Raw genomic sequence first — 64,233 nt, 5'->3', positions numbered from 1 at the left:
TCTATCTCTCTAGTTTTGGCTCTGAACAATTGATCCTTTAGAGTGGTCAGCGGACCAGTGGTATTTAGCTACCCATCAGTGAATCAATTCTGACACAAATAAAGGCCAGCCCTTGAATAACGTCACCACTTCCACCTGAGAAACATTCAGGAGCTGCAGGAGGATTTAACAGGACTGCGACCAGCCGCAGATTCGGCTAACAGAGTGAATGACATCCAATTATACGGCAATGTTCTCCGTCTTGCAAGTCACCACAGTTCTGTTGCTGATCTCTCAGCTTCCATGCTGCAGCTTGGCCTATGAGCTCCACGACACCATCCACACTCTGAAAGAAGAGAACCTCCACCTGCAGCACCGACTGGAGAACCTCACCCGCGCTCTCAGGGATCTGGAGCATCTGCTGACAGAGCACTCCAAAGGTAAGAGCAGAGCTGTCCCATTACTAGATTATAATTTAGTACATTTTTAGAATGAGAGCTCTGAATGGCCATTTGTGTTACATTTATTGACACAGTTTCTGGCGGAGAACATGACACAGAATTTCTGAAAGTCTGGAAGGAATGGTCCCAGCATGGTAAGGTCTTAAAGAGAAGTTTGACTTTATGAAACATGTTTTGGTGCATATGTTCCAACAACAGTCTTGTGTTTCCCAGGCATCAGTGCTGAGACTCATCAAACACTGGAGCAGGCCCTCTGTTTGAGCGAGCTCCATGGAGCTGCCCAGACCATCTTCATCATTCCAGGCTTCATCCTCCTCCTCTCACCTTTCGCCTCTATGATGCTCCTGCTGCTCTCATGACTCAGCTCCACAACACCAACATTTTTAAACTCATAAAAACTCCATGTTGATATCAGAGTCTCTGTGATTACAGGATAAGACAGTATTTGTAAATGTAATTATTATCCTTTATTCAACAATTCAAAAGCAGTACGCTTTTATGACGACCAACAAAAGATGATATCTCCTGTAAATGTTCTTTCTCAGTATGTGTAGTGACATGCAATATGACTCAGCACTGAGTAAAGTCAATGGGTCTTTACCACAAATGATTCCTTTTTACTATCTACATTAAACTGTGCTCTCACGCAGATTATTTGGGAGAGCTGGGATGCTGCAGCTCCTTTGGTGGATTTGTGTGTTTGATGTTGTCCTGAATCCAACAATGTTACATTTCGCCTGCTAAATCAGTCTTTGTCTGCTTAATTAAAATGACCCCTTCTGCATAGATTATAAATCGGTGCATTTGTACTTTAATTTCCATTTGATTATGATGAATGGATTGTCAATTTACATTTGCAAGGACTTCATCTGGCCCCAGCAGACATGTGGCAAGACTACACTGTGGTAGCTGCAGCCATGCATGTGAATAAGTGAGACAGAAGCCACTGCATGCATCTGGGTTTATGGACTTTTCTCTCCTTTTAAGCTAAAAAGATGTTGCTTTATGGTTGAAATAAGACTAAAGACACTACAACACCAGCATGCTATCATGCTCACGACAGAGTGGTGCAGAAATGAGTCCTAATACCTGGAAAGGAGTTGCATTTTCCCTCATCTTGAAGTCAATGGGTTTTTGAATGGGTTTTTGGTTAGATGCCTTAAAGATATGTTTGCGTATTACTGTTAAGAAAGGAGGCGTGCATCTGCTTGCTCACCTAGCACCACTGGGCCAGCTAATGTTAGAGCTCGGCCAAGGAGGACGCCATTAATGTTCACATCTCATGCTGTCATGAGCACAAGTGTCTTGTTCATTAGTAGAAGCATGCCTCCTTCTGTGTGGTGATGTGGTTGGAGGGTGTAGTTTTGTAAAAAAAGAAAATAGTTTCTACATGAAACTGCTCCCGACATGGTCTGAATTATCTGTGAAGTATAAGGCAGACATCTCTACAAGCGATATCTCCAACCCTCTGCAGCTCACACCAAAACAATCCAAACTAATAATTACTTACACGTAAGAGGAAAAACATCTATTTTTGATTCTGGGGTGAACTGTCCCCTTAAGAAAACAATCATTTTAAAATAAGTCAAGTTGATCTTTTCGGATTCTTTACAGTGAAATCTTTACAGTGACGTTAAAAAGGTACCTTTCCAAATGCTTGTCCTCAAACACTCTACATAAATTGATTGTTAAGTGTTGGTGCAGCAGTCATTATCATCCCCCATTAACCTACATTTAAGAGGAGACAGTTCGACCAGCACTCACACATTAAACTGAAAAATCTATTAAGGTGCAGATCACTGAATGACGCTGGAATAAAGATCTACTCCACCATCAGATTGAAAAATGTTTAATTTTTAGCTCTTGTCCACATGCTTTTGTGTAAATCAGAATTATATTTTACATATTTCAGACCAATCTCTCCTGTTGCACAGAGTCGGAAATTGTGGTCAGGGTTTAGTGTAGGAGAACTTGACTGTCCTGTAGTGAGTCCCAGTCTTAACCCCGTCCAACACCTTCAGGATGAACTGGAGCTTCTTTATAATCGTCCATACATTCATCATCAAATCTTGTGGAAATCTTTCTCAGAACAGTGGAGATTGTTGTAGTATCTTGACACAGAAGAGATCGACAGATCTTGACACGGTAAGTCACATGATTCTGCTCATGTAGCTAAGAAGGGGTTAGTGGTTAGGTTTAGGCAACAAAACTACTTGGCTAGTGTTAAGGAAAGATTGTGGACCCAACCACCTTCGCAAAGCGGACTTTTGAAAGCTTTTTATACATCATTTGTTGCTCTAAACATCTAATAATGACGTGGATGAGTTTATACTGGAGTCGTTTGAAAGCCTGGTATGTCTAATACAGGCATTTTAATGACACGGGTGTATTTTGACACTGTGGGAGTGAGACCAGGCTCTAAAGGGGGAGGGTTTAAGAATATTTTGTGTGTGTGTGTGTGTGTGTGTGTGTGTGTGTGTGTGTGTGTGTGTGTGTGTGTGTGTGATCATTAATGCGCCTTTGAAATTTCAAGAGGCCAATTGCTGCATTTCTGATTCACTCTTGTTACACGTGTCCTGCATGCCATTCTTTACTAACCTAGTAGCCTGCATTGTGATATGTCGTCCCATTAGGAGCGCTGAATAAACAGATTCAGTAATGTTGAAATGTTTGCATCAGGATCAGGGTCATCCAATCCAGTGTTGCTCTGAAAAACTGGCACAAAAGATGGAGCTGATTCTAGATAGCAAACGATGGTACACATTATATTTTTACACATTACATTTTTTGAACAATTGGTCCCTGATAACATCTTGATACTGACACTTAGACTGTGTTGGAAGAGAACACAACATAACAGTATTGTGCTTTACATAAAAACTGATGTGATTTACTTGTACTTATGTCAGTGGACACTTGGCTTTATATTTTAATTTATTGTTTTGTGAGCAGAGTGTTGTGTTTGCCTGCTTACCGTCTAAATAATGAGTACACAGTTTAGGGTTTTGTGCCTCATTACAGCTGTTGGCTTTGAATAAGAATGCACAATAGTGTGTGTGTGTGTGTGTGTGTGTGTGTGTGTGTGTGTGTGTGTGTGTGTGAAGGGGGGTTGGAGGTTGTCTAGCACATGCGTGCGGCTGTTGCTTGTTGTTCTCTCCCAGCTGGAAGCTCTGCAAATGCATCAGGAGGACAGAGGTTGTGCACAGACGACAGACAGACACAAACTGCCTGAAGACGAATGGGCTGATTGCAAACCAGCACAGAAACAATCCTTGGACACGTGCAGAGTGAGTATCAAATACTCTCAATGATCTTTCAGTGGAGTGGATAAAAATGTGTTGCAACAGCTTGTGAAAAAAGCATCAGCGTTGTCTTGTGATTAGTTTTGCAAGTCTAAGGTGCTTTGATTTTTTTACTACTTGTACGTTTAAACCACAGTGATTATTCAGTGTGTGTGCTGTTCGTATTCAGCTGTTCATTTCTAATCATATGCAAATGCAGCTCTCATCTAGTATCTGAGGGCACCGTGCAGTATTGTTCTAACACAACATGCAGCACTGAGTTCACTGAGTATATATTTGTTGGATGCATGCAACCAGTTTACTGTGATTTGATAGTAGTAGTGTGGGAGAGATTGCAAAAAAATAGAAGCAAGTCTGTTGTTCCTGGTTAGCCTTTGCACATTAAAATGCATGTTAGTACAGTAAAATGCATTTAAGCAGTAATACTTTTAATGAAATCAAGCCTAAAACGAGGGCTCAGTCTTCATTTTTTATTGACTTGACTTCTACACTGAAAGAAAAAAAAGGAATGGGATATGCTTTTAAAGCATTAAAAATACAAGAATTTCAGCTTTTTATTTGAACTCTAATGCCCCTAAAATTAAATGTAATCACTGTCCAACAATCATCTCAGAAGCCGGGGATGTAGTCCATGTTGTAGACACTTAAACATAAATTATAACTCCAGATTACTGACCACTTGATGTGAAGTGATACATTCAGCTCATTCACCAGAGCTACAGCCCACAACACTTCCTTATAAGTACCTGCAGGAGACTGTGACTGACCCAGCAGTGACATTTCATTTTAATTTATCATTTCTTCATTATTTGAAGACGGCAACGAGATTTGTAGAAATGTAATAATGTGCGAGGCATCAAAGTTTGTCATCCAACAGGCTGGACTGCACTCAATGGTGACATAAATTCAGCTTCTCCACTTATTGCTTTGTTCATTTGAGAGATTAAGTAAATAGAAAATAATGAATATTATGGCTTTGGCAATCTGCATTAAAAGAAGGAGCATGGGAGTCAGTGTGTGGGCTAAAACCATCATAATGACATGCTAAATGGTGTAAATGATCTGTTGTGAGTCAAACAAATACACACCCACAGGCTCTCAGCATTATGTGAGTGTAACCAGCCACTAGCTCTGCTGAGCCAGTCAAGCAATTCATTCATTAGTTCAACAGTGATGACTAACATACTCATAGTGTATATACTAATAGTTTTTTTTTATTGGTACAGGACTGTCATCACTGGTGAGAAGTGCACAGTCTCACATCTATTGATTTATTTTGTCCTCTAAAGGCTACAGTACCATATGTGCGAGGCCAGGTGGCTAATGTAAAATAAAATGTGATTATAACTTGTCTATAAAACTCAATATTGATAATATGATGATATTTGTGGCTATGATTGCAAGTAATTTATTACAGTAATCTAAGGTAAGGGTAGATGATATTGTCTAAAAACAAATCTACTGTTTATAGATGTTTATTCAGTGATAATTGCAAAAAAATAATTATTTAGGACAAGGATAAGACAACACAAGTTTTATTATAATGTAACAACCAGATTTCCACATAATGAGCGTTGTGAGTGTTTTAATTCACTTTAAAACATTGGGCCTTATTAAGTTTTTTCTTGATTTTTTTCTGGAGAAAAGTCCTGATAAGGCTATGTCGCATTCATGATGTGCTCTTAAACTGCAGAATTGTTTGCACCTGTGCTCATAATGATGAAGCCCCTTGTCCTCGTAAATTGAAAGCAAAGTGTTAGTGTAGTGTTTATTTATTCTAAAAGACCACATGCTTTTTGTAAAATTATGAAATAATTAGTTAAAAAAATTGTAATATGATGGAAAAAATCATACAACAAAACATACAAAACTTACAAAAGCATCTCAGCAATCAAATGTACCAAAGTGTGCTGCTGAGTGTATGAAGATTCAATTCTTACATAGAACAAATCACAAGTAAGAAAACATTGTTAAATGTCGGCATCTTTGTGTAAGTGGGTTTTAAGAAGAACTTTCGTCTTTAGAAAGGTTGGTAAATGAGGCCCATTGAAAGTGTGGAAGTGAGACACTAGAAATTAAGAAATAAATAAATTAAAGTATTAGACAAACCATGAGGAGGAAGTAAAATCCCTAAATTACATGTGGAAACAAAGATAAATGCTGCATTGTCATCTTTTCCACATGGGTTTCCACGCTGTGAGGTTTAGCTGGCCATCTAGTTATGCCATCTTCTTCTGCAATAATTTGATAGCACCTGACTGGATATTTAGCACCTCTAGCTGTGTGTCCAAATGTACCCAATTCCTTATAAATGTACAAGGATGGGGGATGGGAACGCGCATTAATTTGCATTTTCTTTTGCTGAATTTTTGGAAATTTGACGAAAATATGCAGTACATTTCTGAAAACCTGACTAACTGTTCATCATGTTTCTCTCTGGTCTCTATGCAGCATTCACATTCTTGCAAAGCACACCGAAGTCTTTAACCTTCATCATTACACACACAGTTTTAACCCTTTAATCATAACTGAGTCTCTAGAGATCAAAATACATCTTTGGCATGCTCCCCTTCGACATTACTTGTGCAAATTCAGCACCGCACACGCAGAAATTGTGGCACCATTAAACAATAAAGGATCAGCCCTTATATGGTCATATTGAGAATCATGAAAGCCTATGCGATCAGACGGGTAGCTTTCCTTGCAGAGGACCAATAACTGATCTTCACAGTACAAAGCTCCGCAGCCTCTTTTCATGTCACTTTCATTGAGTGCAGGGCCACAGTGCGAGCTCTATAAAGTGGTTGGGCCCATTCAAGGGACTAAAGAGGACAAAGCTGAGCTCACTGCGGTGCCACAGACTCACAACCAAAATAGGAATGAAGCAAAGGGAGCAGGGAGGGGAGGGTGTTAAGAGCAAGAGGGAGACAGTGAGAGAGAGTAATGTTAAATTAATCTGCTGAATACATTTTCTAGAAATGGATCAAAAGTGAATCTATGCAAACGGCAGCTTCACTGGTGTTGAAATGACAAAGTCTAACACTGGGTAAAAATAACCGTATTACTTATAAACAATCCAATTTTTAACTCACTTATCTTACGTGTGTGATAGATTAGTCTGACCAAAATCTCTTTGCTTCACTGTAGAAGTACTTATGTTGTGCTTACTAGGGTGTGTAGCTTTAAACACAGTGCTACAGAGCTAATGAATGAGATTAAAGGAGTCACGCACATCCAAAAACATTAAATACTAGGTGCTGGACTGAAGAACAAATACAAAAATACAAAAACAGGCCCGCACAATAGTAACTGCTCCTTTTGTAAATTTTACCGTATCACCACATATAACATTTTGGGCACCAGGAGAGACAGATGTCTTCTTATCTTGTTCATGTCTGATGAAGGGCTGGTGCTGGTTAAAGACATGCTTCACCCACAGAATTATCCCTTGCAAATCAGTTTCTCACACCACATGACACGGAACTTGTGAAATAAACTTTGAACCAGTTTTCTTGCATGCCTCAAAAGCATTGATGTGTGGGTCAACTCACAGCCTGCAGCCGCAGATCCTGTGTGTTTGGCAGTTCAGGCAGGCGAGTCATTTAATGGCAAAGCAGCATTCTGAGTTCATTATTAATACTTACAGAGACATTGTGCAATAGTCCACCTTCTCCTCCCCTCTCTCTGTCTCTCTCTGACTGTCTTAAACACTCACAGCAAACAGCATCATCAGCACTGCTGCAGTTCGACATATCAAAATCTCTCCAGTCATAATTCCTGGTAAAAATACTTCTTTCATAAAATATTTGGGCCTAACACTGTGTCCTAACAGCAAGCAAGCAGGCGTGTCTCACTGAATCTGTTAAATATGCACCTCTGTTACATAATGTAAACAAACCACTTAAAAGATGGGTAAGTAGCTTGAAGAGAAAACACGTTTTATATTTCCCATAATAGGCCGGGTTGTGCAGGTCATTACTCCACGGTGAACAAAGAATCCAAAAACAGACAAATTCTTGATGAACTGGAGAAAACTGGGATCTGCATTTCACAACGGCATAACTATATCAAAACATATGTTTACAAACTCTCACACAACTTGTGCATTTTAATCCAAGTCTCATTTATCCAGTCGTATATTCAGTGCTTCACAAATACGTGCATTTTCACTAAAATCTTACCATTTAGGCGCACTGCTTGTCCTTGGATGAAACTGTTCATGTGGAAGCAGAATAATGTTCCCCTTTTTTCGGATTCTTCATTCATTGTGGAGGCATGTAAGAAAAGCATTGTTTACTTCACAAATACAACGTAACATGGGGTGCCTAACTGATATGGAGATCATTGTTTTGTAGGGGAGATATTCCTTATCGCATTAAAACAAGTCCTATTCAGCATGCTATAACATTGCTTCTTGCACCTCCTTGTGTGAATTGTAACAATATGCAGCACACGATTCTTTACCCGACGCATGTAATTGTAAATAATCAATTGCCTGATTAAGACTAGACACTGCAGAGCTGTCAGACAGCAGTCTGTCTGTGCATCAAAGTCTGTGACAGCTAAAGCTGACACTGACAACATTTCCGATACAAATTCTGCCTTTGCGAACTTTCCCAGCCAACACCATGGATGAAGCTGTGTGGTGGTGTACGTCTCGTGCCTCCCAGGGAGCTCTGCAGTAGGATGCATGTGTATGTCTCCATCTGGACGCTCCTACAGATGACTTCCCACCTCTGCTTACTCATCCTGTCCAGCTTGGCAGTCTCATCCAAACTGGGTGAGTCCGCAAATTAGTCCAACCACTGGATGTGTGCTGTCCCTTAACATCATGCGTGGTGTCAACATAAGGATTCATGTGTTGTCTCTAATGTCTGTTTCCTGTTTATACTGTGTGTCCCAGGTCTGGAGGATGTCTTCTTCAGCCCCCAGGACCAGACAGTCAGAGAAGGAGAGGGGGTTTTCCTCCAGTGTGTGTCTGGGGAAAGTTCACCTCCTGCAAGCATCACCTGGCTTAAAGACGGGAGACTGGTCAGAAGAGGTAGACACATTCAGGTGAGCTCTGAATGACTGTCAACCCCTGCTGCTGCCTGTCTCTACACAAGGCTTGGATGGAACAAACAGATCCACCTTTTCCTGCCTGAAATCTATCCTTGAATAACTGGACTCACACCACCACCACCATCATTTGTTTAGACAGGTGTTCTACATGATAAACCTTCTTTATGGTCTTTCTTTACCGCTGACCTCATCATTTCGGGTCTCCCAGATGCTGCCATCCTGCTATACCTTCCCCAGTGTCTCCCAGATGAGGATATTTTCATTACTAAATTAATCAGGTGTTTGATTTTCCCTGAGTGTTTCAAACTGTAGTTATTTGTAGTTGGGAATAGCTGAGGTAAAACAGAGATAGATGCAACTCCATGATGAAACCTGTTGTGCCTGCAGAGCACATTGAAGAAGGCACTGGGAAAAGAAAATGTTTTGGCTTAAAATTCCCGGCTTTGTTACCGCAACCACAACTAGAAATGCTCCAAGGTCTCGCTAAAAACAACCAGTTTTAGTGCCACAACTGGGCTGAAAATGCCCTGATGCTGTACTGAAAACACAAAGTTTTGGTGCCAAAATTGGGCTGGAAATACCCAAATGTCTCGCTAAAAAACACGGGCCAGAAATGCTCCAGTGTCTTGCCAACACCTGGTTTCAATGCAACAATCTCATCTGGAAAAGAGCTGATGTCTTGCTAAAAAAAACACCTGGTTTCGGTGTAACAGTTGCCTCTGGAGAGGTGCTGATGCCCTGCTAAAAAACACCCAGTTTTGGTGCCAACATTTTGGTGGAAATGGAAACCCAGATGTATTATTACTCTATGCTTCAAATTTTGTTTTCACATTCAGGGTGAGTATGGAGGGGGTAATCAGAGGAAGACCTCAGGCACTCTGCATCTTATCAACGTAACATTAGAGGACGATGGAACATACATCTGTGTCACACACAATCCTGTACTGAACATCAGCAAGAAGAGCAAGCCGGCTAAACTAAGTGTGCAGGGTGAGTGCATGTTTTTGTTTTTTTGTTTTGTCTCATTAACATAGACTTAAGGCAGTGTTGTTAATATCTTGAAGCATTATCACTCCACCTTGCAGGGGTCCCTAGAAGGCTGCAGATCATCCAGGGCCCTGACAACATCACTGTTGCTATGGGAACAGAGGTCTCCATGCACTGTGCTGTCCGAGGCTTCCCTGTTCCCATGGTGCACTGGTTCAAAGACGGCTGCCTCCTGTCGAACTGCTCAGCCTCGTTTAACCTCCAGAACAATGGACAGCTGCTCACATTCAGGTCCAACGTTGCACGTGACGAGAGGAATATTAATTCTTTATTGTCACGTTGTATTAATGAACCAAGAACTGTGAAAATTGTGATTATTTTGTCGTTGGTTTGATCAGGAATATGTTTAATACAACAAGTTGTAATCTACGCTGTCTGGACTCTTTACACTCAGGCTGAATTTAAAGACTAATTTATGGCTTTGTTTTCCAGGAATGTGACCAGGGAGGACGAGGGCTCGTATCACTGTGAAGCATCCAACCAGAAAGAGTCCATCAAGTCACAGACAGCCTTCCTACTTCCAGCCGGTACTGTGTGCCAACGTCTGCAGTAAACTACATTGTTTATTGTTGCATTTTTAACTCTGTTAAGTCATTTTCAAAGTAAGTGAGCTGTCTTGTTAAAAAAAAATACGACAAATTTAATTAATAGGTTCTATCTTAAACACTGTTTCAAAGGTTAAGTTGATTTTTCTGAGGATAAAGATGATGATGGTGATGATTATGATGATGGTAGCTTCTGCTTCGGACAATTACCAAATGTAAAAGGAGAAAAAACAGAGACAAAAGTGACACCATCAAAAAAGAAGTCCTCGAAAACTGGCCCTTAAAAACATAATCGTTTAAATTCAGCCATGTATTTCACTTGTACAATTTACATTGTTGAATGGATTCACAAATTCTTTTCATTTTGAACCTTTCATCTCTTTAATTTTAATGTAGTAATGCGATACTCAAATAACAGTTTACAATATTTGTATAATACATAACTTTTTGTTGTGGCAGGACCCAAATGCAAACACAACCAGGAAACTGAGAATGGTTAAAGGCATTTTATTGTAGCTTGAAGATGTGAGGCCGAGGGCTTGAGTGCTATGATGGCTGAGGTGGACTGGGAATGGTAAAGCAGAGCGGGCAGAGAGGCTGAAGACAGAGGCAGAAGACAAGAACGAGGCTGCCGTGGTGAACGTCAGACACAGAAGAGAGTGTGATAGATGTTGGTGAAAAAAAAGGGTCCAAAGTGATGCACATGTTGTGTTTCCAGAGATGGAGTGGAGTTTCATCCAGCAGCCTGTAAACCTGACAGTGAAGAGCGGAGAAAATGTTACAGTGACCTGCAGGCCTCCATACAGCCGACCAGCAGCTCAGGTGTCCTGGTTCAAAGACAACAGACTTCTCTCTCCCACAGCTCGTGAGACTGTGCTGCCCAGTGGAGACCTCTTTATCCATAGGTGTGTGTAAAGACATGCCATATGTTCTGTGGTTAGAAAGTTTAGTTTTTGAGTCCATGTGTTTCCAGTTTCGTTTGTTTTTGTACATTGGTGTACTGTAGTTCAGAGCGTGACAATATGCAATGTTACTGCTAATGATACTATAATTTACTCTGAACATCACCATATCTCAGGTGTGGTCGCATATGTGTTTAAACTTTTCTCTGCAGGGTCCAGGAGTTCGACAGTGGGAGCTACTTCTGCAGGGCCTCCAACATCCACCTTCAAAGATTTCTCACCTCCAGAAGAGCGACCCTGACTGTGCTGGGTATGACATTACAATTAGACCCACCACACTGTGCCACTGGATGCTGAACGTGTATAATAACAGTCATTCTTCTCTCTTCCTGGCAGCCCCTCCATCAGTGAAACTGAGGCCCCAGGTGTTGACGGTGCCTGTGGGTACTAGGGTGGTGTTGGAGTGTCAGGTGTCTGGTCACCCTCTACCCTCCATCAGCTGGTTGAAGAGAGGACACTCCAAGCAGACTGGAGGCAAGATTGCTTTGGGGTATGTTAATGTGTTATGACTTTATTGGAGAGGAGGGATGGTTGATAATATTTTCTCATGGAAGAAGTGATCAAGGAAAAGTAACAATACCACAGTGTAAAAAATACTCTGTTACAAGTAAAAGTCCTGCATTCAAAATTCTACTTGTGGAAAAAAAAAGTATTATCAGTAAAATGTAGGTCTACTCTCTTTTTTTAAATCTCATGCACACAAGATAAAAATTTGTACACACAGACAAAAAATATGGTTTTGTTGAGGGGCAGTTCTGTTAAAACAGAAGTCCGCCCAGTGGAGGTTGGATGCAGAGGGTTTGTAGCAACATCCACCACCAAACTACTGAGGGACCTGGGAATCAGGGGCCAGAGCCAGCGCTCGGCCATCAAAGCTGCATCGGAGGCAGCAGAGAGAAGCAGCTAGTGGCTCTGGCTGGAAAGGAAGGATCCCTGCTGGTCTCCAAATAGCAATAATTAATCATAAATGACAATAAATAATCATGCATAATTGGGCAGGGGATGCAAGCTCAGGAATGATCACCCTGTAGCTGGCCGCCTTTGGTGAGGGTGTATAGTGTGAATAGCCGAAACACCCCAGGAACCAAAGGAAGACTACTGAAGATGCATACCAAATTTATAACTTAATCTTAGCTCATATCTACTGTTCACCCACGACCTCTTGTATGTGCTTGCACAAAGGATTTTAACATCTTGTCCCCTGTGTTTTGGAATCATAAAAGTATGTGGGTCTAATCAGCAGCATAACTGAAACACCTGTGAGGGTAAGATCAGAGTAACAACTAAAGTAAATATAGAGTACAAAGTACAATATTTCCTGCTGAAAAGTAGTGGAGAAGAGACATAAAGTACTAAATAAGAAATAGTTAAGTCAAGTACAAGTACCTTAAAATTGTGCTTAGGTACAACATTTAAGTAAATACTGCACCAGTTTTGCTCACTAGCAAACAGGGGTGGAGCAAAACATTGTAAACATTCAGGGCTCAGCCTGAAGCTAGGGGGGTCCAGGGGCACGCTACCCTGGTTTTCTGATTTACTAGAGCTATATGCACTATTTTCAAGCCATTTCAGATAAAAGAATGCCCAAAATCTGTACATCATTTGGGAAAAAATATGATAGTTGCCAAGGAAAAAAATTATCCTGCAGAGCCTATATCCTATTTTCTGTCTAATTGTTCTCCACCTGTCTTGATCATTCTAAAAATATAACTTAGCAAATGTTGCAAATGTCAAATTTCCACTCCAGTCGTCTGATGTTACTAATTTTAAGCAAAATAGTGTGTAGGAATAGGGTGGGAATTTGGCATAAACAGCATTACTAATCTTGAAAGTTATTTTTGTTATACGACGGCTTGGTGGTACAGAGAGTCCCCCTCTGCGGAGTTTGCATGTTCTCCCCATGTCAGTGTAGGTTTGCTCTGGTACTACTTACTCTGGTACTTCTTCCCACAGTCCAGAGACATGCAGGTTAATTGGTGACTCTAAATTACCCGTAGGTGTGAATGTGAGCGTGAATGGTTGTCTGTCTCTATGTGTCAGCCCTGTGATAGTCTGGTGACCTGTCCAGGGTGTACCCTGCCTCTTGCCTAATGTCAGCTGGGATAGGCTCCAGCCCCCCGTGACCCCTAACAGGATAAGTGGTTTACGAAAAAGAAAGAATGAATGTGAATAAATGAATATGCTGGAGTAGAGTTCACAGGATGACTTTTTAAGCAACGTAGCAGCTCCATTTGAATACATCCCATAATAATTAATTACAAATCAAGAATGCCCAACAATGTAAAGTAAATGTAATCTTCAAAACTCCGAGTTAAACATTAGGCCAACAAAAGAACATTTATTCTATTACACTAGATTTCTTTAGGGAGCAGCACAGATTCTGGGCATTTGTGAAAACATTCAGGGCTGGAGCCCCCGAGGCCTCCGCCACCCTGCTCCACCCTTGCAAGCAAAACCACATGAAAAATACTATGACAACTGCCTTGTAGATTGTGACCATTTACATCTTTCTCATACAGATCAAGGAATGCCACTCTCTATATCCAGTCAGCCCAGAGCTACGATGAGGGAGTGTATGTGTGCGAGGCCTCCAACACTTTGGGCCACAGCCGCAACACAGCAATGCTGAGAGTTGCTGGTAATTTTTACACAAACTTAACTGCAATGTAATGTACTAATTACTCCTCAGATCAATTGATCAGGTCCAGATGAAGTCAGGATCTTGTGACACTGAGTTTTGTGGCATAAAGGTAACAAAATGTCCTGCAACACCTGAGGTAAGATTCAGATAGATCAGACATGTCATCATGGTAGTCTTACCAAGATATTATTTTTAAAAGAAACATCTGTTCTATAGTCTTTGTTGGAGCAAAATACGTAAGTCAAATACAATACATTTCTCCACATTATATGATATTGGACCTCACAAACCTCTTAAGAACAATGTGGGAATACACTAAGGTTCATTTTGTGCCACATGTTTTCTATTGTTAAGTAGGTATAATAATATAATAATAATAATAATAATAATAATAATAATAATAATAATAATAATAATAGGTATAATTTTGCCAAATTAATTATCTTCTCCTTGAGGCACATTAAGCAATGACTCAAATTTCTTCTTTCCTCGTCCCAGTGAGTCCCGTCATAGTGACCTTTATAGGTCAGGTGAGCTGCAGGATCGGGGCTTCAGTGGTCCTGCCCTGCAGAGCTGTAGGGATTCTGCCCATCACATATACCTGGACCAGGGGCAGAGCAAAGACACAGACCCCCATCAGTCCCAGTGAGGACAGATACATTGATGGTAAGTCCAGAGTGTCATTGGAGCCATTCTGCCTCTCAGTAGAAGTTGTTTTCATCAGCTAATGTGAACTTTAATCTACGGATACCTAAACTGGATGTGATTTACGAGCTGGTATTTTATGTGTAGAAGATGGAGCTCTGCACATTTCCAGTGTGCAGTATTCTGATGTAGGCGAATATTACTGTACTGCTGAGAACCGAGCAGGACGACATCAGAGACGTACTGTCCTGGCTGTCACGGGTATGTCATCATCATTCAACTTTTATTTCTTCTTTCAGAGAGACAAATACACCACATTACTGAATACAAACACGTAGTCTTATTATCACAGTATATTCAGAGTCGGTGTTCATGTGTGTCATTATATGAGGTATTTTTTACATGTACTTTGAGGTGTTCACTTACAGTATATAATTATAGTCAACATTCTTCCTCGACCCCAATATGCACAAATATATTTTTCTTGCTGATTGTCTTTCATGCTGTCCTCTGTCCTAAGCTGAACATCGTCCAGCTGATAGAGGCAAGCAGACAAGACTGGTTTTGTCTGCTGTGAGTAATGACAGTGTGAAAATCTCTGCTGTTGCTTGTGTGTGGTGACACTGTTTGGCTCCCACATCAGTGGTGTCTGTCCAGAAGCTGTGAAGTATTCTAAACTGTGTGTGCGTGTGTGGGCTTTGAAACTTCACGTGGTGACTTTCTATTGTCAGTGGGTGACATCACTGCTCTGATATCTGTGGCCTATTTGTTCATTGGCTTAGTTCATTTCTGATTTCGCCAAAAGTTATGCCTGTCCTCAAACTAAGAGTCTATTATGTTTTCTAGAGCACCGACACCAGCAACGACCTGCCAGTGTCCCAATCCAGTGACTCTGTGGCTAAGCAACACCTTGAAACAACACATCATTCACACGTACAGGCACAGAAGGAGGCAACATGTATGTACTTGAACAAAAGAGTCTATACATTATAACTTTGTTCTCATCAAAGCAATTACTTCGATCTGGTAACAATAGTCAGACAATCATACAGGCAGACACTGAGGCTGTGAAAGTCCGTTAAATTACTAATAACTACTCTATAAAATGTATTTGACCTGTTCTTCGATCTTTTACTTTGGCCCTCGTACCATCTGCTACCATGGAGGGATGTACGTATCTATGTTATGTACAGTAAGATGGGTAAGAACAATATTGTGGCGTGTTGGGGGTTAAACACATGGAGTTTCCCAGCATGCCGCGAGACAATGTGTTTAAGGCTATAAGCCAAAGGAAACCACAATATGTTGTATCAGACATGAGAAATGCATTTAGCAGTAGAACAATATTCTCAGTAGTAAATTTAAACACTGTGTTTAATGAGTCCATAAAATAGACCCAAGACCCTCTCAGCTCACGGACATGCACCGAGGATCTGTGATATCTTGGGCAAAACTGGGCTGGATGTATATGTTTTTAAAAAATTATCAGGTCCGATCAGATCTGGGAATGAATTTCCAGGGTCCGTTAGGGTTGAGGGCTGTCATTTTCGACCCATGAAGACCTCTATTTCCCCTGTAAAACTGTACAAACTGACATCTTGATCTGGCTTCACTTCCTTCCGGTTTAGCGCACAACTATTGTACTTACGGTAGTTTGTGCAATTATGATTTTCCTGTGCAGTGAGGGTCATTTAAAGTCCATTCACGTAAAGCTAATCCTGCAACACAAATGCCTCATTTACAACATGATAACTAAATATGGATTTACAGAATTAAAATGCAAGTTGTATTTTTTTTTTTTTTTTTTTTTTGTATTTCCAGGCTCCTTTTCACACTGTGATCCTACAACAAACAGAGCTGCCTCATTTCCTACATTTTCAAGGGGAGCAGTGGCTGAGCTAAAGATGCCACCTCGATCACTTGGCCATCTTTTACAGCACCGTCTGAATCAGCCTACAACCAATCCAACCCAGCTGTTAGTCACACAGATGCAGCCTCCTATGTTACCACCTCCTCCACATCCGAACTTCCAGTCAGTAGATCTCCACACCCAACTGCCACTTACGAGTGATACGCTTTTGATTTCAAATACTGAGCCACCAGTGACACACAGACAGACATCAGTAGACGCTGCTCAAGTGTTGAGTTCAACCCTTCAGTCCCTGCTCACTGAAAGTCACTCCCTGTTAACATTAACGTCATCACATGGACAATATCAGCATCAAGTCAGTGACAAGTTGTTGACAGAACCTGATTCCCAGGACTCTAACGTTCATGCTGTGTCTCTAGCCATTCAAATCACTGAGCCTTTCACTGAGACGTCATCTCTTCCAGAGGGTGGACCCTTTCACTATCTCAAGTCGGATTCATATTCTCCCACTCCAACACAGAGTCTTATAACTGAAACTAAGACAAGCCACCCTGGTTCAGTTACCCAGTCTCTTGCTTTACAAGCTGATCTGCACCAAACTCAACCTTATGAGATGGCTACAAATGGTCAGTTTTACCAATTGTACCATGAGCCGACCTCAACCCAGATTTCTCAAACCACACTCATTCACCCAGATCAACGGCTGCAACATCTGCATCCCTCACCAACCATCTCGCAAACATCTCAATCTGACCCTCAGCAATCATTTACTCATGGTATTTTTCCAAAGTTCAAGCTTGAGCTATCGACAATTCCGCATTATCTCCCTCCCACACAACCTCCAACTTCTATAGTCACAAATCCCCAACTATCCCAAACTCACAGTCACTTTTCACCTGCAACACCAACTTCAACTCTATTCACACTTCCTCAGTCATCTCCAACACCACATCCACTCCTCAACTCACAAGCTCCTCTATCACAGACAGAAACATTTCCAATCCAACACAGAAACCCTCTTGAAATCAAGCCTTCAGTCTCAACCATCCGTGAGACAAACGATCCCTCAACGCTGGACCCTGAGATTACTGTTGTCAATTGGGTCAACGTGTCCGATCAGGTGCAGTTGAATACCAGCCAGCAAGATGACTCAGTTCATTCAGCTAAATCAGGCAATGACACAGAGCTTACAGAGTGGCTGAAGAGGAACACCTCTCAGTCACCTATGACCAGCAATGATCCCAGGTAGGTCAGATTAAAATATGGTGAAGTGATTGATATTGTAAGGATGGAATTTGTGCAGAGTGTTGATAATAATGTGTTCCACACTTCAGAGTAACGCAGCAGTCTCCATCATGGCTGCCTGTGCTGGAGAAACACGACATCCCCATCGTGGTGGGAGTGGGTGTATCTCTGGCCTTCATCTTCATCACTGTTACCTTCTATTCAGTGGTCCAGAAGAATGAAGCTGCGCCAACCAGCCGAGCAGGTCAGAGATCCTCAGCTGCATCAACTGTCAACACACCTATTTTACATTCTGAGCATGGTAAACTTAAAGAAATAAATCTTTGTTCTTTGAAGAATAATTTGACATTTTGGGAAATATGCTTGTTCAATCCAAGACACAGATTCAGATAAGAAAATTGATACCACTCATGAACCTCACTGATTTTAGACATCAAAGCCTGTCTGAAGAAAACAATAATATTTTAAGGTGCTGACCCACCAAACTGACATCAAAGAACTAGCGGCAACGAAAGCCAATTGTTGTATTGTCTAAGTCGCCTCAGGTCAGTTGCATTTGAACACACTACAAAGACTACATCCGACGGTCAAGTAGCACGTACGTTCTGCACCTGCGTGAGAGAGAATGGAGTGAGAGAGTGGTACATGCTGTCAGCCAAGGGGTTTCCTATCTGTGCCGCCGAGCACCACAGCACCTCCACGGACTATTACATCCAGACGGTCCCGGTGCTTCCTCCGCAGGCTCCACTTCACTCAGCTGCCCGACAAATCGGCTGCCTCTTCTCACTTTAACCTGAATAACAAACCGGGCTTGGTGTTCCGGTTGGATCCAAACAGAGAGCCGGGGCTAGCTGGGAAGCTAGCGCAGGCTTACTGGCTAACGCTTCGCTAGCCTCACAGCTAGTCCAGGTTTGTTATTCAGGTTAAAGTGGGAAGAAGCAGCGGGTCTGTCGGGCAGCTGAGTGAAGTGGAGTCTGAGGAGGAAGCACCGGTTCGCCCTGGTTTCACTACAGGCAGATTCACTCGCTACAGGGGCGAGGAACTAAAACCTGAACAGCCAATCAGAGTGATCTCTCTCACTGACGAGCTCCGCCGCCGATTCAACATGCTCAATCGGCCGAAAATCTGCTGACGCCGAAGTGCAGACAGTGCGGGACACTCCGCAAAAAATAGGGCGACAGACGCTCACCGATGGCCTGACTTTGACTGACGGCCAACCATCGGCTTGGTGTGTCAGGGCCTTTAGATGCTTTCGTAATTTTAAATATAAGGCTACAGCCAGCAGTCGTATAGCTTAGATCAGCACAAATACTGGTAACAGGAGGAAACAGCTAGCTTGACTGTGTCCAAAGGTAACAGAATCTGCCTGCTATCACCTCTAAAGGTCACTAATTAAAAAGTTATTTCTCATTCATTTAATTCACGCTAAACTACGCTAACCAGCTCACTTGCTAAGGTTGCCAACCCCATAAAATATGTAATCATCTCGTGATTGGAAACTAAAAGACGTGTTCTGTATTGAAGGGAAACGTAAGAGTTGGAAGATGGCAACCCGACAGTAGCTTCATAAATAAATAGACAGATCCAGAGAGCAAATTAAGCATATTTACCAAAATGTCAAATTATCCCTTTAAAATTTAAATTTCCTTGACAGCTCAGAGGAATCTAGGTGTCCCTGTAAGACACACTGAACGCCGAGCTGCAGGACGCACATACGAAAACAGGTAAATGCACTATTAAACAGGCCAAAGAAATGCATGAGATGAGGTGTAACAATTGATCTTTTGCCTCCAGAAGATGCAGGAAACCAGTGTTGTGTTTCTTTCACAGAGCTTTTGAAGATGATGACTGTGTGGCAGTGATTGAGCAGAGCCCAAACACATCAGACACCAGAGCAAGACCTCCAGGACCGAGCCTGGTCACAGTGCAGATGGAGCCCACATTTGAGGATCTTCAGGAGGACACGTCACCTGCTCTGGACAACCACTCAGTCACTGTAGAAACATATCCTGAGCCAATCCTTGACACAAAGGTTTGATATTACATGCATGTGACAGGGTGGAAAATCCAGGGATATCCAGAGATATTTTTGTCTGACTTTTAGGGGAATTTAGGTCCTCTGGGCATGAACAGATTGAAAAAACAAAGGAGCACTGTGGTATCATCTAAGTTATCATGATTATCATTGTACTATTTCAGATTGATCCGTCTCTGGAGGAGGAGGAGAAGGGCTGCACCTTGTCACAGCCGAGCATCCAGCTGCAGTGTGCTGAGGACTGGACCAGTAACAGAGGAGACAACCGCAGCCCATGCCAGGACGCCTTGCCTCCCCCATCATCCTTACCCTCCCGCTCACCTTCCCCTTCCCCACCGTCCAGACGAGAAGAGGGGCTGCGCTCCTCATTAACCCTGCAAAGTGCAGAGGCGTGTGCAGCACCCATCCACCATAGCCTCAGCATCTCACATGGCAACCCCCCCCTGCTCCTTTCTCACCACGTCTCCCTAGGCCTCACTACGGTCGCAGTGGATGTCCATTTTTACCCAGCATCCACTGCTTCGGTGGCAGTGGGCACTAGCACTCATATCAATTCAGTCTCTAGCTCTACTTCAGTGGCTGCGCCTCTGTTCAGTCCCCCGTTAGTTAACAACCAGGAGAATGACCAATCAACTGCCAGATTTCACCAGTCTAAGTAGCGACAGATTTAAGTATCAAGCCTAAAATATCCTCATATAACATAAATCAAGATTAAGACAATGCGTCAAATATATTTGATAATTTTAAAGGAGGAGAAAATAGAGAAAAACTTTTTGGCATTTAGTAGATAAATTATCTATTAATTAGATTAAGGTGAATTTTTATCTAATGATCTATCTGAGCCTTTGGCTACATCCACAGTAATACATTTTTATTTTAAAAGTATAACTATTGCTATGTTTACAGCGACCTTTCCTATCTTCAGTGTGTGTGTGGTGGACTCATCGCCCAACAGATTCTCTGCCCTTGTCACATATTGACGTTTTGTCATGGACCTTCCACGTCCAGATACGTCAGGAAAGGTACCCTGGGTGCGTTGGTTGTTGATGTTCTGGCACGCCATGTGAAATTCTGCCTGTTACATGCATTATCTTCTTTCAAAATACACTTCTGTTTTCACAGGAAATTTCCTTTTTACATACAGTCTCAAAATAAACACAATACATCAGTGCAACAAGTTGAAGTTAGGTTTCCCTCCAACAGCAAACACACGTGGTTGGGTTTGGGCAACAAAAACACATGGTTCGGTTTGGAATAAAAGGAACAGGATTTTGCTTTATAATCTTAAGGGACACAAAGACCACTCTCCCAGGTGAAAGCCAAGTGTTAGAATTCATGGTGGCATGTCAAACACCTTCTCAGTCTCTTTTGTTTTCAGAATGTCTTGCCTCTGGCGTCTCCCTCGTCGCTCATATGTACCGTCATTTCATTTTAAAACACTGTTAAAATGAATAATGTATTAGTGTGGATGTGGCTTTAGAGGTGCTGGTAAGCACAATTTTTTAAATTCTCAACAAAGCCAGATAAGCTGTTGCTGCCGGCTTTTAGAGCTGGCTCCAAGCAGGAAACAAGTATTGCATACTCTGGCTCCGTATGTAGCTTTGTACTTAACGCACTGACATGAGAGTGACATTGATCTTCTCATCTAACTCAAATGTGTGTGTGTGTTTTTCAAAATGATGAACAAGTCCTTTAAAAAAAAGTTTAACTATGGGGCTAACATTCTGTATTACATATCTGTAAATGTGTATTTTAAAGCTTTAGCACAGCACTTTCTGTACGACTCCCTGTGGTTATATTTATTACTATGTTACCGTTTGATTGTAGTACAGCTACTTCTGGGTACTGTACTAGTATTATTTCTACTTCTAAAGGAGAAAAAGTTCATGTGTAGTATTGCTTTTTTTTATTAGTTATATAGCAAGCAAATGTGTCACTCTGATTCATGTTGTGTTATTGGTTCAAGTATAGTAAGTTTTGAATGTGTTGTACAGTATTTACTTCTTTAGCGAAACAGCCAAGGATACTTCAATTATACTGCATTTTTTTTGAGACTGTACACACGATGTTTCGGTGATCTGCTCATTCTTATATCAAGCTACTTGACTGTTACTACCATTTTTGAAACCAAAGGAGAGTAAGAGGGAAACAATAAACATTTAGACAATACAACCAAAGTCCTTAGTGATGTGTTTTTTATTTCAAATTAAGTTGTTGCACCTAAGTTAAATTTCCTTCACATCCTGTATCAGTGTCTACTCAGTAATCACTTAACATAGCAGACAAATGGCAACCCAATCACGAGAATCTATGTTGGCACTTTACGTTTTTGCAAACCACAGACATGTTTCATTTGTACATTGTTATGTAGCGCATATGCTGAAACCTTTCATTTCAACAGCGCTGTGGTTAACATGTGGTTAGGTTTAGGCACAAAAGACAACACTTGGTTATTGTGCTTAAAATATCTGGCTTTGGAGACACAGTCCCCGCAGGAAATAAAGTGATGCAATCTACCATCCCCTTCAATTCCAGACGACAAAGCCTGCTTATACACTAAACGTCACTTAAGAAACACTGATATGATTCGTATGAAACATGCAAATGTAACATATTGGTGGTTTGCAACATTTTCCTCTGGCGACTGGGCATGGAAGGGCATATTTTGATTTTTTAATCACACTATTTTGTTCAGGAAAAGCTCTGTAGGACACAAAATTAGAACAACTGCTCCACCACAAAATGGTTGAGTTACAGTATATATTTTTTTACACACCTTTTGGCAGTTGAAAGTACTTTCAATTATTTATTCTAACTGAACAGGTATTTTACACAGGGTAGATGGACCATTCTCATCTTTGGCTTGATTTGCCATTTTTAATTTTTAGTAACCTTGACTCTGAATGGAATTTAATTAATGTAGAGTCAATAGTTTTGAGTCCGTCTTTGACAAGTGCGACATTTTTTAATAGCAGATATTCTGACTGTGTCAAACACAAACTGGAGAAGGACTCACAAAGCAGACTCACAGACTCAGATAAAAGTTCAGGGTGTTAAATCAGGCTCAGGTCAGTACACAGGTGATCAGTAACACAGGCAAAAAGTGTGGTCAAAAGGCAAAAACACACTCACAAGATACACTAGGAAAACATTGGAACTCTCACTCAAAGGTAAAGATAATCTGCCAACAAAGGAGACAAGGAACTTAAATGCACTGAGACAAGGGAGACACAGGTGAAACACACTGAGACACAGGTGAAACACATCAGGGCAGGGCAAGTAATCACAAAGGAGGGAAACTTGACAGGATGTGTGATCTGAAATGAGATGAGTCAACGGTACCAAAATAACAGTAAATACTGAGACAACAAATAAACATGAATTCAGGTAGCTTTATGGGTCATGGTCATGGATGTAACAGGAAAACCACAGTTGCTATTACTAATACCATTGATGACTCTGTCATGAAACAGTGAGCCAGCATACACAATACCAAGATCCTAAAACTGAAGCAGCTAAACAGATTTCAGTCATCATTAATTTTACTATTTGCATCTGTGATTTTCTATGTCAAAATGTCTCTCTTGTAAAGGCCTAGAAACACAGGCTGAAAATCTGGGTTTTGTTGCCATCTACTGTAGCAGCTGAAATGTTCAACCCCCCAAAGTGATGTGCTGCGACAAGCAACCACACTGGTAGACATGAGGCAATAACCTGTAACCCACAGAGGTCAGTGCAACCATACTTTTGCTGCCATTAAAAATGTCTTTGTTTTTGTGCATCATACAGTTAAAATTTATTTAGATGCGTCTTTATAAAAACATAAGGAGAGCAGCAAATTCTGAACTCATTTATAGCTGTTTTGCATCCTAAATTTTGAACCATAATGAATTCTCCTTCAGCACGACAGTAACTGATGTAACTTGATTTGATGAATGGTTTTATCTCTTACTGTAGCAGAGGCATGCTGTACAGTACATCACATTCAGCATGGGGGCCACCATTACAGGGCAGTTTCAGTGTCACGCTCCACACATTGCACATTACTGATAAGTTGTAACAGCTAAATTTAACATGGAACAGAGAAGTAACTCTGTCTGCTCTCTTGAGACATCAGCAAAACCACAGAAGTCTAGTGTGTGATCTGTTTTCTTACTTATAGAGGGTGTTACACCGCCCTCTGCATCCTGTCGGCCCATCAGTGTGAGAACTCAATCACATTGAACTATTTAGTACTGTGAATGTGGGTTTTTTTCTTAATCCAAGTTGTATTGAAACTCACTTATTATATGCACAAAATGCAACAAGACTAAGAGTCTACAGCCCTGCTAGCAGCTATGTGAGGCTGTACTGCCTCACGGAGCGCTGCTATGAGCTAAATATTAATGTCAGCATGCTAATATGCTCACAATAACAATGCTAACATGCTAATGCTAAGCAGGTAATATGTTCATCATCTTAGTTTGGCCTTTTAGTATGTTAATATTTGATAATTAGCACACAAAAAACCACACATGTTGTAATCATTGTCACTAAGATTCATCCTCTGAGGATGATTAATGTCTGTAAATATTTATGGCAATCCATCAAGTGGTTGTTGAAATATTTCAGTTTGCACCACAGTGGTGGACTGAGTGATCACCAGAGCTACGTCACTAGCATAACTAAAAACTCTGTTTGAATTTAAAACGTACTGTTTTGTTCTGTTACCAGTGACGGGGAAGCTATTTTCAAGTGTAGCTTTGCAAGCAACCAATTACTTCACACTGGACGAAGTTCAATTACAGCAAAGCTGATCTGGTTTACTGAAGCTGTCTACAAAAGATAGTTCAAAAGACTTTGTAGAACATGATCAATGTGTCAGTGTATATGTGATAAAAACTGACAAAAACAAACAACAAAGATACACGAGATAAAAAACAAGATAAATAAAAAGTAAGCTTTAATATTGAAACTGGTTCCAAAACACAAACCCTAAATACACAGGGAAAGGAGGGTGTAAACAAGGAACAGGTGAAACTAATCAGGGCAGAACAGGCAATCACAAAGGCGGGAAAACACACGAAAGCAGGAAGTAAAACCAGACATAATACGTAGGGCGTTAACCTACAAAATAAATCAGACTAAACATGAATGAATACATGAAAAACACAAACCCAGAAACAAAGTCCACAAGAAAGGTGACTAGAAAGGCATGCAACAACTTCTCGTAGTAAATAGCAATAACTAATAGTGATGATTTTGATCAAAGGAGGTTCATTTACAGTAAAGATGCAATGGTAAAATAAAATAAAGAAGAATTTCTTTTATGGCCCAAAATTGTTTGTAGTTTTAATAATAAACTACACAAAATATGACAAAAAGTAATTTAGCTACTCAAATCACTATGTAAATATGAACTTAGATCAGATACTCCTGATCTTTTTTTCAGTTTCTAGATATTAATAACCAGTGTTGGGTGAGGGTTACTTTAAAAGTAATCAAAGTACGTTACTGCGTTACTTTTTAAAAAAGTAACCATTTACTTTACTGCGTTACTCCCTGAGTAAAGTAACTCAATTACTTTAAAAGTACCTCCAACATTACTCCCTGAGAAAAGTAACTCAAGCACTTTTAAAGTACTTTTGAGTATTCTACATTTCCTATTGGGCAATGGACCACAGGGCGCTAAGCCTACATTTTTTTGTCTCTTGCCCTTCACTGAGATACAATTCTCCCATTACAGCCGTCACTTTGACCAGTAGAAACACAGAACGATCTGCTGCCGTAGACAACTGTATGACAACAACACCCCAGCGTTTTTAATATTTCTTCTAGGGATGTTACCACACAGAGTAAAAGGGGGAAATGATGGTGTGAAACAGCAGAGGCACTTTGTCAACCCGCTGAGTTAACCTTACTGTCATTAGCATCAAGCTAGCAAACAATGGTACATCCTCAGGTCGGACATAAAGTAATAACATCAACAAATAGTGGCGGGACTTTTACTCACCACAACTGCAGAGGCTCTATAGACGGTCCGTTATTTATTAATCCCTCTGTGTGTTTATATATTTACTTTTTATCCGCTCCGTTGTCTTTGTAAAGTTAACACATCGCACCGTCATTTCATTAAAAGCCCCTTATAACCTCGGCTGAGAGAATCCCTCCATTTTCTAAATAGTCTTTTATTCTGAAACATTTGTCAGAACTTCCTGTGGAAGATACATTAGCTTGATAGTTTACGTGTGGCGCTTCAAATGTAGCTCCTGCCATCTGCTGACGCTTTTAGGTGACGACAACATGTCGGCTGACACATGAACACACACAGTTCTGGCAGTGACTCAAATAATAGTGAACGTAATAAAAACAGGACAAGAATAACCCGATGACATCACACACGCCGTGAAAGACGACCAGGGATAATTGGTGAGTACCAACAGCAGCATTTCTCCGACCACGTAGCGAGCCACAAGCTCTGTGGCTTCTTTCAGACTGATAGGTTTAACGTTATCTCCGTTATTAGACCAAACGACAGCCGTTACTGTTTCAGAGCTGAAGGACCAGCGTTCTAAAAGTAACACAAGTAACTGATGTCTTGTTTGAAAATGTACTTAAGTATTTGATTACTCAAACAGCAAACTAACGCGTTAGGTTACTCGTTACTGCAAAAAGTAATCAAAGTACTCTAACACGTTACAAAGTAATGCGTTATACCCAACTCTGTTAATAACTAATTACCGTTTTGTTTTGTATGATAATCTTTTTGCTCATTTCAGATAATTTAATTTCCTGCTGTTTCTCATCTGTATAATTACGTACCCCGCCCTGATCAGTTTCACTTGTCCCCTCATGACCCTTTCCTCACCCTGTGTTTTACTTGTGCCAGTTCGTTTTAGTACCTCAGCGTCCAGTGTCCCAGCATTTATCCCCTAGTGAAACTTCTTTTGGTAATTAACCTAGTTCAGTTTTGTTTTTGCCATATCTTCGCCAAATATTTTTTGATACCTCTGCTTGCTAAGTAAACCTCTTTGACTCAATCTGTATTTTGTTTCGAGTCTTGTATTTGAGTCCTCGGTCTGTTATACCAGTATCACACTGAAGGACATTTTCAGACTTCTATTGATTGATTTGATAATTTTTATTATGAGAAAGCAAGGACACACACATGCATACACACACACAGGTTTATACAACTGAAGCCCTGGAAGTGTTGAGGTAACCCACCGCTGCACAAACTTGGATCAAATTCCCAGCAGTTACTGTAGCTGGGAATCCAGTGAGGGATCTAATCATTACTGTTGCAGAGCAGTGTTGAACTGGTTTAATGGTAAATGGACTGCACTCGTATAATGCCTTTCTAGTCTCCCGGCCACTCAGTGCTTTTTCATTACATGTCACATTCACCCATTCACACACACTCAAACACACTGATGGAACAGCCACCAGAAGCAATTTGGGGTTCAGTGTCTTGCCCAAGGATACTTCAGACTGCAGGAGCCAACTGGCATCTTCCAATTAGTGGATGACCTGCGCTACCTTCTGAGCCACAGCCGCCTCAGTCTGCACCCTTTTCTCGTACAAAGGTGCTCTTGAGCAAGGCACCACCCCAGTGGTGTGGCAAACTTCATTTTCTTTTTAGCAGAGATTACAAACATTCATGGGGTGTAATCTTATCCAAAATGAGATGTGTTTCTATTCATGTGAAACAAAAATAATAACTTTTGGCGATTTAATATACAGTATATTCACTCTTTTCTTTGAAGAGGTTTTTTTTTTTTTTTTTTTACAGTAATGTTAGGTATTTTTTCTGTGTCATAGGAAATATGTGATGTAAAAACTCCTCTAAAAAAGGAAAAAACAGAGTAAAATAAAATACACAATAATAACTAAAGCAAAATAGTCCCACTGAGTTAAACCATTAGGAAATTAAAATATATTTCGGAGATCCACAGAAATTGTCTTGCTGTAGAAACTATGAAATTTGTAAACTGTAATTTTGAGAGACAGTCCTGCTTAAATGTAAAGTCTGTCATTCACTGCAGGCATGATTTTGAGTCAGCACATGTAGCATTACAATAACTTAACCCACTCCTGAACTTAATTTTAAAGGGACAGTTCACCCCAAAATCAAAAATACACGTTTCTTCATACCTGTAGTGCTGTTTATCAATCTACATCATTATGGTGTGAGTTGTCGAGTGTTGGAGATATCGGCCTTAGAGAGGTCAGCTGTCTCTCCAATATAATGGAACTAGATGGCACTCGGCTTGTGGTCAACTCACCAAAAACTACATTTGAACAACTCAACAGCAATGTCTCTTTCCAGAAATCATGACCCGATTACTCAAGTTAACCAACAGACCTTGTTGTGAGCACTTTCATGTAGGAGCTATTTTCTCACTACTGAACCACACCCTCCAACTGTTTCACCGCACAAAAGGAAGCATGTATCTACTCATGGGTGAGAGGCTTGTGCTTGTGACAGCGTGAGATGTAAGTGTTACTGGCACCTTTTTCAGGTGAACTGTAATCCTCTCCAGCTCAGTGGTGCTCAGTGAGCTAGCAGTGGATGCACACTTCCCTCTGCACAGTAGTGGGTGTAGTTCAGTAGAAAGAAAATAGTTCCAAAATAAAACTGCTCACAACAAGGTCTGTGGATTATCTTGAGTAACCAGGTCATGTTTCCTGGAAAGAGACATTGCTGTCGAGTTTTTCAAGTATTGTTTCGAGCGCCATTAATCATTAGAGAGAAGGCAGACATCTCTACAGCCAGTATCTCCAACACTCTGCAACTCACACCAAAATGATCTAGATTTTTAAATAGCACTATAGGTAAGAGGAAAAATGTGTTTTGGGGGATGAGCTGTCACTTAAATGGAATTATGACTAAACTTTATAGCACATTGACATGTTAATATCTCCCTCAGTCAGTAAAGAAATAAAGCTGATTAATCAAATCACAGATCACTCATTCATTCATTCATTCATTCATTCATTATCCGTAACCACTTATCCTGTTAGGGGCTGGAGCCTATCGCCAGACTATCACAGGGCTGACACATAGAGACAGACAACCATTCACGCTCACTTTCTCACCTACAGCCAATTTAGAGTCACCAATTAACCTGCATGTCTCTGGACTGTGGGAGGAAGCTGGAGTACCCAGAGAAAACCCACGCTGACACAGGGAGAACATACAAACTCCACACAGAAGGGCTCTCCCACCCTGGATTCAAAACAGGAACCCTCCTGCTGTGAGGTGACAGTGCTAACCACTGCACTACCATGCCGCCAAATTACAAACCACCAGGTGAATATCAATTAAAGCTCAGTGGATGGTTCCCTTGGTTTTGCCTCCTCCTCGTTTCGTGGAACATGGAAGTCCACGTATGGACACCACTTGGTGTTGAGGCACACCAGTTTCTTCAAAGTGGACGTTTTGACGATGTTGAAGCCCGTCTCGCCCCCAAAGGTGCTGGGCTTCCAGTACTCAGGGGAGCAGATGGGGTTTCCCAGCAGGCCTTTCAGGGAGAAGGGAGCACCCATCTCCACCATACTCTCACCAAACAGCCTGTTGGGACGTGTTTTCTCCAGCATGACGCCGGGGTAGAACTCCAAAGCATCGATGTCACCGTAGAGCTCCTCTAAATCTCTGGCTATTTCTACATCATCTGATTGGAAAAGAGAGTACAGCTGTTAATTACCATACACTTGCTATTATTATGTTACACCATAGACTGTATGTCTCAGATGCTGCTGTACTAAATACCAGACATGATGTTTATCCAGTTTAAATAAACTTGAAATCAAAATTCCAAATGCTGTATTACTCTATGTGCATGTGAAATACTCCCGCTTACCAGTCAACTCATAAAAAGAGGTGTATGGCTTCAGGTTGAACCTCTTCCTGTATTCATTGAAGGGCCGCACACGTGTTGCTCGCGACTCTCTGATGACCATCTCCGCCACTCTGAGCACTATTTCATTAGAGTTACGACCTCCACCTATCTGAAACACAGACAGAAAAATGACTACAAATGTGATTTTAATGGACTGGTAATAGTAAGACCATCAGCCAGAAAACAAACACTCAGCGATTTTAACTGTCAGTAAACAGCAATAACACTTTGCATGCACAGGATGCTGCTGATAAGATCAATGAGATTATTTCTCGCTGGGTTTTAGAAAGTGGTTGTGAGGGGAAGTCTGCTTTCGTGTGGATTGATTATAAAAGTGGTTTAGTGGTTTTGAATGCGTGTCAGGTTGCATGTTTTACCATTGCCATGGTCTGCATGAGACAGTTGCCGCAGTTGTTTGAACTTTCATACATTCCTGAGCAGAAATCATTGATGTGATACGTGACAGAGCAGATGATGCAAAAGTGTCTCCAAGTATAATATTGGGCTCATTCAAGATGAACTGCGCATCGCCTGGAAAGTGGGTGAGAGCAGGCGGCTGCAGCTAAAGGAGGGGACAAAAAGCTGCGGTCAAGTCAGGCAGTTTCCCCCCAGTTTTCATCAGCCTTCAGTCCGTACAGGAAGTCACAGAAACACTCACATCCTGTCAGATATGATGTCAATTTAATAAGATATTATCAGACTCATATATCAGTTTGTTCTCAGTCTCCAATCATTTTAACAATGACAGACTGACTCATCAAAATGCTTTACTATCAACATCCAAACCAATTAGCTGTTTGATCAGGTGAGAGCCAGGCGTTTCCCATCATGCTCCAGGTCCTGCAGTCAGTGGAGAGCAACAGCAGCGCCTGGCTCTTAAAACTGCAGACACCTTGCTCTTGTGAGATTATTGCTGTCCACTTTTGTATGACGTCAAAGCAATTTGGGATGAAGTCAGACACAGAACTAACTGGCTTGTATTGCGCAGCAATCGCGGGTGACTGAATCTACGCAGGCCTGGCTCATCTTGAACGAGTCTAATGTAGCTGGGTTGGCTGACTGAGCTACCTTAAAGGTCAGAGCCTGATCAGGTTTGAATGGGCACAAGGTGAAGCAGCTCATTCATGCTTCTCTATACATACACCATGCAAATCCTCAGGCTGCAAAGACACTGCTCCTCATTCCTGTGGTGAGTTATGCTGAAGTGTAAATTTAAGCTATTTCCTTTGTGTCTTTGATTTATATGCTTTGGTGTCCTGCATGTGGACTGTAAAATTTATTGATGATTCAGTGTTGTAGGCCAGACTTTCACCAGCTCACTCCCTGGGTTTGATGTTTGTCTTAAAGAGGTGAATGCCTGTTCTTGCCTTTAGTGGGAGCTGATTTAACCCATTTAATGAGTGTCCTTTAATATCCCTGAAACTCCCCTTTAATTTAAATCAAGGGGGGCTTTGGTTAATTTTATTTTTCCCCCTTTTTTTGCAGACTGCTGTCTTGCCCAGGGCTTATTTTTTTTAAGTGTTTTATTTCTGTGGCAGTTTAAGTGTTTTTTTCTTTATTTTTTCAGCTGAAACCTGACTGAGTAAGGGAGGGTTGGGGCGTGCATCCACTCCTTTTGCACGGTGGAGTGTTTGTGTCTGTGTTTTCACCTCGCACTTATCTTTCGTTTTGCATGTCTCTCTGTGTGTGACCTCACTCCCTTTTTTTTGCTTAGGCCTGAGTGGGTCTTTCCCTAAATTTCCCCTGACTTGGTAGACAGCAACCCTTTGCCCTGACTAGTAGTTCTTAGTTCTTCTTACACAGTCACTTGTTTTTAGATGTTTGGGTTTTAGTTTCTCCTAAGACTGTCACATATGTTTTTATGGTCACCAACAAAGAATTATTCTTACATCTTGTTATTAGTTCATATAATTAATGAACATTATTGTTACAACTTGGAAATCTTGTCTCGACTATCCCTTCATGTCAAACTGGAAAAAATGACTCTGAAATGGTCCCAGTCCTCACCCTCTGGTCACAGTATCTTACTTTATTTCGTATGGTTACTACATGTCTTTAATCTGTCTGTAGGATTCTTTTAATGACAAATATTTGCATCCTGACAGTTGAACTCATTGGACACTGAGGTTTTACATATCAGTGACATCATCTTTTCAATGCATGGATCTCAGAGAAGAGCTGGTATACAGCAGATAATAAATAACAAGCTCAACTTCCTTAGCAGCATTTCCTGTCATATCTATGTATGACATCTACTGTGATAAATGCCTGAGTCAGAAGTTGAAACTGTCATCATTGGTTTATCCACCTATAATTGTAAAAGATTCATTTTGCAGCTGTTGAACAACATCAAGTCATTATGGTTACTTTTGCTAACACACACACATGTGGTTAAGTTTAGGCAACAAAAGCATGTGGTTTGGTTTGGGTTGGATATTTTTGGACAGGAAATCTCTCTACTCATAGATATCTAAGACATCAGATTACGCGCCTCAGCTGCCTCCTTCGTAAGCAGTCTGAAAACATCTGGTCAAATATTGAATAGTTTATAAGATGATAGAGACTTTAATTTGAAATGTACCAGGTAACTACAGCTGACACATAAAAACAGAAAGCAAAATATTTACCTCTGAAATGTAGTGACATAGAAGTACACAGTAACATTAAATGCAAATAGTCTAGTAAAGTAAAAGTACTTTAAAAGTGCACTAAAGTACAAGACTTGTTCACTGTACTTCCTATCTAAAAAAAAACCTACCTACACCAACAAAACTGTGGCTCCACTTGTAACCCTAACACTGAATTCATGTAAACCGTAAGTAGATGGTTCTGATCTACCTGTCCTGCAGGTTGTCGAGAGAAGGCATCCACCAGTTTCTCCACCCCGTAGTGCAAGAGGAGGGAGGTGTTGTGCATGAACTGGGAGTATGGGATTTCTTCGCCATCAATGAGGAAGCTGTCGGGCATCAGTGGGTGCCAGTGGTAGAGGTGGGCGAACTCCAGAGCGATGCGGTTGCTGTACTGGAAACGTGAGTTGAAGAGCAGAGTGGGATCGAACTTCAGGTCCAGATAGTAACCACTCAGGTGCTGCACGTACTCTTCTATTATGATGTTAATGATCTCACCTGGTAGGCAAAAGCAAATGTCATCACTTCATGTCACACACTGAGACAAACTTCAGGGGAAAAAAGCATTTAAAGAAGATTGAAGATGGAAATTTGAACCTGCAAAAACAATTAAAGCTGCAACGATGGACAGAAATTTAAAGGCAGCTGCAGTGTGTTGCTAACTGACTAATAGTGAAAGTCATTTTTCAAGCAACACTAACAAAAAATTATATCTTGTGACAAGGCAGCGCTATATACTCCAATCTTTCTGTCACAGAGGAAGAACGTTTGCAGATTCTGACACAAACATTTTACTTCAACTGAACACATTTGCTCCTGAGCTCCTCACCAATGATGATGAGTCTGGCGGTCTGGAAGAGCTGCTCATCGTCCCAGGTGGGATGTTCTGCCTTCAGGATGTCACAGACTCTGTTGTGCTCTCTCAGCCATATGGTGGCGTACATGGTGAGGCCCGGCAGGAGGCCAAACAGCTCCTGACCCGTGACCAGACGCTTCTCTGGAGGGAAACTCTCAGGATAAACCATGTCCACAGGGACTTCAGATACTGAAGGAGGGTACACCTCACCATTTATTAACTGTGAACAAACAAAAACAGAAATCCATAGTGAGAGAAGTACTTTAAATTTCTGAATACCTAATTTTCTCTACTATTTCTTGATAAATGTATGCCAGAGTTGGCTCTGTGGTGTACGGGTTATGACAGACTTGTGACTGGCTACGACAGAACAGATGTGTTTATTATGAGACAAAATCTGAGAAGAGATCCATTAAAATGAAGATGGTTAACCACTTTATCACCATCACTGCTACCAGGAAACTGTGCGACTGCATTCTCAGAAACTTGTGGGAAGTTACCACCCTTTAGATATGCAAGATTAAGCTCAGTGTTAATTTTGTCAACAAAAACTATGGTTAAATATGTTTGTCAACGACCCTTTCTTCCCATGACTAACACGAGACTATGACAAGATGACACCGATGACATTAAACACTAACTGTGATTATGTAAGTATGCAATATTGTTGACAAAAAAAAAAATCAGGATTAATTAATAATTCATTTTGGATAATTCTGGATACCTCAAATATAATCTTTATCTAGGAAAAAAAAATTACATTTCAGATATTTACAATCGAAGTGTCACTAGACTTAATTTAATTCTAGATATCTGAAATTGAATTTTTTTTTTGGGTCATAGTGCCAATTGTGGATATGCATCGTTTTTTGGGGTTGTTTTTTTTTTTTTTTGCATATTTAAAAGTTACATATGGATATCTAGAATTATTTTTCATTTTGGATTTTTTCTAAAACCACAATTATGGCTACAAACATTACAACTGCAGCTATCCACAAAAAATTGTGGCTATCCATTGAATTTACATTATAAATATCTGGTATGGTTTTTAATTTTGGATTTCTTAAAAAATAAAATTAAGACAAGTAACAACTGGATGATAGATATCCCAAATAGGATCCTGTCTATTAAACGAGATTAAATGTTAAAATGGCTGGCTATAATAACCTGATATTTAAGTTTCCCATCTTCATGAAGCCGGAGTTGAAGCTGTCGCATGAGGTTATCTCCATAGATATTACCTGCATCTACCTGAGTGAGTAGGAGAAAAATACATATTTGTCAATACATTTAAAGTCAAATATATTCAAAACAATATATGACAGAGTAATGTACATTATTCCCAAATCTTAGGCTTTATTGTTTAATAATAATCAAATTCTGGACGTGTCAGCCTGTGTCTCACCCCGTGTCCTAAAGCCTTGGTGAAGCCACCTTGAACTTTTTGATTTGTCTTGAAAAACTGGTGGGTGAAGTGTTGGGCCATGAAGGCAAACATCACATTGGTTCCCTGGGGGTCGGGCCTGAATGTCTTTCTCCTAAAAAACCTCTCGGCCAACACTTTGGGATCAGGAAGCTCTGGTTTACCTGTAGAGAAAGAAACATTTAAAGATCTCCTCAGGGGCACGATTGTCTGTTTATAGTTAGAAGGTCTCACCTTTAGTTCCCATCGGCAAAGGGCAGTCTTTGGGCACAGGAGGGAGGAGACGGGTGTAGTAGGAGGCGTTGTAGTAGGACTCCCAGCTAAGGTATCCATATTTGGTGTTGTAGGTCGGAGGGCTTGGAATAAGGTCGCTCCTGACTTTGGGAGAAGGTGAAAATATATAGTTTACTACTTTTTTTGTTTATTTTCCAAGTTTGCTGATTCGCTGGAATGAATGAACCACCATGTTTGAACACCTAATTAATCCCTGTGTTAGTAGCCTGATGTTCTTTAGGATACAGGAATAAGGCTGGTGATGTATTACATGTATGTTGTTGTTAACAGATCCCATGAAAAGACCAAAACCAACTGAACTGATTCTACTAGCTACAAATGCTAATTGCACAAAGCTACATAGTTGTTTAAAATCTATTAAAACACATAATTTAGCCACACTTTTGCACTACAATAAACCTGGGCACTGTAGTTTATTTCTATTCAGCCTACATGCACTGTCCTGCAGCTGTAAATGTATATTAATCTGTGGCTGAAAATAGTCCCTAACAAATTTACACTTTACTCCTGTTCGAGCAATGTTTGTTAAAAACTACAGTGCCCAGCTAATTTAAAAAATAATTCAGCCTATTTTTCTAAATCAAACTATGTATTTGTGACCTGTGATTTTTTTTCTGTTCACAGGATACGCTGACAATGAAGTAGAAAGTAACATGTCACTTAAACTTCGCTTAAACTTTAAACTTTGTTCTCATGAAATATAACAGCTCAAAGTGAGAAATGCGACTCTGAAAATATTTAGCACAAGAAATCTTAATGATTATTTAGGTCTAGTTCCTTTTTAGTGGGTTCAAATAATCTTTTGCTTTCGAAACTTGCTCTGCATCAGGACACAAAGTCTTAGTGCACTCTAAACTTGATTTTAGATTAATTACTGCCTCCTTTGTGGAGACGTCTCACTTCCTTTTATTTGTAAGATAACAACATGTGTTTCTCAGAAGGAGTAACACCAGTACTCCACCAGCCCTTATTTAAAAGAGCTTCTAACTCAGCAATATATTTCAAGTAGTACTGACTCTATCTTGCTGGGCGATCCACATCCAGTGTGTCAACCATGTTGCATTTCAAACAAATGGGAACTTTAGAAGCTTGTTGATGTTCTGTGTAGTTAACTTGATGCATTTCCAGCAGCCCTGAATTGTTGGATTTCATCATGTTCTTTTAAAGCAACACTTACCTTTCTGGAAATTTTACACTTTTCTTTGTTTAGGTTAAAATGCCATTAATAAGCTGATGGCACACTAAAATATCAGTGAATTCCACTAGAGATAAAAACTCATAATTATACCATTCTCATATGGTTCTAAGAAAATTCTGACCAATCGTTGCATTCGGACCAAATGCAATGATTGGCCGAGCATCCTGTCTGTCTTCCCCACGTGGGGGCCTCCAACTGACGTAACCGCTCGCCTAACATTCATTCATATATGACAACACAGCATCCAGTTGCTCCTACTGTCTTGTTTGTTGCCAGTCACCAGTACTATCTAACGTTAGTGTTAACGTTATATTATAAAACTCATCAGTCATCACTGACCCCCAGATAAGTTTCAAACTCCTGGGTTGCATTTGACTGTGCAGGACAGGTAACGTTATGTTTAGTTTGCTTCAAATATAACCTATAACGTTATATGACAACACAGTATCCAGTTGCTAATGGCTAACTTTATCTTCCTTGTGCGTTTCCACTCACTAGTAACATTAACGCTACTATCTAACATTAGCACTGTAACCTTATTCTAAAACTCATCAGTCATCACTGACTCTGGCAGAGTTGTAAAACTCCGGGTTTGCGTTTGACTGTCTTGGTTGTAACATTACACTCGCTCTCCTCTTCCGTGTGTCTAACGTTACCTTGCCAACGCCTACGTCTATCATAGACATAATGAGGATGTAATGCAGGAGGGGGGAGTAGGCCTTTGGAGGGAGGTGGAGTTGCAGGAGGAGGATGGGACTTTGGAAGGAGGCGGGAGTTGTGGATGTTCAAATTTTTTCTAAGTGCTGTGTGAAATACAAGAAAGGTAAGAGTAGCTTTAACTTACAAAAATGTCATGTATAAAACTAAATGGCAAATAATATATACATATTATTACAATTACAATTGTAGGCAATATTGTCATATTGATAATCTTAATGTGATGAAGGGTCATAATCTGTCAGGTATTTCATTTACTGGATTAGCCAGTAACAGACATGCCCATCTAGCTTTTCTATTCATGAACAGTTTTTCTTCTAACTTTCTTTTTTTTCCCCAGAAAATTCACTTCATAGCACAATATTGACATCACAATGTAACTTGCCACCGGTAAATACAACATGGTGGCGCAATGGATGTGTGTGTGGTTGGACCACCTAGCGAGGCAGTACCTTTTCATATATTCAACAAAATGTGTCCCCACCTTCAAATACATCAAGGCTGGTAAAACTCTTGAATCGAAATCTATATTGTGACTATAAATAACAGAGAACAACTGAAGCACATGGTAGCTGCAAGGAACCCATGTCGATATATTTGCTGCTGTCCGTGATTCTGCTGTTTGAGTGACGTTTTCAGTGGTTTTAGTTTATTTTTTTCTTGAACCTTTTGTACTTACCTATCAGCACTAATCTCATGAATGTGTCTCGCAGGAAGGTGCTGTTGACGAGGTCCCAGAACAACTTGAAGTGGGTGAGGATGAAGTGAACCACTGCAGGGCTCGGCTTAAGCATGAGACGAACTCTTGTCCAGAGCTCCGCTACACACAAAGATCAAGAATAAATCATTTGTAATACTAATATCACCTCTAATAAAGCACCCCTTGTAAGGGGGTTGTGACAAATGTAAATACATCATTTATTTTAAAGAGGAAAGTGAAATAAAGGTTGTTAATGTCTGGGTTTTATGACTGATGACTACCTCACTTTTAAGCCATGTGCAGAAAAAAAGCTGAGGCTGTTCTTAAGACTTTAATATGCTTTCTGTGTCAGTGCAGGGATTGGCATGGAGTGTGTTGCAGGATGACTTGAAACTAAAAGAGTTCAATTCTTTGAAATTCAGAATGACAGAATTTGAGATATATTCCTTAAGATGTCTATGTTTTTTTTAAGCTACCTAGTTACGAAACTAAGTCTTTTAAAGTTCTCATTTGAGTTGTGAGTTCCTTCTACTTTACTTCCTTTTTATTTTGTCCCATTTTGTGGTATTTAGCCTATGTTTTATGTCTGTGTAACTGTGTGTTTTTATATATGCCTGTCTCAATGAGAATCTTCTGCTTAAACAAAGATTAAATCAAAATAGATGCAGATAAATTCTAAGTCATTAATGAGAAAAAACTTTTGTGTGGTCAGGTTACGAAACATCCCTTAGGCTGTTTCGTAACCTGACCCAGGCAAAGAGCATGGATACCAAGAGGCGAAGCTCAATAGAACGCCCCATAGCAACAGACTCGCCCATGGTTTCGTCCTACCGCCGCCATTTTGGACTGTCAGCAGACCGCAGCAGACCCACTTGCATACAAAAACACACAGACAAACTGAAGTATATCGCTATTAATTATGCTTACAGTGCTACTCACCTCGTGATAGCTTGGTCACAGCTGCTTTTTCACGTTTTTGTAAAGCAAAATATAGACTTTTAAAAAAAAAACAAAACGAAGAAAAACGGCTGAGATGGCATCTCTACATATTACATCCACTTATGAGAAGATTAACTGAATTAGCCCACTCCTTCAAAATCATATATATATATATATATATATATATACATATATATAGACAGATATAGATACATACATACATATATATATATGTGTGTATATATCAGCTGACATCAAAATGATTTGCTGACAAAATAATACAATCATGTTGTTTAGTTCAGCATAATACCCATTCATATAGGAGTCCTGGTTTATTGAGGGGCACATTTGGTGAGGGTAGGGAAGAGGAGGACTATGAGTAGGGTTGCTGTTAAAGTTGTGTTTAACAGAGTTGTTGTGTGACTGTCAGTCTGGAATAATGAGCTTTGGTGATTACTTAGCCCATACATGCACCTGTGTGAGCATGTAATGTGTGGATTGGGTGGCCTGGGTGGATGTATGACTCCCGGCCTGAATTTTTGTCCCAGTCTGGCCCTGACCTGACCACACAAAAGTTTTTTCTAAGCCATTAATGAGAAAAAAACTTTTGTGTGGTCAGGTCACCTTTGGCTGGTGCTTTTTAGTTTGTAAAGTAGGTTAAAATTTTGTACTTACGAACAGAGCAGTTCTTCCCATAGAAGCCAGTGCGAGTGCAGTCACATTCGTAGCGATCTGCACCAAATCTCACACACACTCCTGAGTTCTGGCAAGGGTAGTAACAACAGGGATTCACTGTAAATGAAGAGAAAGATCATCTTACTTTCTATGAATGAATAATCAATAAAATGTGGCCCCTGCTGAGCTAAATGGCTGATAGTTCAGATGCTATAATGATTCAGAATGATACTGAAGCCAAAGACAAACACAGAAAACCTGAAAGTGTTTATTACATATAATTGTGTGTGTGTGGATACATACAGCTCGTGTCGCATTAAATCCTAAAAACCAACCCTAAACTGTTGGTAATTCACATCACCATTACCCCAAAAATGTAACCACTGATGGCCTAAATGTTAAAGGGGTGAAACTACCCTGCATAAAGGTTAAAAAGTGTTTATCGGGAAGCTTCTTTGACACAGAATTCAGTCTCTTTACAGGAACTGTAACTAAATTAGGACTTAGGACGTTGCTGCTGAAAGTTACAGCCTTCTACCACAACCACCTCCCCATATCTTTAACACTCTCTAACTGTTGTACTATGGCTTCCTGTCCTTCCTGTTCAATGAGATAATGAGACACTGCAGCTTTTTCTTCCTCATTTAGCTGTGAACAAAGGGACAGATAAGCATGCCTACTCTTCATGAAAGACAAATTGATTTCGGTGTCTAAAGGAAGAAAGTTCATAAATGTAAACTGTGTAAACTGTAAAACTGGAACCTGTACCTGCCTGTGAGCTCATGTGTCTTCAACTCATGTGTCTTTCCCTGCTGCCCCCCCACTCACCTGCTTGACACCTTTGTTCAAGACTGAATCACACCAAAAACCCAATCAGGGGTCAACAGAGGCTCAGTAGAATAAAGGTCACAATTCGGCCCATCAGAAACTGTGACCCTACTGGGCCTGGAAATTTAAAGGAGCTGTACGCAACATGCAGAGCATATCTAATGCTGCATTTATGTGCTCCTCGGTTGATCCAATTTCCCGACTTGGGAGGTCGCACTTCTGACTTTGCTGTGTTCAGGAGTTTTAAGTTGTAACGTGGAAACACTATGAACATCACAAAGAAGATGTGCTGTATTTTATTGCTCAGAGCATCTAAACAACACGTTAAAAACATTTGAAGCTTTCTAGTACAAAGTCATTTTCTCCAAGACTTGTTGCTGCTGTAGTACATCCCCCTAAAACTATTAATAAATGGCTTAACCTGACAAATGCAAATAAATACCTTCTCTAACTAATCTTGGTCACTCTACATGGACAGCAACTCACGGCTACAACCTAATTCCATATTACAAATCACATATGAGCAAAAAACTGTTGTTGTTGTCCCGGTCCAGAACTGATTTTTACAATTATACCAACATAACATGAATGCAGGGTATGACTCACAGTCTGGGGCAGAATTGTCAACACACAGATCTCAACATGGAGGCGGCAAGTCCGGAGCTAACAGCTAACGGTCTACATGGTGGGAACTGCCCATTGGTCCGACAGCCCATTGGTTCGACATCCCATTGTTCCGACCATATTAAACCCATTGTTCCGAAGTCCGTTCTGAAATCATCATGATGCCCTGTGGTTAAGGTCTGGTTAGGTTTAGGCACAAAAACCACTTGGTTAGGGTTAGGAAAAGATCATGGTGTGGGTTAAAATGAAAAAGAAAGTGACAAACACAAAAGCCGTAAGCCTGCTCCGCCTCAAGCCTTTCCCAGCTGACCCAGAGGTCGCGGCGCACCATACACCCGCCGTGAGCCGTTCAGCACCGCAGACAGTCGTACTAATGGGATGTCGAACCAATGGGCTGTCGGACCGATGACATGGACCCCTAGATGGTAACCCCAGATTTGCAAAAACTCCTGCTAGATTTTATGTTATATGTTTCAGGGGATCATTTTAACCCAGAATATTACCACAGCATTGTCACAGCATAAAACAGTGAGACGAGAATATTCTGAAGTGGCTCACAGGAGTTTTTGTAATTCTAGGTTTACCATTAAAGGACAACTTCGGTATTTTTCAACCTGGGCCCTATTTCCCCATGTGTATGTGTGCGTATGATTCATGGGTACCACTCATTCTAAAATTGGTTCAGTATTGAGCCGCGAAACGAGCTAAAACGGTAATGGGGGCAAATGCGTCCCGTATAAAAGTGCTTTTTTTCGCCACTGACCAGTTCAGATTGCCAGTGTTATCTCTGTAGATAGCATATTGTAGCGGCCCTGGGGCAGTGGTGACTGTGAATGAGTGGAGTCAGCTGTCAGTCAGTGTTGGAGCAGAAAGGCGGAAGGCGTCCCCGCTTGGTAATGTAAATGAGTGTGTGAACTGTGTGTTATGCTAGAAGAGTCAGAGGACAGAGTCTTTTACGTGCTACCCCCTGGAGTGTTACCGGAGTTTTTGGAGTGCTCAAATAAACGGGCCTTTTTCCCGAACGCAAGAACAGGATGTCGCGCAACACCCCGTATAGCTTTCATAGGCTGCCTTTGTCGGACGGCGACAAGTTGTTGGCTAGTTGTGCTACAAATGGATGCTAACACTCCTTTCCAGACACTGCGCCTTGCAGACCATCGGGTCTGCAGTGCTCACTTCTCCCAAGATGACTACTGCCAGCCGAAGAAGAGAAGACATCCAATCCCGAAACACCTCTTCCTCAAGAAAACGGCTGCCCCACGAGTAGAGAGAGCTACAGACACAGTGGAGCAAAGCTCGTGACATCACACAGCCCAGAGGTAAGGGAAAGGCTAAGTTAGCGTGCTATTTACAGAGATAGCACTGGCGATCTGAACCGGTCAGTGGCGAGAAAACACACACGTCACACACACATACTCATTTACAATACCGAGCGGGGACAACTTCTGCCTTTCTGCTCCAACACTGACTGACAGCTGACTCCACTCATTCACAGTCACCACTGCCCCAGGGCCGCTACCATATGCTATCTACAGAGATAACACTGGCGATCTGAACCGGTCAGTTGCGAAAAGAAGCACTTTTATACGGGACACATTTGCCCCCATTACCGTTTTAGCTCGTTTCGCGACTCAATACAGAACCAATTTTAGAAAGAGTGGTACCCACGAATCATATGCACACATACACATGGGGAAATAGAGCCCAGGTTGAAAAATACCAAAGCTGTCCTTTAAGCCACAACCCATTCACATGTTACAAAGGTCACATCTGCAACCTTGTGTGGGTTTGCTGAACCTTATACATAATTTTGCTTAATTCAGACCTGTTTTCCTCACACACATTGAAGTTACATAACAAGCAACAGTTCAGGTGTTGGGGCGATAATATAATGTAACTCATTATGACTCAGCAAATATTTACAGTATCTCAGTTTTGTACTTCACGCTTTATATGAAAGAAAGACAAAAACTTTAATCATAAAATACACTATTATTATAATAACCACAACCTCACACTTCTCAGACTCTCAGTCTAAACAATAAATATGTGATTTGATGGGAGAAAGAAAAGTCATTTACCAACACTTGAGTCAGCGGCACATGATGAGCTCTTCAGAAGCAGCAGGTTGATAAACACCCAGATGGAGAAGATACTAAACTCTATAAAAAAATATGACAACAGTTTAATATTATCTGAGTGTAAAAACATCAAATTCAGTCAGCAGATGTTTCACTAAATATTTTTAGGACTCACCTTTCATGATTCTAACTTGTGAGGGTTCAGAATTAGAGTCGTCTAAAACGTTGGTGTTCTAGAAATAATTTGAGAGGCATGACATGACAACCTCTAGGTCTACTGATATGGTCCAACTGGCCTTATAACATCAACTAGAGTGGGCGGTGACAAAGTTTCCTCTACTTCCTCCATAGATTTCTAAAGAAGACCTGCTGCACCTTACACCAAACAATTTGATTTAATCATTTTGAACAAGAACTGGTGTGCAGATTATTCCCCAGGATTGTGTTCGAACCCATTTAGAGTGCAAAAAAGTTCTGACTTCAAATGATAAACATTACTGGGTTCATTGCAACAGGAAGGACAGGAAAACATGAAAAGATGCTATGGGAAGATTTCAAAGTGCTCTATCTCCACCTGCTGGCAAATTAATGTAACATCCTGGGCTTACTTAGAATAAGCCTGTTTAATTTCAAAGTTCATTAAAATCAAGGGAGTTTTATAAAAGTAACCTTCAAATGTGTCCAAACTAAATATCCCAGTAACCCTGGATGGTCTTGTGCACTGAAGACCCTCATTATCACTTCCATGTGCACAATATCACAAGACTGGGCAGTGTATTTTTTGGATTTGCATCCTGCTAAACTGATCTTAGTTTAAGGGAAATTTAAACAAACTTAGTATTTGTATCTACTAATGTTAACTGTTTATTGTCTATTTTTCTGTCTATTTATGCACTTATTTTAAATTATTTTATTTTATGTCTATTTTAATACCACTGTGTTGTTGTCGATGAAGGGAAGCGTGGTTGTTGTTTTTTGTATTTTATGAGCTGCTGGACAGCTGAATTTCCCTTCAGGGATGAATTCAGATAGTTCTTTCTGTTCTTCTTCTATTGTATTCTATATGAAAGATTAAATATTTCTTGACTCAACAGTGTAATTCGAAATAAAACAAGCAACACTTTGCCCGGGTATAGTATTACTTATGACTGTAAGTAATAACAGTGGAGACTGCGCCAATCTCTCCCATGTCACTAATCAAACTCACCTTTTCAAAAGTGCTTTTAATGTGTGATTAATGTTATATATTTTAAGTGTGATCTATTTTTGTGATCATTTTAACTCAGGTAAAGTGTCTTTGAGTACCATGAAAAATACTCTCCAGATAAAATGCATCATCGTTCTTATTATTATTATTAGAGTATAATAATCCATAAACACATATTGACACTACAATCTGTTCCACAAGCTCCATTTAATAGCTGTTCTGGAGCTTTTGATAGTATCACACAATCTCTCCTAACAGATTGTAGTGGAACTTTAGCTTAAAGGAACAGCTCACCCCAAAATAAAAAAAAAAAACTATTTTTTTTCTCTTACTTTTATTTATTTATTTTTTTATTTATTTGTTTATTTGAAGGGACAGAGCATATTAATAGACAAATCTGTAAATATGCCAGATTTAGCCAAAGGCTAATTTTCATCCGTTGTCCCTGGCCAGGTGTTACAAAGGCTCCCTGAAATAAAACAAAGTAGAATTATGTTGAGGGAACAAACATCAGTCTTATCTTAAAGCACCAATCAATAAATTACAACTAATTAAAATTGATTAGTGTGTGAACAACAAGTAATAATGACATTGCTAAAATTACATACAGTTGACAACAAGACAACATAAGACAGCCTTACAATTAATACAGAACACAAGGGACAATACGAACTTCACAGCAAGCAAATAAACATGCAAGCAAGAAAGCAGTTAAAAAACATGTATGCAAGACAATACGTAGTTAAGACATAAGCAAGCCGACCCTCCACGCAGCATGCTGGTTAGACATCAGTCAGAACCAGAGTGACTAGCCCAGAGTGCATACAAAAGAACACTTATGCACGAACAGGGTACAACATGAATGATATTTCACGCTGGACAAGCCATACATAGAACAGGACATAGGGACCAAATAACCAACTGATATTAACACCTGTAGTGCTCTTTATCAGTCTAGACCAGTGGTTCCCAACTGGTGGGTCACAAGTGACTCACAAACAAACAAGTTTGTAAAAAAATAAATAAATAAATAAAATAAACACTTTATTTTTAAGTACAGTGAATTTCCGGCACAGAGCTTTTACTTTGAAGTGCTGTTTCCTGCTGTAGAGCGAGTGACAAATGGACAGCTACTCGACAGAGACATCAGACTAGCTCAACGACATGGCCAATCGCAAGTATGATGCTGATTGTATTACACTGTGTGGACCTTGAACTAATGACTAAGGAGAAATCTGGACCCCGTGGCTGCACCAGTGGGGAACCACTGATCTAGACTGTTTTGGTGTGAGTTGGATGTTGGAGATAGCGGCTGTAGACTTGCCTGCCTTCTCTCGAATATAATGGAACTGGATGGCACTTGTCTTGTGGTGCTCATAGCCTTAAAAAAAAAAAACACTTGAAAAGCCCATGCTTGTGACAGCATGAGATACAGTTTGCGGGTGTAGTTTAGAGAGAACACAGTTCCTACATGAAGCTGCTCACAACAAGGTCTGTGGATTATCTTGAGTAACCAAGTCATGATTTCTGGAAAGAGACATTGCTGTTGTGTTTTTCAAATATATTTTCTTCATGCTCTGAGCACCACCAACTGAGTGCCATCTCGTTCTAGTATATTGCAGAGAAGGCAGACATCTCTACGGCCAATATCTCAAACACTTGGCAACTCAGACTGAAACAATCTAGATTGTTCAATAGCACTACAGATAAGAGGGAAAATATGTGGGCTTTTTTGACTCTGAGGCGAAATGTCCCTTCAAAGTTCAGATTAAGGTCATCCTTGACCTTGTTGGTTTATAGCATGAAGGAGAAGTTGTGAAGAAGGAACTTTGAAATCTGCCATATTGCATATGCAACTCAGAAAATGTATTAATTTGTCTACAGTATGTGAGTGAGTGAGAGGGAGCTGCATCCACTTGTCTTTAACATTACAGGCAGCATTTTCCTACTGACAATTCCTCTTTTTTAATGACACCCACTGGTGTAAACACACCTGCAGTGTCCAACAGTCCGTCGCAGGAATAACACATAGTACCTTGAATATCTGATTTGTAGTTTCTGAGAATGTGAAAAAGACACAAAAACAAAAAACGGCCTTCTTTTAAAAATGAACTAAACAATGCAGTGTTGATTTGCCTGGTTCTGATCTTCAATACCTTCCCACGGAGACATTATCTGAGCCAAACCTATGTGAGATTTTTGCCTGTTGAAGTAATTTCCTGCATACTGTAGCAATTTTAGGACTAGCTTGTCCACATGGAGATAAGTCAAATCTTGACCAAAAACATGTTCTTTTAGAAGCTCACCTCAGCTCTCTCTGAAGATGCAGTTTGTGTTTCTTATTATGTTTTTACAACCAAAGCAGAAAAATTTGTTCACATCAGCTAATACCTGAATTTATAACTCTAATAAAAAACACAATATTGTCATTTCTGATTAAACATTCAGAGCTGATCTGTCTTGCCAAAACAAAAACCACAACAGCAGTGAAAGGTTCTCTTTTCCACATCCTGTCATCTTCGAGGAGGAGACAATATGTGCCATGGTTCATATGCAAACTGAGAGTTCAGCGTCTTGTCACTTCGAGACCACACTGTATCCTCTGCCAAGTTTGGTCAGTATGTACAGGGTGTGTTTGTGTGTAGCTGAGAGGCTTTAGGACAAAGAGACGATCCAGCTGGTCCTATATGCTCCTTTTTCCTCAGTTTTCCTCAAAACACACGACAAAAACAACAACAAAAATTCATATAATTTTATTTATTAATTTATTTATTTAGAGTATTTTAATTTTGTAAGTCAATCACCTTACATGTGATAGTTGATGTGTGTGTGCCAGCTGATAATACATCCATGGCTCATTTAGTCTGACTGAAGGCATGATGTGATTAACACTACTGCACATATTTAGTGGGCCACAAAACCCGGAAGTAACCCAGAAACTAGAAACTTTTTTGCTGTATCAAAGACACTAACAAAGCAGCACAGCACATAAAATAACCTAAATTTTAGTATGGATTATGTTGGTAAATATTATCTTTGGTGGGTTGACAACCTTTTTGCCTGGCTTGTTTTAGTGTGGGCATTTTTCTTATTCTTTTTCAATATTCGTTTTCTTTTCTGGCAAATAATGCCATTTTTTTATCCAACATGGCAACCCTGCCGTAGCTTGAAGGCTACTTGACCAAGCTGGTCAACCACCAGAGGCGTGCTCGCCAGCTTGTAGCTTGTCAGACTGGCTAGGAACATAAGATTACAGGAACCTTTGGTATCCTACATAGTATTTATGATCGAGCAACACATTCTTACTCCCAACTCGTTTCATATCGCCACTTGGTCAGTGGACTTTCATGTCTACATATTACACGCTAGGTATCATGGGTGCTTCTGTTGTAGACGTTTTGGGACATCGTGTCAATTTACTTCTGTTACATGCATTGTCTCTTTACAAAATACACTTCCATTTGAAATGTACAGTCCCTGCTTGTTAGATGCACAGTCTTTTTCAGGATAAACTTAGATGCATGATAATGTTTATTTCATTGCGCAACAAATGCACATGGTTAGGTTTATAAACAACTTTATGGTTTGGCTGTATATTCAAACAGGAGGTGAACACAGGCCTCCTAGTTGAAAGTCCAGTGTTGTTGGAGCCATTACCACCCCGTCCACCCACCCTATAGGGACCTTCCAGGTCCTTGAATTACGCTGTTGTTCGGTGGCATTTCAAACAGTTTAACTGATGCCAGCCTATGGCCTAACATAAAGCCAGAAACAGATGCTTGTTTTCTGTCAGTCTGATGGAGAAATCAGTCACCAAGCGGCAATATTTGACAACTCCAGAATGAGAACGGGTTGGATTGGATACATTTTGAAGCTAAACGTATTAGGTTATTGTGTGCCCTTAGTCCCTAGGTACCTCTGTGCCACTGACAACGCAACATTTGCCAGGCAACGGCAGCATACAGAGCTTCAGAAAGCCGAGTATGAGAGTGGGCAGGTAGGTGGGCAGGTGTTAGATCTGTGCAGAGCACCAAAGCAAAAACTTAGACACATCACTTAACAACATCTAAAATACAAGATTCGTTCTATGTTGTTTCCGTGACATGAGAAATACTTTCAAAATACAGGTACAAGACACAAGAACAGTCAAAATAATGCCATAGCCCCACCTCATGAAGAAGTCATGCCACGCCACTGCTCATGACTATCAGTCCTTGGTTCTTTGTGCTTTGCATTTTTCTGTTGTATTGAAGTTTTACAGTGGAAGCTGCAGGGCATCCATACATCACTCTTCAGTGGATGTTCAGTATACCAACCAACCAACCAACCAACCTCTGCAGCTCCAAACAGCAAACTAACTGTATTTGAATAACATTCTGTTTCCAGACATGATTGATATGAAAAAGAATGAGAGGCATCAGGAACTAATTATCAAATCATCATTTCCCGCCTTACAAGTGCCTGAAAAGGGCTCGTATCTGCACGGGGCTCGTAGACGTGCCGCTGGTTGCCATGGTGCCGTTGGCTCAGGCTGCAGGCCGAGGCTCGCTGCTTCCTACAGCACTCCTGGTAATTGAGATCAGATGCTCATCTGAGTGAAACCTGGACTGAGAGTAACCTGGAAGCATTTATTTTATGGAGAAGATGTTTAGTTAAGCCATGCTCCCGCTCTAAATGAGCCCTCGGTCCAGCTCGGTGATGAATACGATTGGTGAAAGCACTGAAGGCTGGTTCCTGACTTCTTCCTTCCCCCAGGATCGGGTTACAGATTAGCAGACTTCCTGTCCAGTTGTGGAACAAGCCAACCCAACTGACGGGGAGACTATAGGCGCACAGGCGAGGGCATCATGTGTTATCTCAGAAGGGGTCTCTGACAGAGCCACACAGCAGTGGGTCCTTAAACAGCCGGCCAGGTATCATTTGTAAAACCTGTAAGAAGAAGCAGCTGATTGTAAATGAGGGCAGACCTCCGCTGGAGTCAGCTGGTGGTCCACTTATAGGCAGTGGTGGAACCTAACAATTTCTCTAGTGCTGTCCTTTGAAGTACTTGAGCTTGAATATTTCCATTTTCTGCTACTTAAACTACTAGTCCACTCAGTTCAGAGGGAAATGTGGGTTTCACTGCGCTATATTTATTTAATAACTTTAGTTACTTACAGATTTATATCAATATTACAAAATATAATCAACAAAAACATTATGATGTAGTGTTATGGATAAAGTTAAGAATTTAATGGCCCCTTGGTGACATAACAGACTTTTATATACTATATGTATACTATGTTTTGATACTGATACTTTTGTACTTTTATTTAAGTGAAATTATTAATGCAGGACTTTAAAAGGAGTATTTACGCTGTGGTTTTGCTACATTTACTTAAAGGGACAGTCCACCACAAAATAAAAAATACATAATTTTCCTCTCACTTGTAGTGCTATTTATTAACCTATACTGATTTGGTGTGAGTTGCCGAGTGTTGGAGATATTGGTCGTAGAGATGTCTGCCTTCTCTCCAATATAATTGAACTAGATGGCACTCGGCTTGTGGTGCTCAAAGTGCCAAAAAAAATACATTTGAAAAACTGAACAGCAATGTCTCTTTCCAGAAATCATGACCTGGTTACTCAAGATAATTTCTAGACCTTGTTGTGAGCAGTTTCATGTAGGAACTATTTTCTGTCTACTGAACTACACCCACCAACTGTGTCACTGTGCAGAAGGAAGCGTGCATCTACTGCTAGCTCACCCAGCATCACTGAGCTAGCTAACATTACAGGTCAGCCAGGAGGACGCCATTAATGTTAACATCTCGCGCTGTCCTGAACTTGTCATCCATGAGTAGATGCACACTTCCTCCTGCATCTGTGGATTATCTTGAGCAACCAGGTCATGATTTATGCAAAGAAACATTAGGGTTGAGTTTTTCAAATGTATTTTTTTGGGGGGCGCTTTGAGCACCACAAGCCGAGTGCCATCTGGTTCCAATATATTGGAGAGAAGGCAGACATCTCTATGGCCGATACCTCCAACTCATACAATAACATTTTTAATTGAACTGTACCTTTGAGTAAAAGATCTGACTTCTTGGTCCACCACCCCTCACTGTACTTAAAGCTGCATGAGTCAATATTTTGTGTCTTAACAATGCATCAAATGACTTTGTGTAAGGTGAAAGGTGACTCTCATTGTGACGAACCCACAAAGCATTATCATCTGCAGTCCTGATGTTTATGGAGCTTTTTAGTCACATTCAGTTCATTGTTTTCTTGTCCGGCGTTTTAAAAAAAAGTGGCTCTTATCTGCCAGCCGCAGCATATCAGCATGATGACTACCTAACAGTGCATTAGGGTAGAAATAACATCTCCTTTTGAGAATACCTCCTTATTTTTGTTTTGTTTTTTTCCCCATACAAAGTCAGTGTTGGAAGAGGTAGTCAGACCTTTTACTTAAATGAAAATAGAAATACCACAGCATACAAATTCTCTGTTACAACTAAGTTCTGCATTCAAAACCGTACCTAAAGTAAAAGCATTTAAAGTACTTTTAATGCAGACTAGCTAATTTCAGAATAATGTATTTTCTGTAATTACTGATGCATTAATTTGTAAGCATCACTAATGTTGCAGCTGGTAAAGGTGAGGCTACTTTTAACTACATTAGTGCCCAGGTGTTCTAATCCATGAAAATACATCATAATTTGTGAGTTAAATATATATTTTAATGTAATAATCTGACTCTGTAGAGTAGCTAGTATCTAAAGATGTAAAACAAAATGTAGTGGATGTAAATACCCAAGAAAAGTCCAAGTACCTCAAACCTGCTCTTAGATTGCAGTTATACCACACCACCGGTTGGAGTCTGGTTTGATGTTGACTGATTAATTCATTATACATTAGCAACCCAGCTGTTGGAAAGAATGATCACATCGTTTCTGCAAACCCCAGATGTCTTTCATTTGTATTATTACTATTTTGTAGTGGATAAATTGAAACTTTGTGTTTCTCAACAAAGTTGTTGTGAAGCTGTGGTTAAGTTTACACAAAAAACCCCACTTTGTTATGTTTAGGAAAAGATCATGTTTCTGCTTAAAAGACTTTGAAAAGCTGCGATGGGTTGCTGTGTAATACCCAGGTTTTGGTGTCTCAAATGCCTTTGGGAAAAGTCACACTGTGTAGGTGATAAACACCCATGCATGTTGGCTGAAATACCGCTGGAAAACGCCCGATGTGCCGCTTTAAACACCAAGGTTTGGTGCCACAAAGACTGGTGGAAACACCACCAAGGGTTGCCAAAAAAAAATAAAGTAAATTTGGCACAATAGCTGCTGGAAAGCGAGAACGGGTCTGTGAAAAACATCCAGGTTTTGTGATTAAAACGCAGCTGATAAACACCACAAAGGCTCGCCAAAAAACAACCAGTGTCGCTGTTTGTTGGTGTTGAACGGTCGTCTGCAGCTCACCTCCAGATGACGAAGTCAGCTTATAATGTCACTTTAAAAACATTGATATGAGGTGTATATGACGTGCAAATGTAACGTGTTTGTGGTTTGCAGAAAAGTACAGTGCCAACATTTTCCTCTGGTGACTGGACTAGGGTGACGACTGTGAGCTGGGTTCAGGTGTTCACAGACCTCCGTCCTCTTACACTACAAGCTACAGATGATCCGAGATCTGTGGGAGGAGCAGGACTTGCACTCATTCATCAGCTGTCAGAGAGCTGGCACAGTTTAGCATAGAAAAACACAGAGTACCCTTGCTGTAATGTACACACTCCACACACACACACCACATCTTAAGTGTTCGTGATTTCAAGCACATTGTGTCTGGCCCTCAGAAATTAAGGCTGCATGATACACAAACACTCGTAGCTGACTATCCATCCATGTGTCACTTGACCAGAAGCTACTATTCGCTTTAAAAGTGATGAATTCATAATGTGCCACACTCTGTGTTATCACACACACTCCTGCTGCATGACCTGGGTTACTCTTATTAAAACAAACAGTGAGGGAGTCCTGCTTGCACTCCAGGTTATAGATCCTTTCCAGCACTCTTTGCTAAAACACCCCTCTGTTTCCTGTCCCACCTTCCAAACACTTCCCCCAGGCGCTCAGAGTACGAGCATGCCCGGCACCAGCCACCTCTCCTTGACACAGCTCAACTCTGCTGCTCTACACCCGGAGCTGCTAGGATCAACAGAGCCGCAGGATATTGCGGCTGGCATCAAACCAAACACACAATGCGTCCTGCACAAGTAATCTCCACATTTGAGCCTATTTGATGTGACAGTTTAAACACTTGAACTCAGAGCCTTTCGGGGGGGAGGTGGTGTTGCAGGAGGTTGGGTCGTGCTGTGTGTCCTGACCTAAAGGGTTTTCCGTGATTAGGAGCTCTGTTCACCTCTGATTGCTCCGGGTCACTGCAGGTGAGTGCAAGTGGTCGGAAGGAGGTAATTTTCCTTCTGGAGCTGGTTACCTGATTGGGTAAGTAGCTGATCTTTGACACTGACCCGAGTCCTCAAACATCTCTAGAGATGAAGTAAAGAGCTGGATCCTGATCAGAGGAAAGAGAACGGAGCTAAATTAAAATCACACAGAGATATAACAATGTGTTCTGCTCATGACATTCAACCTTGTTTGTATTATTGTGGTATTTTTGCTGTTACATCAAGTGCAGTGGAATTACTGTGCCTACAGGAACTTGATTGAACTATGTTATACATACATACTAACTTTATACTTCTCTTTCTCTGTCTTCTGTCATTGCTTATTTTGTTTCACAACTAATTGCCAGCAAGGAAAACAAACTTCTCTCCCAGCTTCCCTCACACAGATACATGTGTTTGTCATCTCCAACAAACAAATAATATGCTGCTCAAAGAACTTGTCCTCTGGGAGGAGGTTGAGGGGTCAAATTCGCTTAAGCTTTCTAAAAGGAGGTTAGAGGTCAGATTCAGCAACGGTTTAGGGATCCTGACGCTGGAAGAGGTTCAGCGTCTTGCTAATGGATAGTCCAAGTTTTATAAATGATTCAATACGCACGTCCATAAAGCTGATTGAAAAAGAAAGATCAAAATCAAAGCGGCAGAAGTGGAGATATCGTTACTTTTAGCCCTGAACGCCACACCCTGAACACAGGCTTTCTGCTAGAAATTTGAAACCAAGATCTCATTACAAGTAAACTGAACTTCACGTGTAAAATCAGTGAACTTTAAAGCTTTTGGAAATAGAAACATGAGCTTGAGACAAATATGTCTATTAGAAACTGAACTGGAAAAAAAAGTGACAAATTAAAAGGAAAAATCTGAATAAACAAGTTGAGAACCCAACTGAATACCTATGAGAGGATTTGGGCCTTCATGTTAGGAAACACTGAGCAAATGACCAAATAAATTTTGAAAGGAGACTGTTCATCGGTAGAGCTCAGGGAAATCAACGCCAAGGATTGGTAAAGTTGTTCTGGCGACTCGCCTTGGCCCAACACATCAAAAAAGCACTTTGTATTGGTCTTTCAATTAAAGGTCCAGTGTGTAGGACTTAGGTGGATATAGTGGCATAAATGGAATAGAGTAGTCAATAACTATGTTTTGATTAGTGTATAATCACCTGAATCTAAAAATCATTGTGTTTTTATTGTCTTACAATGTGCAGTTTATATTGCTGTACAGAGCGGGTCCTTGATGTATAAGGACAATTGGAGCATTGGAGGTGAGACCCCGCCTGAAGCCAAAACAATCAACTGCTACATATAAAATTCCTCATTGCTTCCGCTCTGTGTGATCCATAGAGCAAGCACACTAGAGACTTCTGCTGGCCAAGCTGACTACTTCTGGTTTAGCACTCCACTAACTTATATAGGAATAAAAATGATTTAATCTTGCAGCTCTTTAAGACTTTCCAAAATTTGTTGGACCAAATGGATCAAATACTGGTAGTGAAACATTTTTATCCACTTATTTACAGATTTCTTTTTGGGCCACATTTCAGCTGCTCGGGGTGCCTGTCCAAGGCTCCTAATGGAAGCCCTCACCCACCATCTCTCTCCATTCTCTCCATTTAATGCTTGTAGGTCCTGTTTGTGCATGTGTGTGTATTTTGGGCCTGTGTGTATAAGACAACAGAATGAAAAAAAAAAGAATTTCCTCTTGGGGATAAATAAAATATATCTTCTTCTTCTTCTTCTTCTTCTTTGGCCTCTGTGAAAATTGGTTTCAAAGCCAAACAGCAGGTCCTCTTCAATGGAGTCCACCATTTAGTTTCTACAGTAGGCCAGAATGGACAAACCAACTGGCTCTAGATAGGGTCATTCACATTTTCACTTCAGCCACTGTAGTTCTCTGACCTGCTTGACACACAGGAGAAGTTTCAGTTGGTTGCAATCTGCAACCTCACCACTAGATGCCACTAAATACAGCACACAAGACCTCTGATGTGATGATGTGTTGTGTCAGATCTCTATTTGATTTTTTGAGGAAATGGGAAACAAAATCTGGGTTTTTTAAATGAGTCTGCAGTTCCTCCAAGTTTTATGGAGCCCTGCGGAGAGTTTCAGTTCGTTATTTACTGCCTGCACATTCACTGTTGTCACCACTCTTGCAGCGTTGTTCTCAGATGCAGTAGGCAGCTGTTTCAGAGACAAAGCTCTAAGAACCTACAGCTGACCCCTTGCTCAGCACCATAGTGCAGAATTTAACAGTCAAAGTAACAGATATTTCTCATAGGAACTGGTCAAGATCAAAACCAGAGCTGAAAGATGGTAAATATCCAGCTTACACCAGGTGGTAAGAAACACTACTCCAAGTAAATTATATTGTTTCTGCATGATGGTTTGCTGTGTGGATAAGCAACTCTGCTAACAATTTAGTGGGCTAAGCAACCCCTAAATCCTGACAGGTGATATTTTGTATCTTGTGTGCACATGTTATTATATTGCATGCACAACATAATAACATGTGCACACAACATTTAAAAAAAAAATACCTTTCAGGACTTCAGGTGCTGTAATTTTGCCACAAGATGATGATATGTCAGTGTTGTGCTCACAACATGTTGTCAGTGCCCCCAAGTGGCCTGAAAATAAATTATTGTATGTTTAAATGCTGTACGCACTAATCACTCATAAGCTTGTGTTCTTTGTAAATTCAGTTTTAGCACAAACCAATATCAGTGTGGGTTGGGGATAATCTCGAGACATCTGTATTTCTGGATGTTGTCCCTTTTGGTGTGGTAAAACAAGATGCAATAGAGGATACACTTAATTTCAGAGTGCTCACTGGCCACTTGAGGGGTTTGTACTTTCACCCAGCAGAGGAAAAACATCAGCTCTCTTTCTTTCCTCCGTTAGTGGAATTGATCAGCTGCTTCCTGGCTGTAAATAAAGAGGCATACTGTAATCCACTTGATAAATATCAAGCAGAATACAGCAATCAGCTGAAAGCAATTTGCGTGTCTGTGCTCAAGCCAGCGGCTCGTGATTTTCTCTCCTGTCATCTATCATAGACCACACGCTTGGGCCAAAATACACAATACCCCCAAATTGCTGTCATATGGAGTGCAAGCCCTGAAAAAAAGCCCTTCATTTTTCCTTGTCTGTACTTCAAATAAACTTGTATTTGTTAAATAACTGGAGAGGGGTTTTTTTCTCTCCAATGCAACTTTTCAGAGAGAGGGATGGTGTAATGTGCCATTTCCTTTGTTTGTTGAAAGCTTGGCTGGAGGACTGTAATCTAGATGGGTTTGATCTCCGAGTGGATGCAGCCTGTTGAATGTTGGACGCTGCTGGATGGGGAGTCTTCAAACGTCAAACTGATTCTGCAACAAGCTCCCATAGGCAAACATTCACTGGCTGTCTCAGTTTTCTTGTATTATTCATGTGCCTCTTCACATCCTCAGCAGTTAGAAAAATCTTAAATTTACATGCAAACATCATGTAGAAGGATTTAAACAAACTTATGGTGGATCCAAAGTGCGTTTCAGCCGTGGTTCCCAACCTTTTTTTCACTGACCCCACAGCCCTGTCAGATGAGCTCAAATACCCTTTAAGCTGCACCATCCATCATCTTCCAAATGTGTTCTTGTAAATGGATTATAGCCTGGGTGTTGATACTATTAATCATTCAAAAGTGTATTGTCACAATATTTTTTTCATATAGTTGAACTGTCAGTGTTTGCTTTGGACATGTTTGTATGCATGTATCTTAAACTGGAACATTTTTTACTTTTAGAAATGTTTATTAATTTTAACTAATTCAGTGTTCATCCATGTGTTTAGCTGTTTCATTGCTATGCATTGTTACAGTGCAGTGATTAGCATTGTAGCCTCACAGAAAGAGGGTTCCTGGTTTGAACCCTGGGGTGGGGGAGCACTTCTGTACGGAGTCTGTATGTTCTTCCCATGTCAGTGTGGGTTGTCCCCAGGTACTCTGGCTTCCTCCCACAATCCAAAGACAGGCAGGTTAGGTTAATCAGCGATTCTAAATAGGCCGTAGGTGTGAATGTGAGCATGAATGGTTGGTTGGTTGGTTACTGTGGGCAGCTGCAGAGGTGTCCCCAGCAACCCAGTCTCACTCCGAAGTCATCAAAATCCAGCACTTGGGCAGTGACTTGCGGTGTCAGACAGTGACCAAAAAAGCCATCCTAAACATCGGCATGGTATGGGGCCAGTTGCCAATATAGTTTAACGGCACTCTGCGGCATCAGGGGGAAACGCAGTGGGACAAGAACAAAAGTTAAGGCAGCAAAAGTCCAAGTAGGGCAGGCAGGACAGGGGGTGAATGGGTGCAACAAACACTAGCCACTTTTACACTGCCAGATTTTCCACAAATGTTGGGCCGTTTTGCCGGCAAGCTGCGAGCGTTTAGACACACAGAGCCGGATTGGTGATTTGATCCAAGGTGCCCAATTTTTCGCAACGGGAGGGGCTGTTGATGACTTGAGGGAGGAGCTGTTGATGACACCGCATGTGCTACCCACTAGTGGTGGATAAACAGGAAGCAGCTGATAGCAGGAATTCGCAAGCAGCTAGTAGAAGAGGGAAACGCAAAAACTGACAGACACTGTAAAGATGAGCAACTGGGGAGACAAGGAATTGCCCTCACAAACGAAGAGGCCATTAAAAGTCAGATGACGGGGACGGTGAAGAGCAGGCCGACTTACGAGAGAATCACCAAAGGACTGACCAGCCACAGCTTTCCTCCCACGTCACTGTTTATGTCACAAACTGAGCTACTGTTACTTGCCCACACCCCCCATTGCCCTGAAAAAGGCACATTCTGTATAAACAAAAGTTTTTTTTGCCGCACTCCCCGATTTTGTTTTTATATCGCCAATGCTGAAAAAAGACTGATTGGGCTTCCCTGCAAATTTGCACAACTCCTGTCTAAAAAGGGGTACTGACTTTCAACCAGAAGAGAGGCGTTCATGTCCCATAAGATTACAGAGCCAGCGTTTTTCCTAAACTTAACCATGAGCTTTTGTTGCCTAAACCTAAGCAAGTGTTTTTGTTGCCTAATCCCAACCATGTGTGTTTGTTGTTGGAAGAAAAAAAAAGCATCAATTCGTGTTGTTGTACCAACATAGTGCATTTATTTTGAAAGAGACTGTATGTAAACTGTAAACTTCCTGTGAAAACAGAAGTGTATTTTGAAAGATGACGATGCAGAACTTGACACGGCGTCCTAGAACATCAACGTCTAATGCATCCAGGGTACCTTGCGTATTGTGTCTGGATGTGGAAAGTAGTTGGGAATTGATCAGGAATGCAGATTTGCAAAGCAGGTAAACTACAGTTGCAGCCATTAAGATTTTCGAGCCCTGTACTCTCAAAGGCTGACCTCAGATCCAGCTCTTATCTCAAACATCTAACAATATTCACATAGACTTCAGCGGCAGAAGTTCTACAGAAACAAGATAAGACCTTGTTGTTGCATTTAGGGCTCGCCTCACCCTTTTCCAAACATTTTCTTTCAGCCGACATGCCAAGCAGAGCATCAGTCATCCTTGTAACGTGGCTCTGAGCTGGTTCTCCGTGACATGCAACCATTGAAAGAAGGACATATGAATCATGCACATTTTATTTCTTCTGCACCTCGCCCAAAAGAATTACAGAAAACCGAAAGTTGGAGAAAATCATGAACCACAGGCAATCGACCTCTACAGAGGAGAAGACATTGTTGGCCGTGTTTAACGGACAACAATGTCTTACATTTGTAATCTTGGGATTACATTTGTAATCCCATGATTACAAATGTATCTATTTATTTATTCAACAAGGACAACACAGATAAACATTGTTAAAGAGCAAGAAGTAATTCAGTGGATTTAATTTACAGCATTGAGCTGAAGTTAATCTGCAGCCTCTGTGTTTGTTTAGGCTTTTAAATTGGGGTTAAACAACTAAACAAACAAACAAACAAACGGATAAAAGCAACAGATAAAACAGATTGTGTGCATCTGTATATGCACGTGTCTATGTGCACGAGTCTATGTGTATGTATGCACTGACACATAAGAGATGTGTGAATATTTAGACATACTGTGTGTGACCAGTGGGTCCGTTCCAAATTTAGTCACATATTTATTGTTGTTTTTTAAGTCATTGTTTCATTTGTTATCATTTCACCACTGAAATTCATTATCACTAAATTTCATAGTACTAAATATAAGGCACATGCATTAAGTGTATTTATAAATAGTTACTGTACCAACATATGTAATAGTTTGGAGAAAAATTGTGAATAATATCATAATAACAAGTTCATTAAGTCTTAAAGCCCAATGTGATCTCATCCACTGCCATTATTTGTCTCTTGGGCAGAAGCCACAGCGTTATTATAATGATACCACGGGCAGCCTTTGTTTTTATCTTGAGGCAGGGGGTCAGCAGAACTTGACATGGGGGTGTTGGCGGTAAGTCATGTGAGTCAATTCACATGACTAAGAAAGGCCCAGCGATTAGGACAACAACACATTCTCACTCTGACATTGTCACATATTGACGTTTGGTCATGGACTTTCTACGTCTAGATACAACAAGCAAGGTACCCTGGGTGCGTTGGTTGTTGATGTTCTGGGACACCGTGTTAAGTTCAGCCTGTTACATGCATTGTCTTCTTTCAAAATACACTTCCACTTTCACAGGAAATTTTACGTTTACATACAGTCTCTTTCAAAATAAATGCACTATGTCAGTATAATACCGCAGATTGACGTGTTTTTCTTTAAACAACAAACGCACATGGTTGGGTTTAGGAAGAAAGAACAGTGTGCGGCTTTATAATCTCATGGGACGCGAATGCTGCTCTCCGGGGGTGAAGATCAGCATTTGCTGGACCCATCCAACACCCCTCTCGCCCGCCCATCTTGGACTTTCGCCACCTATATTTTTGTTCTTGTCCTGCCATGTTTCCCCCTGACGCTACCAGGCATCATTAAACTATAATAGAAACGAGCCACGTGTCATGCCAATGTGAAAAGATGCCTTTTTTCGTCTGTGTGACGCCACAAGTCACTGCCCAAACGCTGGATTTCGATGACTTTGGAGTGAGACTAGGTTGGTTTAGGCGACAAAACTACTTGGTTAGGGTTAGGAAAAATTTGTGGTTGACGTTAATCATGTGAGTCAACTCACGTGACCAACGACTGACCTGACAAAATAACGCGGAGCACAGAGAAGCAGTCAGAGCTACAGGCTACAGTGAGGCTAAAAACAGAGTTCATATGACGTTTGTCGAAATAACTTTTTATGTCCCGGCTGCAGCACACTTGGATCACTACAGATGAGCAGTATGGAGATACTTTGTGGATTCAATTTTGTGTTCTTGGATGTTAGTCTGGGGCGCCGTATGCCATTAGGTGTGCTAGCCGCTCCCCCCGCCGATCTCCGCAAGGGATGTGAAGACTCTAAAACTTCACCAGGGCCTCCATCGGCATATGGCTGAGTAGATAATGGCTGAATTTTCATTTTTGGGTGCACTATCCCTTTAAACCTTGGTTTCACATGAGACACAAACACTGGCCTCCTGGGTTGAAGTCCTGTGCTTTTTTTTTTTTTTAATTTTATATACTTTATTAATCCTGAGGGGAAATTCAATTTTTCACTCCGTTGTCAATTACACACAGGTCCGAACACACACATGCACAAACTGGACCTATACATGCACTAAGTGGAGAGATGTCAGAGTGGGCTGCCCATGACAGGCGCTCTGAGCGGTTGGGGGGTTCGGTGCCTTGCTCAGGGGCACCTCGGCAGTGCCCAGGAGGTGAACTGGCACCTCTCCAGCTACCAGTCCACGCGCCATATTTTGGTCCGGATGGGGACTTGAACAGGCAACCCTCCGGTTCCCAACCCAAGTCCCTATGGACTGAGCTACTGCCGCCCCGAAATCAGGGGAGAGCGCGAACACAGTCCCCTACTACCAGAAATTATGCAGTCGAGATTCCCACATTTGGGGAATTCGCAGAGGTCAGCTCAATCGGAGTGCAGTGACCAAGCCTCGCCCTGGGTGAACCACCTTCTTGATCATGGTATCTCCCCTGCCAGGTAAGTATGCTTATTGGGTCCACTTCCTCTCACCCTATGCTGACTTTCATGCTCTTAAATCTTTGTCCATTGCTCTGAACGTCTAATAATGACACACATGGGTTTACATTGGAATTAGCTGAAAGCCTGGTGAGTCTCATACAGATGCTAAAGGCTGCCCCCTGTGTCATTATAGTGATACTGTTGGCACTGCCTTGGGAGAGGCTGTGGAGCCCCTCAAAACTTAGTGTCCAATCTTACATACTGGTTTCTCTGTTAAGGTTTGTGACCAAGCACCACACAAATTAATAAAAATTTAACACTCATCAGCTAATCTGCATCATCAGGATCATGGGGTTGTCAGGGCATTTAACCATGAGAAAAGTCTCATACTGTAAGATAATAATATAATTATTGTTTGATTTCAAGAGAAAATAAACAAACACGCAGCTCTTGGCTGTTACACTCCTCAAACAAAATGTTACAGCTGAGTACATATTTTCATTTAAGTCCTTGTGCACAACCTGATGCTGGAACGATGAGAAAGACCAATACGATACATGCATTTATTCTATTGATTGATTTTTATATTTTCTATTAAGACGTGGGTCTTACACAGATTATACTGCCTGTCAAAAATAATAGCTTAAAACTGTTGGACTGCTTCATAAAAATGCCAAAAAGCAGCAACAGGAGGAGAAGATGGTTGCTTCTGGCAGAGCAAAGACAAGAAAAAAGTCCTTCGATTATTTAGCTGTCAGATGACGTCTTTTGGCAGCTCAACTTCACAGGATATTCCAGATCAACCCAGTGAAAATTACTTACAGCAGTATCTTATATTACACTGTGTATCAACCAAGAACTATAAAATGTTAGACTTAAACTTTGAGTGAAGGTCACAACAAGCATTGTTATTCAGTCATGACAAAAGGACCCCACCTTAATGCTGGTTGTTTCCCAACATTGAACACAATAAATAAAGATTTTGCCCTCATGTGAACCCCTCTGCACCTCCACAGCAAGCGGACGACGCACGTCATACGTTGTTGACATACCAGCCGTCAAGTTGTCCACTGGGGCCCATTGGATGAGTCTAATAGCTTTAGCATGTGGTACAGTTTGTTTTTATTGTGGCGGTGTGCTGGTCGCTTATTGTTTGTGGGGATCGCAGACAGCTGTGCGTCAAGGAAGGGCAGGGCTGCAGTCACACACACACACACACACACACACACACACACACACACACACACACACACACACACAAACAAACACATGTACAGTAGCAATGTTGTGACATTCACACATCCACAAAGCTGTACAGGATGCAACAGGTGACCCATCCTCACTTATTGTCAGGAGGTCACTGATCTGTATTCTGTAGAGGTGATGTACAGGAAACACAATTAAAAAGCCAGTTGCATGATGCACATTTTTCCAAAGTAACCAGAAGGTGATGTTCATTTTCCATGCAGCATGGATACAAAATATTGTTTTATTCTTTAAATGAACAGATATATGGGACTGACTTTCATATCTCCACTCAAAGTCCACTTACTTGCTTGTTCTAGAGCTTTTGATCACATTGAATGTAACCACATTTCCTCAAGTACTGTACTTCAGGACAGTTTTGGTATTTCCTTCTTACAGCATGCTACTTTATACTTTTGGCTGCTTCAGATGGTGAAAATGTATTTGCTACTTGTCATTTTTAGGATTAAAAAATGGTCTTAAACAGCTTCTTAGTTATACATACCCTGGACCATACCTCACAAATCATTATCTCTCTTGTGGGTATCAAGGAATACTGGCCAAATCTGTCCAAAAACCTTCTCTATTAGACGTCATTATCAATAAAGAGCGACGATAATGAAGGCGAAATAACACTCTTTCCTCCTTTAAGTCCTCCTTCATCTTGACCAGCCCACTTCCAGTTGACCCTGCTCTGTCAAGTAATTACAGTTAATGCACAGAGCCGCTAAAGTGCATTACACTGACAATACAAAGGGTCTGAGACAATGTAATTCTGCCTTTAGAGATGCTTTTTAAGTGATCAATAAGAATTAAAGCTCCATCGATTCCATGGAAACCTTTCCTTTAAGTCTTTTTGTGCCCTCTCTGTAGGTGAGGGATATTCAATGACTGTTGTGACAGAAATTTAAAGCTGTGGCTTCAGTGTGAGACCTTCAACACAACAGAAAAGAGTCGTCATATCGACGCTGTGAAATCTGTAAAATGTCAACTTATCAAGAGGACAGAGCGTGTTCACGTCAGCTGACTTAAACACTCACAGTGTACAAAAGATCCTGCGCATGTTCATTTGGTTACAGTATATAAAGTTTCTTGCCCACATGGATACCAAAAATACAATTTAAACAAAAGCCCAGCCTGGAAAAGAATTAATTTTGCTACAGCTATTGAATCATCATCAATCAACAACAAAAAACTTTCATCTCCAATCTACCATTAACACAATAAACAAAGCCTTTTCTCTTCATGTACATGCAGTATAACCAAGTTATTGAATGGGGTGTTTAATCAAAAATTAAGGTTTATTTTTTGGTTATTGCATCCAGAAATTTATCCTCTATTTCATCTTTCAATCGTTAAAATCCCTTCAAGATTCAGAGTATTATTTCAGTGTAAACAGAAACCTTTGGACATCAAATAACAACACTGAGACACACAACATCAAGTGGGAGACATCTTCTCAGGAGAGTATTTTAACAAGGTAATCCAACTTTGTTTACGGAAATATATACCAGAAACAAATTTTATTCCAGAGTATTTCTTTATATCTTAAGACATGTCTGAGAGGATCTTTAACAATGTGTGACAGGTCTTCAAATATATGAACCCAGAGATGTGGGGGTATTTGATGAGGTGGGTGTACTGGTAGGTAGACAGGGAGGTTCCAGAGGAGAAAGCAGGATTACTGCTCTGTACTCCCGCCAATCATGTGCAATACTACTTCAATACTAGTTCATTAGATATTTGTTCATTTTTTAGCTACTCTTGTAATTAACTCTTGTACTTATCATATTGTTTCTCTATTAGGCACTGGTTCTGCTTTTGCTCCTTGAGAGCACTTCTGTATTTTATATTTGTATATTTTGCCAGATATTTAATACTCTATTGTTCTAAACCTGGGCCCAGTGAGTGACCCTGACCTGGGAAACCCACTGGTTGTTACTGGTTGTGAATGTTAAATTGTGGTTACTCTATTTAGTGTTACTGTTATTTGAAGCGTTCTCTGGCACAAGAATTTCTTTCGACATAAATAAATTTCTAATGAATTCAGTTGAACTTAAGTCAAAGTTCTTCACCAGTGCATCAATGTAATGCAGGGCCGTAATCACTTATTAACATTGGGGGGGGGGGGCATATTCAGTCGACACCTTCTGCGACCCAGACCTCCTGCGGGTAATTACCCACAGGAGAAATTTTTAGAAACTCTTGTCTGCTTCTGAAGGAGGCATGACAGAAAAGGTGTGAGAATAACTGCCATACTAGAACCATTAGTAATAATAATGGCAGTTTGTTGCATTTATTCATGATTATGATTACATTTACCAAGGATTCTCTTGAATGGCACTATGTGGTTGCCTTTCGTGGCAAGTTCTTGTTTATATTCTTTATCAACATATTGGGGGTGGGGCATTTTGGGCAAATCTTGAAGGTGATGTGTCCCCACCAGTATATATATTATAGTTACTGTCTAGGTGTCAAGTTTTGGATGTGAACATTTCAGCTCTCAAGTTGTAGCAACAAGCGACACAAATCTCCTAATTCTGTCAAAATGTTTTTTAGGATTAGGACTTGTTATGAGCAACATTTCCTATATTTCATTGTATCATTGAGCAGCAGTGTAGCAA

At 40.7% G+C, this 64,233-nt stretch overlaps 2 protein-coding genes and 1 non-coding gene across 3 annotated transcripts; 1 reads left to right on the top strand and 2 right to left on the bottom strand.

Annotated features, from left to right (window-relative positions):
- The first annotated feature begins 3,632 nt into the window (after positions 1 to 3,632).
- LOC125890306 (uncharacterized) lies at positions 3,633 to 21,933 on the top strand. Its single transcript, XM_049578875.1, has 19 exons — positions 3,633 to 3,727; positions 8,363 to 8,522; positions 8,646 to 8,797; positions 9,640 to 9,793; positions 9,889 to 10,081; positions 10,283 to 10,377; positions 11,114 to 11,300; positions 11,510 to 11,607; positions 11,694 to 11,847; positions 13,877 to 13,995; positions 14,497 to 14,664; positions 14,791 to 14,904; positions 15,164 to 15,216; positions 15,490 to 15,601; positions 16,465 to 17,758; positions 17,848 to 18,059; positions 19,413 to 19,482; positions 19,589 to 19,790; positions 19,958 to 21,933. Exons 2-19 carry the CDS (start codon positions 8,375 to 8,377, stop codon positions 20,450 to 20,452), a joined length of 4,020 nt encoding a protein of 1,339 aa, XP_049434832.1. The 5' UTR covers positions 3,633 to 3,727; positions 8,363 to 8,374; the 3' UTR covers positions 20,453 to 21,933.
- Positions 21,934 to 24,739: 2,806 nt separating this feature from the next.
- Positions 24,740 to 42,987, bottom strand: ptgs1 (prostaglandin-endoperoxide synthase 1). The gene is made up of 11 exons (XM_049579369.1): positions 42,812 to 42,987; positions 42,637 to 42,717; positions 39,104 to 39,220; positions 37,469 to 37,609; positions 34,815 to 34,958; positions 34,563 to 34,744; positions 34,325 to 34,408; positions 33,131 to 33,377; positions 32,513 to 32,799; positions 29,636 to 29,783; positions 24,740 to 29,446 (listed from the first exon to the last, which is right to left on the bottom strand). The coding sequence occupies exons 1-11, from the start codon at positions 42,816 to 42,818 to the stop codon at positions 29,097 to 29,099; spliced, it is 1,788 nt and encodes a 595-aa protein (XP_049435326.1). The 5' UTR covers positions 42,819 to 42,987; the 3' UTR covers positions 24,740 to 29,096.
- Positions 42,988 to 60,226: 17,239 nt separating this feature from the next.
- On the bottom strand, positions 60,227 to 60,390 carry LOC125891031 (U1 spliceosomal RNA). The gene has a single exon (XR_007449602.1). It is a non-coding gene; the product is annotated as a U1 spliceosomal RNA (small nuclear RNA).
- Between the last annotated feature and the right edge of the window lie 3,843 nt (positions 60,391 to 64,233).

This window comes from Epinephelus fuscoguttatus, linkage group LG6 (genome assembly GCF_011397635.1).
Source record: "Epinephelus fuscoguttatus linkage group LG6, E.fuscoguttatus.final_Chr_v1".
Taxonomy (NCBI): Eukaryota; Metazoa; Chordata; class Actinopteri; order Perciformes; family Serranidae; genus Epinephelus; species Epinephelus fuscoguttatus.
The sequence above is the reverse complement of the archived record's forward strand: the minus strand, read 5'-3'. Positions and strand labels throughout refer to the sequence as shown.

Excerpts from the sequence above, each read along its gene's own strand:
- LOC125890306 (XM_049578875.1), top strand. The coding sequence starts at position 8,375 with ATGAAGCTGTGTGGTGGTGTACGTCTCGTGCCTCCCAGGGAGCTCTGC. Across the intron at positions 13,996-14,496 it reads AGCAATGCTGAGAGTTGCTG|TGAGTCCCGTCATAGTGACC; the intron begins GTAATTTTTACA and ends TCCTCGTCCCAG. Across the intron at positions 15,217-15,489 it reads CAAGACTGGTTTTGTCTGCT|AGCACCGACACCAGCAACGA; the intron begins GTGAGTAATGAC and ends TATGTTTTCTAG.
- ptgs1 (XM_049579369.1), bottom strand. Across the intron at positions 39,221-42,636 it reads TGCCGCTGACTCAAGTGTTG|TGAATCCCTGTTGTTACTAC; the intron begins GTAAATGACTTT and ends CTTCATTTACAG. Across the intron at positions 29,784-32,512 it reads CTCGACAACCTGCAGGACAG|ATAGGTGGAGGTCGTAACTC; the intron begins GTAGATCAGAAC and ends TCTGTGTTTCAG.